The sequence below is a fragment of the Sinohyriopsis cumingii genome, chromosome 9 (genome assembly GCF_028554795.1).
Source record: "Sinohyriopsis cumingii isolate HCF-2022 chromosome 9, ASM2855479v2, whole genome shotgun sequence".
Taxonomy (NCBI): domain Eukaryota; kingdom Metazoa; phylum Mollusca; class Bivalvia; order Unionida; family Unionidae; genus Sinohyriopsis; species Sinohyriopsis cumingii.
Genome location: NC_142969.1, coordinates 68,172,375 through 68,237,054, shown reverse-complemented (window position 1 = coordinate 68,237,054; position 64,680 = coordinate 68,172,375). Strand labels below are relative to the sequence as shown.

At 37.0% G+C, this 64,680-nt stretch overlaps 1 protein-coding gene across 2 annotated transcripts; it reads left to right on the top strand.

Annotated features, from left to right (window-relative positions):
* The first annotated feature begins 6,368 nt into the window (after nt 1-6,368).
* LOC149791964 (metalloprotease mig-17-like) lies at nt 6,369-51,538 on the top strand. Of its 2 annotated transcripts, XM_089969303.1 has the most exons (9): nt 6,369-6,432; nt 7,284-7,361; nt 31,469-31,623; nt 38,102-38,142; nt 43,123-43,231; nt 44,665-44,835; nt 46,879-47,014; nt 50,819-50,929; nt 51,337-51,538. In XM_089969303.1, exons 1-9 carry the CDS (start codon nt 6,391-6,393, stop codon nt 51,385-51,387), a joined length of 894 nt encoding a protein of 297 aa, XP_089825429.1. In that variant the 5' UTR covers nt 6,369-6,390; the 3' UTR covers nt 51,388-51,538. The 2 variants fall into 2 exon arrangements, with proteins under 2 accessions (XP_089825429.1, XP_089825428.1); XM_089969302.1 differs by lacking the exons at nt 6,369-6,432; nt 7,284-7,361; nt 31,469-31,623 and adding an exon at nt 37,159-37,642.
* Nucleotides 51,539-64,680: the final 13,142 nt, after the last annotated feature.

The window sequence follows — 64,680 nt, the reverse complement described above, 5'->3', positions numbered from 1 at the left end:
ATTTTGAATACATGTAAAACTAACCGTAGCCTTAAATCAAAGACACTCTTTCAAAACTATAAATTTATACAATTTCATCTAAAAATATTCAAATATATAGCTTCAACATTCTTTTCTGAAAATTTATATTAAGAGAAATTTAAATAATTCCAAATTTAAATAAATTTAAAATTCATGATATATAATTTCCGATGGTAGCATTTTGAAACCTTCTTTTCAGCGTAAAATATTATATTGCCAGAATAGTTGTTATTGTGTCAGTACATACACAAAGTTAAAATATGGTCATATTTGTATTAATGTTACAACTGCAAAATTAATGCTTCAGATAATGAGGTTTTTGTCTTTAAATCCTACAAATCAAACCAAATAATTCACAGCAAACATACGGAGCCAAGTGTGAGGTGTCGTCTTGTTAGAATAAACTGAACCCGGAAGTATGGTGACCAGATTTCAATGTCTAAGGAATAAGTTATTGGCATTTATAAGCTTCGAACATACCATAATTAGTTAAATCAATGTTTACACTCAAATTGCACGATTTATATATTAATGTTGTTTTAACATATCAGATGATTCATGCAAATGGGAATAAATCTGCTTAAGCAATTTTAAAATCCTCAAACGACTGATATTAAGCAAAAATTCAAAATTTACCAAAAGTTGAACACTTCAATATGAATGGTGTAGAAAAGATAGTGGGAGACACATATCGAGTCTTTATGTAACGTATGCAATTGTAGCAAAATGAGTTGATTAATTAGATAGATAGATAGATAGATAGATAGATAGATAGATAGATAGATAGATATACATTCCTACATCGATTATATATGAACAAACTTGATAACTGTTCCTTATTAAATTATTGAATAAATTAAATAAATACAATACCAGCATGTAGGATATTTAAATTTCCAACCTTCTTTCCTGACTTAATGAAATCGTATTACCAATAACCCGTCCAAGCAGCTTCATCGGAAAATGAATGCAGCATTACCAATAGAATATATAATAAGAAATAGCTGTTTACAAGGCCAAGTTAGAAGTAAGTCTATTGTTAGAGGGCTCCGGATGACCAAATGGTCTAAATATACCTCCATTTACGATGGTTGCCAGATCATCTATGTCTTGTGGGTTTGAATATCGGGCTCAGCCAACGCCAGTAGCTTCTCCTGGGATACTTGTTCTAACCGGGGTTTTCCAAGTTATTCCGATGGAAGTTATTCTTGTGCTCAAACCGAAACGACAACAATAATTCAACGTTTAAATCAACACTGCTAAAACGTCGGCCTGTAGAAACTGTTGTCATATTACTGCCTGTGAATAGTATATGTTTATATATCTGAGCGTGTTTGTAAAGTCAGGATGAAACAGTACTAGCAGTATTGCAGATTCATCTGCCTATAGTATTCATATCGCTTTTCAAAATAAATAATGTCTAATTTTCCATATCTCGGGAGGTAACGTTGTATCAAAAATGTATCAGAAAGGAGTCAAGCTTGTATAATAAGAATATGACAGTTTTTTGTTTATAAAAATCAACATCCATATGCGTTATTAATGTCTTGTTACATTGCATATTTACATTTAAAGCGTATGAAATAATTTATCAGAGGACAAGTTCATTTATGTACCATTTTTTAAATACTATACTCTTTCTCAGCAAGTTATATATATCCTTACATTCAGCATCATACTATTGTGATATTGTGAACACTTATAACCGTGGGGTTAGTTATGTAGGTGCCCTTCACTGCAATCCTCTGTATTTCATTCATTATCATTTACGTTTAGTTATTACCTTTACCTAATCTTGAATATCAAAGTTACTAGGACGGTTTATATATACCATTAGTTTTAACACCATTTTTACCAGTCTATAAGTAACAGAAAAAGTGAGAAGCGCCAAGTTTTGTAAAATTTATAAATGTTTTATTTCTCTATGAATACAAATTGAAATGGAGAATAACGAACTTACTGTATTGCTAATTAGATCCCAAACTAATCCAATAATTACAAATACAAGTCCTATTAAAGTCCTGAATAATATGCAATATAAATCCAAACTAAATCCGAAAATTGAAGGCGATGATGTGTCTGTGGTAGATTGAAGACTGTTGATGTGTCGACAGTTTTTTTGTTGAATCTTAGTAATATAATTCCAGTTTTGAATTCAATATAAATTCCAGTAAATGTCCATATCCATAAATTTTATCAGAGAATGTTTGTATTTCCGGAGAAAATAATCACTTGAAATCAATAATTTGACGAAATTCAATTCGAGGCCAAAAATGAAATAATGGACATAACGTCTAATACAACATCAAAAATTTCTAGGAATAAAAGCACAACTGAAAAAATCATCTCCGTTTCGAGACTATATATTTATCTATTTGGCCTCGTGACATAGTTAGCGTTTTCTAAAAAGAAAAATATTACCTTACGGCAAAAATCCTTCTACAATGATTATCATGTTTACGAAATAAAAACAACGATTATGACAGATAAACTAAGAAAATTTCAAAACCTAGACCTAGACCCAAACAAACATATTTACATCTGTTAATAATAATACTGATTTTAAACCGATACACACAAATAAAAATTTAGCTATGTATTAGGTGTTTACACAGAAAAATCATAAAGAAGTCCATTCGGGTTAAGCTAAAATGTATTCCATTTTGGACAAGGTCAAGTCCAACATTCAGCATTACATAACAATATCACGTCATGAAATAAAAAACTAATTAAAACATATTTAACAAAGTAAATGAAAAGTACATACCATAATTAGCATTATTATCATATATCCTTTTTATCTTTGTGTGCTTATACTGTATACCATTATTACCTCCCCAGTTTGTTCCTTTATATCTTTACAATATATGTAAAAGTAAATGGCACATTCTTTGGTTCAGTAATGTGTATAAGTGCAATCTTAGGTGTTTGTTTAACTCTGTTTGTAGTTATATATATATAGTTATATATATATATATATATATATATATATATATATATATATATATATATATATATATATATATATATATATATATATATATACATATATATATATATATATATATATATATATATATATATATATATATATATATATATATATATATATATATATATATATGTGTGTGTGTGTGTGTGTGTGTGTGTGTGTGTGTGTTCAATTATTGGTATATCATTTAAATTGATGCAGTTAATCACAATACTTTAGGCGGTGATTTGATCCTATACATTTAAATATATATATCAACTGCATTGTCATTCAGAATTTTAAGCACTTTCGCATGTACTATTGCATTCATTCGCATAGGTACGTTTTAAAGACAGCAGACTTTGTTTTTAAATACAGTTTAATTTATTGCAATATATCCATGCCCAGCTATTGAGAGGAATCAAATGAAACCGCACAGTGTACAAAGTCTTATAAATCTATTTAAGGAGAAAACAGCATAAGATTATACTGTATTTCATAGCAGTTTTAGTTTATAATGGTGTTTGTACGGTAGCATATACTGATATAACTAAATAGCATCAATCTACACATATTGGATTGTCTACCATATACAATAGATATAATGATAAAATTTACTATATAGATAATTAGGAGACAGAACTTACTAGACCTACAATCAAACAAAACTTCCTGATCATATACAAACACATATATGTTTTAGAATGGACATATACAAATAGGAGACATTTGGTACGACCTTCGACCAGCGGAGAACCATGTCAAAACAAGAAACGTGTTAGAAACTCAAGATCATCTTGGAAACCTATATGCTCTAAAGCACCTATCAGACATCCAAAGAGACATATTAGCCAATATGAAAGGTTTGTAATATTATTTTATATTCGCAGCCTAAAATATGTATAAAGATTATTTGAATGAAACACCTCGGAGGTGGAATTTAATTCCCGAACAATTTTACTTTACTGCAGCAAACAACACAATATAGATGTGTGTGTGTGTGTGTGTGTGTGGGTGTGTGTGTTACAATCTCATTAAGGACTGGCTCCATTATATCTTTGTATAAGTTTCATTTCATTCATTATCTCACTTGATTTAAAATTAAAATTGTATGAATTGTCAAATAAGTATTGCCAAGAATAAAACAATCATTTCTCTATGACGGGAACCTTTGTTAGAATTTCACGTCGATGTGTTTGCTTGCATATAGAGAGCAGTGACAAAATGCAGAAAAATTAAACTGAAGTTTGCTCGCGATCGTTTTACTTAATAAAATAATAATTTTCTTTGCAGACGCAGCAATTGTTAACAAGGAAAAGGTAGAACATGTAGTTAAGGATCTTCTCCATCCTTTCGAGCAGCAACGCAAAGAAAATATTTTTTCTCCATCATACACTAAGTTATCATCCCGAAATGTAGACGCATTACACGATAAAGCGTTAACAGGTGAGAGCCATCACAGTGAAATAATGAACATGAATGGGCCAATATTATAACGTATAAAGATGGCTAAATATATTCACATATGCAAACAGTTGCATGCCTCAGTATGGCAATGATAAATTCCGTATATCATTATATACAGTTAGTGTTCTTAAACATTAAATGTTTTCTGGGAAAGTGCATTCCGATATAACAATATAGCATTAGCTGTTTAATATTTTGTGAACACAATTACATAGTCGGTACACTACATCAAAAATACAGAAAATGATACAGATATGCTTCTTAAAAAAGGCTGTTACTTACAATTGTAAATGTTTTCCAATTGCAAATTGTATCCACAGATATATTCCGCAGGCGAAAAGATACCGAATATTATGTCAAGGTCGCCGTGCTGATAGATTGGGGATTATGGAACTTGTGAGTACAATCACTGCATTAAACATACGACATCCTATACCCAATTATATGTATCTCCCCCTTTCTCTCTTTTTCTATGTATGTGTATGTCTGTGTGTCCGTCTGTCTCTGTCTCTAATCTCTATCTCATATATAACCTGTATGATATTATCATTTGTATTAAAATATTAACTCTGCTTACAATTATCAAACTTTCTTCCATGGAATCCAGAGATAACGCTTTCCATTCTGTTTTGTGTATATTTATAATTCTCTATAATTAATTCTAAATAACTATATTTCTTTTATAGGAATCCGGTAGGACTCTGTGCATACTTTATTATTAATTACTAGGTCGTCATGCGAGTGTTTTTGCTACACACGAGTGCACATAACACCGACTGAGTGAAAGCATTTGTTGGTCATGTGTACTTAGGAGATATGGGCTCTTGTGTGCAGGCAAGGTGATGGGTGCCGTTTACCCGCGGACCTGGGTTAGAATCTCCGTAGAATGCGAATTCAAAATTCTCTAACCGGTATACTAGTAGTGTTTGTGTTTTAATGTTATTAATGCCTACTATTATCAAGCATTTTTCTATCGAATCCAGGGATAGCACTTTCCATTCTGTCTAGCATATATTTATATTTCTCTATAATTAATTATATATACCTTGATTCAATTCATAGGAATCCGGAATGACTGTGTAGGTACACGAGAATTAATACTAGATCGTCATGCGCGTGTGTCTGCTACACACGAGTGCGTATAACACAGATTGAGCAACATCACTTGTTGGTAATGTGCGCTTATTCATGAGGGAATATGGGCTCGTGTGTATAGGCAAGGCGACTGGTGCCGTTTACCCGCGTACCTGGGTTCGAAAAAATATCTAACCTGTGTGTGCGTGTGTGTGTGTCTGTGTGTGTGTGTGTGTGTTTCCATCTACATCCCTACCCTTATCCACGTACTCACATGCCTGCCTGTTGACCATCCATTTGTACTATATATATATATATATATATATATATATATATATATATATATATATATACATTCCAGTCACGCGAAACAATTTTGCTGACTTGTTTATACAGTTATTAGCTAAACTGAAAGCAGAACACAAATTACCTGGTTATGTTTCGAAAATTAGCTGCGAGTCTTGACATTAATGTGAAACCTATGCTTGTTCTTCAAGCAAATACTTTCATCGAATGTTATTCTTCGCTATGCATTTGGAAAATATTATTGACAAATGGGTCCATTGTGATAACTACATCTCTGTATTTGCTAATCAGAATCGTGTAGCAAAACACTATAATAAGATATCGCTAACAAGATGCAGACACGTGGGATCTCAATAATGTATGATGCAATTTACCATATAAGTAGTAATAATGTTCATGAGACAGACAGTGTATTACATTGTCTTGCTTTACAACAAACAAACAAATGAACATATGCTAGCACGAATATCTCAGATATGTATTTCATCTCTACTTGCAGCTATTCATCACTGATCCCCATCGCAAATAATTCAGCAAAAACTGAGATTGTGATGCAAGAGATAAGAGAAGCTTTCTCACACATTATGAACGGGGTAAATATTGACTTCTTGAGAAATGAGCACATTAAGAACTGAATAAGTAATGAATGTTGAACCATTATACTCTCTATGAACGGAATAAGTAACAAATTGTTAACATCAAATATATATATATATATATATATATATATATATATATATATATATATATATATATATATATATATATATATATTTTTATTTTTTATTTTGATGAAGCAAAAGTAATATTTTTTCACGAAACAATGTATTATGTACTGAATAAGTAACGGACATATTGTGAACGAGTAAGTAATAAATTCTTCACCAATGAATGTATTAACATTCTTTTAATTTGTATACTATATATTTGTAATATACAGTGGTTATTTGGAATGGAATGATGTAGGATCCAGTAGAACCTACACAGACTCTTTCGACTGCCTAAATAAGTTATAGGTTCTTGATATCACCGCATTTGAGTTTTTTGGTTTTCAGATACATGTAATTACGTTGCAACATTGTTACGCAGATTCAATTGTAAATATGTTCTATTTTATTCGAGCCTCCATTATAAATAATACACAGATCATATTTGTGCAAAACATGCAAAATTTAGCAAGAAATTTCGTTTCAAAACTAATGTGAATTTCATATATTTGTCACGTCCATAAAACCGCCATACTGTTGCTATTAATAATGTCCCATTTAGATAAATATACTGAGAATATACGAATCTATTCGACGCCAACGTAGATAACTGTGCAAGGTGTAATTGTTCATTCCGTGCGTAGATTGATAAAATCAGTACATTTTGTACCCTTTCATCTTGATAACATAAAATTAAAAAACGTTATGGTAAAAAATTGATATGCATTTTCTCGTAGGTAAGCCTGCTCTACAAAGGAATAGAAGACACAGTTTTATCAATCAACATTATCCTCACTAGCTTTATTGTTTTACAGGTAAGACATTTTGTTAACTAGAGAGTTCTGCATGCCTTTGAATGATTATGATAGAATGTGTTTTGTTTGTGAACACGTGATATGATGTAAAGCGTCTAAATGAAGATGAATATAGGGGATATCGATTCTAGAGACTATATGTAGGCCAAGTATGTGTACAATCCTAGTTTTGGTATATAAACATTGATTCCGTTTGCACTGGGCAAAGTGATCTATGTTTGAATCATATACCTGCAAACAGTGCGATGCAAACAAAATGTCTGAAACAATTCCACCTTATTTTGCATTAAAATTCTAGTTGAGACAATTATTGATATTTCTAAGCTTAACAACGTAAATCAGCCTGATGGTCACGTATCGCTGGCACATCCCAGGTAGCATAGTGTCAAAATAACATATGAATTTATTATGTGAATGTTTAACTGAGCGAAATGTGTGTACAACTGTTTACAGTTTCAGCCACCAACAAAGTAAGCACTGTTCATCATTCAAAAGAAAGATATTATTATCGTCATTAATGGAGGTTTACTAGAATAATATTAGTAGATTAGATATAATATCTAAAACAAAATTATTTTGATATTTCATTGTCGCAACCATGCGATATTAAGATACAACTGCCATCAGATTATATTGATGTAAATGCATACACATCGTGTTGATTTGTGTCCTTTTATCATATGCAGAGAAATATACAATGACATGAGTAGTGAAGGGGGGCACTCTACGTACAATGGGAATTAGCATTAAAAACACCCCTGGGTCAATCTACGTACAATGGAAATTTAACATGGAGAAAAATCGTGGGTCAATCTACGTACAAGGGGAATTAACATGGGAATAAATCGTGGGTCACTCTACGTACAAGGGAATTGAACATGGCAATAAATCGTGGGTCACTCTACGTACAAGGGGAATTTAACATGGGATTTTTTTTTAAATTTTTAAAAAAATTTTTTTAAAAAAAGGGGTAGGCAATGGAAAGGCTATCTCTTTTCGAGAAATATGGCTGGCCCTGAAAAGGGCCTTTGGGTTTTATGTTAATGTATTCATTAACATAAATGGCACCGCATTGGTCTTCTTCTTGTCCTTAGGCTGCGTCTTACTGTTGGTCCGTACATCAGCACTCTTTTCAGGCATCCTTGTCTTTCGACGTAGATCCTACGTATCCACAGGCTGGTGTTTGTCCTGTGGACAACGGTCCACTTCGATCGGACATACATGAGCAAGTCTGTCCGAAACATCATGGAAGACACAAGGGTGGATGACTCAACTGTAGTCCACATCTTGAAGCGACGAGAACAGGTGAATCAATGCATTGAACGGCGCTTATTTATAGGCGGAGGAAGGATTGAAACGGATTGAGTTCATTTACCAATCCGAACACGCGTTACAGAATTCAGTCAGCTCGCATCCAATCCGAAGAGAGCAGTCTGTGACGTCACGTAGTCAATATAGATTCGCTAGCGCTTGTGTGCAGTCAATCTATGCGACAGTGATTCAACATGACGGAAACTCAGAAAACGATCCAGTGGGGTGCACCAGCAGGGGAGATTGCCCAAGGGAACCCGGACTTACTTTCAGAAGAGGTGAATTGGGATTTTGTGGATTTTCTCTCCTCGCAAGAATTTGTTCCGGAACCTTCGTTACTTTCTTCATTACCGCAAGTGGAGAATTTTAGACAGAGACAGAAAGAAGAATTGGAGAAATTTATACAACGACAAAAGGAAGCGGAACAGACTTTTCTCCTACAGCAACAGCAACAAGAAGAAGAGGTAAGAAAAAAACAACAGCAAGAAGAAGTAGCAGCAAAGAAACAAGAGGGTGAAAATCAAACGGTCACGGTACTGTTGGACATTTTAGCGGAGTTAAGAAGTCTGAAACAAATGTATCAGACTTCTTTATCACGACCGAAGAGAATACGACCTTCCCGAGCCAAACATGTCAACCCTGTGACTAAGCCTACCGTACCACCCTTAGTGATTTCAACCCAATCATTATCATCAACATTACGCAGTCCAGAAGTAGGCCTTGGCCGTGGCAAAGGCTTAAGGCAGTTAAAATTGATTGCTTAAACTCACCCCTACACCATGAAGAAAAAAAGGCCCTTTTCAGGGCCACCCACATTTCTCGAAAAGAAATACAATTTCAATTTGCCAATCCAAAAAAAAAACTCACCCATGTTACCCTTTTAATACGTGTCTGTGTATGAGTGCGTGAGTGTAGCTTCTTATTTTAAAATCACAACTCAAAGACACTTACCTTATATCATTCATTTATTCTTTTCTCCATTTTTTACAATCCAATTCACAATTTATAACTCAACACTTTAATAAAAAGTTCATTAATTTCTTCTTTTCTCCTTGTTTAGTCTCTCTGTTTTTTGAATTTCTTCACCGTCACACTCTTTTCCTCTTCTTCCTCCTCGCTTTCTTCCCTTCTTCTTTTTTTCTCCTGTTTCTTTTTCTTCACCTGTCTTCTTTCTTCCTCAGAAGAATCCCTCTCTTCGTCAGAAGAATCCCTCTCTTCTTCTGAAGAATTCCTCTCTTCTTCTGACTCCTCTTGTTTCTTTTTGGGGCAATCTGGAGACCAATGTCCTTTTTCTTTACAATAATAACAGGTATCTTGACTTTTGTCTTTTTTATCCCCTGTTTTTTTTCTTTTTTGACGGTCTGGACACTCTGAAGACCAATGCCCTTTCTTCTGACAGATATAGCAAGTATCTTGACTTTTATCTCTAAAGGAAGGAGAGTAGTCCGTAGGCTGGTCTGAAGAGAATTTTCTAATGACCCCTCGCAAAGCTCTGACGAAACGTTCCATCTGGTCAGTCTCTTCCATCGTTGTGCTCGGCTCGAGAGTGAAATGAATAGTGAAAGGACAAGACACACACCCTTTTATATACGCTGGTCTGCTATGACTATAAAGTAGTTTATGGTGTTTGAACTTGAGTCATTTGACTTTTTGCTTTCAAGATGAAACGATCCCATTCATTCGAGAAGAAAGAAGAAGAAAGTAAGAGGCAGAAACGTGATCTATCGCCTCGTACCAGGGCTGAGATCTTGGCACAAATTCATGCCAGTGATTTTGAAGAGGACATGAGTGAACCAGAATCCGAACCCTCTAAACCAAGTTCATCACCCTTAGTTAACCCTGAAAAGTACTATTCCATTCGAGAGACGGAAAAGCGCTCCTCTAGAAAATTTAGAACCACGGCTTACAAATACACGGTGAAGTTTAAAGATTTCAAGGCTGAAGTGCCGTTAGAGAAAGCAGAAGGGTTCATCACTGAGGTGTGGGATTCTTTGCTCACTGCACTCAAGCGACAATGTCAACCCAAAGAAGACGATCGCTTGAGACTTTCCATACAACACGACGGTTTGAAATCCCCTGTTTGGATCGAGTTTAGCACCCCTGCAGAATTAACTGCTTCCAAAGTCATGGACAAGATTCAACACGTACAACAATCTAATGATCAGTTTGACATCACCGATGGTAAAGCCACACTGGATATGACCCACGTCTCTCCTCCTCAAGGGACTGGACGCAAAAAGATGTTATTGGTGGACGACCTTCGCAACACCAAAACGAGTCTCGTCCGAATTAACAACCCTCATGACCAGATGTGTTTAGCCCGTGCCATCGTGGTGGGACGAACCTATGCCAACAAGAACGACACGGTAGAATGGAAAAGAACCTGGAACACTATTCAACGTTCCGACCGAGCCAAACAACGAAACGAAGCAGAACTCCTGTTACAACAAGCCGGACTGCCCAAAGACACACCCTGTGGCATTCCTGAGATGCAAAAATTGCAAGATGCCCTAGCTCCACGCTACACCTTGAAAGTGCACCCTCAAGAAGTGCGCGGACCTCTGTTGTTTCGAGGCCAAGACTTTAAGGACGGAAAATACATTCACCTTTATCATCATGATGACCATTTCGATACCATTACCAGTATCACTGGATTCCTGGGATATGTTTATTATTGTGAGAAATGTGACCATGGTTATAACAATCGAGAGCAACACAAACATTGTGGATCGAAATGCACAGGATGTTTGGCCTCTTCACCCTGTCTGAGCGAAGAACCAGTGCCTTGTTCCACTTGTCTGCGCACGTTTGTCAGCCCTACCTGTTACCAACAACATTTGAAGACGCAAGGTTCACAGAAGAAATGCGCTTGTCAACTGCTGAGATTGTGCCCTACGTGTGAACAAGTCATACGTACCAATAATACCAAGGCACACGTATGTTCAGGAAAGAAAAAATGTCACATTTGTCACCACATCGTGGACTTGGAACACCAATGTTACGTGCAAAAATACCAACCCTCACCAGAGAAAGAGGACGGTCACAAGAAGAAAGGCAATTTCATCTTTTTCGATTTCGAATGCATGCAAGAGACCGGCATTCACATTCCTAATTTTTGCGTGGCTCATCGAGCGTGCGAGAAGTGCATTCAAGAACCTATCTTCAGTCATTGCCCTCACTGCAGCAAGATACCCGGAGGACGTGAAAAAATCTTTCGGGGACCGAACACGTTAGCCGATTTTGCCCAATGGGTCTTAGACCCCGTCGACAAGACGTGGAGCCAAGAGGACATCGAACGTTACGGAGATTGTCATCGTCATGCCACGGTGATGGCTCACAATTTTTCCGGATACGATGGACAGTTTCTTTTGAGGTACTATACGGAACAAGGCACCGAGCGTCCTAAAGTGACTTTGAACGGAGCCAAAATCATTTTCATGCAAGTGGGACAAGTGCAGTTTAAAGATTCGATGAGCTATTTGGCCATGCCTTTGAGTCGAATGCCTAAAACGTTTGGAATGACAGAAATGGCTAAAGGGTACTTTCCACACTTTTTCAATACGGAAGCCAATCAACACGCCGTTCTACCCCATTTACCTGAGGCTCACTATTACGACCCCGACAACATGCGTACCGAACAACGAGAAGCTTTCTATGCTTGGTACCAGGCTCACGCTTCGGACCCTTTCGACTTTCAGGAAGAAATGCTAAAGTATTGTCGTTCCGACGTGGACATTTTACGGCGTTGCTGTGGAAAATTTCGAGAACTGTTCATGGAACACGGAGGGGTCGATCCTTTGAAAGAAGCTTGCACCATTGCCAAAGCGTGTTCCCTAGTGTATCGACAACGATTCATGCCTGAAAACACCGTGGCTGTCATCAGCCCTCAAACGACCCACTTTGTCAAACGTCAATACTCGGTCAAAGCCCTACGTTGGTTACATTACTTGTGCGACAAGGAAGACAAGTGGATTCAGCATGCCCGCAACGGAGGGGGCGAAAAGACCATCGGAACGTATTCGGTCGATGGCTGGGACTTAGAAAACCCCAAGATCGTGTACGAGTTTAACGGTTGCTTATTTCACGGATGTCCTGTTTGTTACCCTGACCGTGGCACTAAAAATCAGTTTTTGCAACGAACCATGGAAGACTTGTACCAGGACACTTGTCAGCGACGCCTAAAGTTAGAACAGGAAGGATACCAAGTGGTGGAAATGTGGGAACACGAGTACGATCACCGTATGAAAACCGATCCCGAGTTTAAACGCCTCGTGGAAAGTTACCAGTTCATGGACCCGCTGAACCCAAGGGATAGTTTGTACGGAGGAAGGACCAATGCCACCTGTTTGCTGTACCAAGCCGACGAAGAGAAAGGAGAAGAAATCAAATACTTGGACGTGTGTTCGCTGTATCCCTACGTGTGCAAATATTGTCGCTTTCCTGTAGGGCACCCGCAATTGCTGACGGAACACATCGACCTGGTCAACATTCGACAATACGAAGGCTTGATCAAGTGCAAAGTTTTGCCTCCCACGAACCTATACCACCCCGTCTTACCTCACCATTGTCAAGGCAAACTGATGTTTCCCTTGTGCCGTACTTGTGCCGAAACGTGCAACCAAGACCAACCTTGTCAGCACAGTCAGGAAGAACGGGCCTTGACGGGAACTTGGGTCAGCGTAGAATTGTTCAAAGCTCTGGACATGGGATACCAACTGTTAGAAGTGTACGAAATTTGCCACTTTCCCAAGACACAACAGTACTGCAAAGGTGACCCTACTCAGAAAGGCATTTTCGCCGACTACGTGGATGCCTTTTTGAAACTGAAGCAAGAAGCCAGCGGCTATCCTTCCTGGTGTCACACTCCCGAAGACCAAATAAAATTCAAAGAGAAATACCGGGAACAAGAAGGCATCACTTTAGACCACATCGAGAAAAACGAAGGCAGGCGATCGTTTGCCAAAGTGATGTTAAATTGCTTGTGGGGTAAAATGGCACAACGACCGTGTTTACCCAAGACGGAATATTTGACAGAACCTTCCTGCTACTTCCAGATGATTCACGACAAAACCAAATACATGAAACACGTGGACGTCGTTCGAGAGAATTTAATCTTGGTCAATTACGAAGAAGATCTGGACTTTGTACAAGACGACCCTTTTGGAAATGTCATCATTGCGGCTTACGTGACAGCTCATGCTCGCTTAAAATTGTACGAAGCTTTAGAACTGTTAGAAGAACGCGTCCTGTACTTTGACACGGACAGTTGCATTTACATCCATCACCCGATTCAACATCACCCTAACATCGAAGGAGACCGTTTAGGTGACTGGACAGACGAGCATCCCGACGACAAGATTCTAAGTTTCGTCAGTGGCGGTCCCAAAAATTACGGCTACGAATACCGGGACAAACAAGGAGAAGTGCACACGACGTGCAAAGTGAAAGGACTGACTCTGAATTATCGTACCAGTCGAGTGGTCAACTTTGGGGTATTGAAAGAAGCCTTGCAATCGGGAGAGGATGGAAACTTTAAAGTGACCACCTATCAACCGAACAAGATTGTACGTTTACCCACTCACCACATCGTCAGTCGGCCCTTGGAAAAAGTCTATCAAATCGTGTACCAGAAGCGAGTTCGACTTCCCAATCATTTCACCTTACCGTATGGACACGTTGGTATAAAACATTGGTTGTAAGAGGATAGTTACCCCACCAGAAAGATGACTTCGCCACAGCAAGAATCGAGTGAGAAACCCGATGAGAACTCCAAGTTCAAACCCTACCATTTTCCAGTCTTCTTACCTGACTATTGTGATTGTGCCCGTCGATTGGACACGTTTCAGAAATGGCCTACGAATAGGGAAGGATTACCTTCTTCGCATGTTTTAGCTAGAACAGGATTTGTCTACTTGGGACCTGAGTCAGGATTGGGATACGAGGTACAGTGTTTCGCTTGCGGACTGAAGTTACGAATGGATCTATGTATCTATAAAGATTCAGCTATTCTGGAGCATACTCGATGGTCTCCGCACTGCCCTTACCTTTCTATGGCCTTTCCACCCATCACACTACGGTACAATGTTAACGGTACCTTAGAGACGGTACCTTCCAGAACAGGACATAAAAAACGTAAAAAAGGAAAGATGTACAAGTTGGAGACTGCATTGAGACTAGTATAAAAAAGGGGCTATGGTCAAGATCGATAGTTCATTGTGACTACCAAGACCGAGCGAACAAGATGAATACTTTGAAAAAGACATCGTTTCAGTTTGGGGATTGTAAAAAAGTTGTATCTTCCTCTAGTGTGACTAATACTGGATGGATAAGACCCAGGCATTGCGACGGAAAATGTCCGGAAGGAAACTGCGATTGTCCATGTGGTTACCATTGTAATTGCGTAACGGAGTTTGCAGACGAGTGCGATTGTGAGCCTTGCGATGGGACCGATGCTGTACCTTGTGACCTGAGCGATGCCGTAAAGCATCATGGGAACTTTAGTACCCCTACCCCTGTCATGGAAAGTGATGCTGTGCGTGTCAAACCTGTGGGATGCGAAAGCGATGCTGCTCGTCCTCTTGGACATTTTACTGGGTTTCGTTTTAAAGGGGAATGTCGACCTTCACGTTTACCTCCCTACGGATGTCATCCAGCCCTGAGCAAACTCCTGTTCATGTCACCCAACCCTCATCGAAACGAACCTGTGAAAGACGAATATTCGTTTCCTGTGCGTTTGTCGGAATACTGCGACTTTGAAAATCGTCTTCAATCGTTCAAAGGAAAATGGCCAAAGTATCTGGGAGGACCGACCCCCGAAGAATTAGCCAGAGCCGGATTTTTCTACTTGGGCGAAGGAGATAAAGTCAAGTGCTTCAGTTGCGGTGTGTCACTTCACCACTGGGAACCGCAAGATTCGGCCTACGTTGAACATGCTCGATGGTCACCGAATTGTCATTACTTACCTTTAGTGGGACCGAGACATTGAAGTAACTTCTTACCATAATCATCTGTTCATGGATACTTTACAAGAGAACATTCGTGCTTTGCCTGTGGAGTTGAGAGAACGCATTTACCGAGAGCTGGTCAAAATACAAGTGAAACGTAAAGAACAATTGCATCCGATACGTCACCGGTGTTTGAACCACTGGTACCTGAAGGCTATACAAGGACTGATTCAATTGAAAGTGTTCCATTGGACAGACATTGATCAACGACCTTCTGGTTATAAAAAGGAATGGTTTGGTATGGACGATTGTAGTTACTACATTGTAAACGTACTGCATCGAATTCCAGAGGAAGAGTTAACGAATTACAAACTTTTTGAACACAATGTCAACTTGGTGAAAGAGGAAACTTCTGAACGAATTGTAATGTGTAGATTAGTGACTCAACGATTTAAATTCGACACTGAAGTGAAACCATGTTTGTGCAAAGAGTACATTTCTTGTGTCAGACCAAAGAGGATTTAGTATGACCTATTCATGGATACTTTGCTAGAGAACATTCGTGCTTTGCCTGTGGAGTTGAGAGAACGCATTTACCGAGAACTGATCAAAATACAAGTGAAACGCAAACTCAAAGTGATTCATCCGTTTTTAAATTATGCTCTGTTCCAAAGTACAAGAAGACTGATTATGAGTGGATATTACATTAGGCACAAAGTTAAACGAGGCTATTGGCTACCACCCAGCGATTCCAAAAACAGTGTATATACTTATGGATACTTTACAAGAGTACATTTTGGGCTTGCCTGAGGAGTTGAGAGAAAGGATTTATCGAGAGTTGGTGAAAATACAAGTGAAACGTAAAGAACAATTGCATCCGTTACGTCACCAGATCTTTAACCACTGGTACCTGAATGGTATAAGAGGACTGATTCGTCAGAAATTTTTTCACTGGTCAGACCTTGTTGAATACTTTCAGTATATGAATGATGATGGGCTAGACGTTCGTAATTTTGGTTACTTGGAGATTCACTTACTGCAACGTATTGAGGAAGACGAGTTAAAGGATTACCAACATTTGTTACATGGAATCTGCTTAGAAAAAGACGAAACATCTAGACAAACTCTGGCGTTTCAGTTACAGTATGTAACATTTAAATTCCCTACTGGAGAACGAACGTGTTTGGTTAGAAATTACCTTTATTGCTTCCGAAACAAAGACACTATAAAATCAAGTTGCCATGCCACGGATTATGTCACATATCATTCAACAGATTCCGTGGAAGGAACTCAATGACCATATTCAAACCGTGGATCATTACCATCAATTATTACAAGAACTGTATCCATTCAATTTTGGACGACAAGTGGTGTGTGTCTTAGTGACTTGTTTTCTGGGATTTCGTTTACCAGCCGATTCTTTGTGGACTCTTTACGATCAGTACTTACCACCTCCATGGCCTTAAATGGTCACGAAAAACTCCTTTTGTTCAAAGCCTTGCGTTTTCATCTGGATACTTCTCGACCTCAACAGGAAAAAAAGATTCGTCAACTTTTAGCGACCCAAGACGTGTATGACGATGTGTGTGTAGCTTGTGACTTACATGCCCATTGGACAGATGTTCGTGATTGGAAAAAGGGGGGTTTTGAGGCTTGGACCCAAGAAGTGGCCCAGTATGCACAAGAGTTGTTCAAGGAAAAAAGTTACTTTTCAACCCGTGTTAGTGACGGTGCCAGAAGAACCCGTCACCGAGAACAACCACTCGCTTCAGGACAGGACTGTCATGGACATGCCTGAAAGGTCATTCCGGGAGGACACTTGTGTGACAATACCTCATGTAGAAACTGTAAGAACATTACACACTGTCCCTAGGACATCTTGGTTAACCAAAACATGTTGTACAGACACTTGTTTATATTCCACTTTGATCACTTTGCTGTGTTTTATATTCCTGTACATCACTATTTGGGTTGTATGTATTTTTGTCTTTCGTGTTCATATTTGAAACATTCAATAAACGTGTTCTGAAAAAGTATATAAACTCTTGTCTTGTTTGTTTTTTCGTGTCACAAGTGACATTTCTCATACCATGGCCACCTCTGCTGTCTCTGCTCCCTCTTCCTCTACTGTCAAAGTCATCGACGAACACTTAGATCGTGCCAGTTGGGAGGCTTTGTATCTTCGCCATCCCTTTAACATGCTCATTGCTGGACCTAGCGGTTCGGGCAAAACCGAATTCGTCAAACGTTTGATCGAACATAAACATCATTTGATCGATCGGCCCCCTCAACGGATCGTGTGGTGTTACAAAGAGTGGCAATCGGCGTACAACCTCTTGCGAGAAAGTCAAGGCGATTCCATCGTGTTTGTGGAAGGCATTCCTAAAGAAGACGATGGCATCGTCTCTGACTCCCGTCTAACCCATTTGGTCATTTTCGACGACATGTTAGGAGAAGACGAAGAAGAAATTAAATTGTGGTTCACGCGCAAAGGGCATCACCGTAATGCCAGTGTCGTTTACATCACCCAAAATTTGTTTCAACAAAGTAAAGCCCATCGCACCATCAGTCTCAATGCACATTACGTGGTCTTGTTTAAAAGCCCTCGAGATAAATCGCAAGTGCAAGTCTTAGCCAAACAGTTAGGAACGCCTTGGCTGACTCAGGCGTACGACGATGCCACTCAAACTCCACACGCCTATTTACTCGTCGATTTGAAACCTACGACCCCCGAGGATTTGCGATTTCGTACCCACTTGTTTCACCACTGGTGCCAAGACGGAGGACCTGTCCTGTACACGTCTCCGTCCTCGACTTCATTTCACTCCTCCCATGAAAAAAATCTATAAAAACCTCGGACCCTTTTTCGTCTGTCTCACACAGTGTGAACATGACGTCCCTTCAGTCACATCTTCCCGTCAAATTGATTCGTGCCTTGTATGGCATCAGCCGAGAAAAAGATCCACAAACACGAGCCCGTGTCTTAGAAGCTAGTCTCAAAGAAGTCTTACGATGGTTCACGGTGACGGCACGTCAATTACTCCAAGGAATCATTCAGATTCCTCATCAAACCCAACGCTTTTTCGATCGAAACAAAGTCGCTTTGGTCCAACTGGCTGATCCCCGCATCGACACTCAAACCAAAAAACAAATCATTTTGAAACCTGGAGGGAGCGGTACTCTAGGAGGGGTCATCATTCGCTCACTCTTAAGATGGGATCCTAATGCCCCCAAAGTTATCCCCAAGACAAAAGTTCAACGAAGCCCCAAGAAGAAAAAGAAAAAGACCAAGTCCCCAAGAAGAATAACTTCTCCAGTGGCAGGACCCTCCTCTTACCAGACACCACCACCATCACCCCGGAAAAAGAAAAGAAGCCCCAAGAAAAAGAAACAGAGAAAAAGTCCTCAAAAAAAGAAAAGTCCACAGAAGAAAACTAGTCGCAAGAGAGGCACTTCAGCCAGGACGCAACCTTACACTCGCAAGACACGACCTGCCACAACGTCTCCGGTAGCCTCACGTTTGTCCACTTCTCCGTTGATGTCACCAGGAACTGAAGAGTACTTGGAGACGTTGATCACACCAAGAACTTCTCCGTTGATGACCCCCAAAAGAGCTTCCCCAGTGGCAGGACCTTCCCATTTAGCAGCAGTGGCTGCTGCTCACAAAGTACCTTCTCCCAAAATCAAAGTTCAAGAAAGATCGGGCATGTTACAAAGTTTACTGGATTTGTCCAAGCAAGAACTGGCTCGATTTAGTCCGTTACGTACCCCTGCACGACTTGTCATGCCTGTCCTCAAACTGATAAAACGTAAAGACAATCAGTGGCGACGCGTTCCAGTATAAAAAAGGCCTGTGACCGAGTAGGGTATCAGTGTTTTTAGGTGCTCCTAAAGACTCAAAGATGTCACCCTCCAGAAAACCCCAAGGAAAGAAAAGGAAAGGACTACCACCACGTTTAGCCAAACATGGGGACCTGTTATCTGTCCTGTCCAAAGCTTCTCCACCCCTACGAAAAAAACTCATTCAAACGGCCTCCAAAGAGGTCATCGATACCGTGTGCGAATGTTGTTTGAACGTTTTGAAAGGCACTATCCCTTTGTCCAAACACCAGAAACAATGCTTAGGCAAACATCGTCACGTTCTTCGGAAAATGGTTCAAAAGAAAATTCCCATTCGTCAAAAAAAGAAGATGTTGGTCCAACGTGGAGGCATTTTACCTCTCTTGTTAGGCCCCATACTGAAAGGAGTCTTGGGAACCATGTTGGGAGGACTGGTGGGAGCAAGATAAAAAGGCCTTCGGAAGTCCCAAGATCTCAGAATTCACCCCTGACAACCCCATGGAAGGACGAAAACTAGCTTTAGTGCCTTACAAACGATGGATGGAATACCATCGGTGGCAAGAACAACGCACCCCGCATTTACCTCCCAATCCCAATTTGAGCGAGATGTCCCAGTTACAACACGAATTGCAATCCTTGCTGGATCGCCAAGATTTGTCCGAAACAGAAAAATCGCAAAAGTACGGTCAACTCTTGCAAAGACTGCAACTCTTTCACCAGAAAGCTTTAGACGAAACAGCTCTACCCACTTTGAAAGATTTTAAGACCTTGATGAAAAGTCCAGCACCATCACCAGTACCAGTACCAGTACCACCAGTACCCGTGACCAAGACAGAAAAAGGAAAAGAAGAAGAAGAAGAAGGATTTCAAACTCCACCAGAAAAAGTACGCAAGTTAACAACACCACCTACCTCCAGAATTGGATGGATTAAAAAGATGATGGCCACCCCTTCTTCCTCACAAGAGAAAAAGAAAGTGAAGACAGAAGTGAAAACAGAAGTGAAACAAGAACCGATATCCCCCGCTCAGACATCCTCCTCTTCGACACCTATTGCTGGCCGCACACGCAAAGCCTTGCAATCCAAGAAAATACCCCAAGAGAAAAAGAGTAGCCTCTTCCAAGAGTGGGTGCCTTATTAAGACACCAATCAACACAAAAAATGGAAAAAGTCTTAGCTAGCATTTACTACGATCCCTCCCATCCTGCAGGTTACGCAGGAGTTCAAAAATTGTATCGTGCTGCCAAAACGCGACTGAAAAGTCTCCGTTTACCTCAAGTGCAACGATGGTTACAAGAACAAGCTACCTACACTTTACACAAACCCATTCGACGCAAGTTTGCCAGAAGTCGCACCCGAGTGGAAGGCATCGATCATCAATGGCAAGCCGATTTAGCCGATGTCTCTCATTTGGCCAGCTACAATCGTGGTTACAAATATTTGTTTTGTGTCATCGACGTCTTTTCCAAATTTGCCTGGGTCGTGACTTTGACTTCCAAATCGAGCAGCGAGTTAGTGCGAGCCCTGCAACGGGTGTTGAAACAAAGTGGCCGTCGCCCTCTTCGATGGCAAACGGACAAAGGCACCGAATTTCTGAACCAAGCTTTCCAAAAAGAATTAAAGAAACGTGACATTCATTTTTTTACCACCGAGAATCCCGAAACCAAAGCCAGCATCGTGGAACGTTTTCAACGCACTTTGAAAGAACGCATGTGGAAATATTTTACGCATCACCACACTCTGAAGTACATCGACATCTTACCGCACCTGGTGCAAGCGTACAACCAATCTTACCATCGAAGCATCGGACGTGCCCCGCAAGACGTGACTCCCGACAACGAAGTGCTGGTGTTCGAGCGCCTGTTCGGTACGTCCCCGACGAGGGCTGTCCCCAAGAAAAGTGGAGAGTTGACCGTAGGAGATTGGGTGCGCATTGGCAAAACCAAACGCACTTTCGACAAAGGTTACTTACCTAACTGGACGACCGAACTGTTTCGCGTCACTGGACGAGTACATGGCCGTCATCCTGCCGTCTATAAATTGGAAGACATGAACGGAGAAGTACTCAAAGGAACGTTTTATTTGCCCGAGTTACAACGTGTCACCAAAAAAGAAGACGACGTGTACGACATCGAAAGCATTCTCGAACGCAGAACCCGTAAAGTGGGCAAACGACGTGTCAAAGAAGTCAAAGTACGTTGGAAAGGATATCCACCCAGTTTCGATTCTTGGATCGACGCTTCGCAAGTCATCGACTATAAAAAGAAGAAGTGACCATCATGCCCTTTCACACAGCAGACGCAGCTACGTCGACCAGTCCTTCTTCCCCTAGTTCTTCTGTGCAAGATTTACAAAAACAACCCTTGTGGGTGTGGTGTGGAGAACGTGTGCCTAAAACGCAAATCGTCTTTTTCTGCCAAATCTTCGTGGTGTATTGTGTCATCGGGGCAGCCATCGCCAATTTGAGTTTGCAACAAGGAGACAAACAATTGTGGACCATTTTATTGAGCAGTTGCATCGGTTACCTGCTTCCCAATCCCTCCCTGAAATTCTCCTCTAACGGGAACGTTGTGTCCAGTGCCAGTGCCAGTCACCACTCCAACAACCACAACCAGAACCCCATTTTGGGCGGAGACACACCTCTGACATCCACTAATATTCCCTCGGACAGCCACAGAACTCTGGAATTATGAGTCACCAAAACCAATTTTACTTAACCTTACCCAGTGACAGTTCCATGGAGGTGTTTCCCAACAACACGTTGTGCTGTTACACGGCCAAATTACCTCAAGCCATCCCCTTAGATCACGAAGCCCATTGGGAAGTGGCTTTAGTGGAAATGATTCACCCGACCCAAGTCCACAATATCATTGCCCAGCAAAATTGGTTTAAGGTGGAAGTTCATGACCAACAATTGCAAGTGGAGTTGGATAAGATTGGCACATCTACCAATAGAACCTATGATGACAAACTTAAAACGTGGACCTACAACTTGTCCATTCTCCCAGGCTATTATTTCAGTGGTCATCATTTGGTCAGCGCCATAGCTTCCAGGTTTAATGGCGTGTTCCATAAAGCTTTGAGTAATGTCCAAAAAAGTGTCACCCTGGAATACCACAAAATAGCTCGTCGCTTTCTGATGAAATTTTCTGAGGGGTCCAAAAAATTCATGTCTTTCTTATTTTGTCCTGAATTGTTTGACATATTGGGCGGTGACACGGAGCTGAGGAAGAAATTAGAACAAAAAACAAACCCCGAATTAACAGTCATTCATGACAACGACTCTTTTGCGAGGTATTTTCGTTTCCCGGTAGAACTGAACCAGGGACTGAATTTGATCTTCGTGTACTCCGATGTGGTGGAATACAACGTGGTGGGACACACCTCCGTGCCGTTACTGCGTGTCATTCCTTTCAAAGTGGATTCTGCCACAAACGCTGACGAGGAAGGTGGAAACACTTACCACGTCCACCGCGAATTTGTCCATCCTCACTATTTACCCGTCAGCAAGTCGTACTTGGACACGGTCAACATTACTATAAAAGGAGATTTGGGACAAAATATTCCATTCACCAAAGGAAAAGTCACGGTGAAACTCCATTTTCGAAAACGGTTCTCTCACGACTCGTAAGTCATGTATCCAGTGTACCGAGGGGTGGCTCGACAGCGAGGACACGGTTTAGGAGACATGTTAAAATCGGCCTTTCGTTCGGTGGCCCCAGTGTTGAAACCGATGGTGACACGCGGATTGCACGCCTTGAAAGATGCGGCACTGACACAAGGCAAAGAATTTCTCCAAAATGTCATCATCGACAAACAAAACCCTAAAGAAGCCTTCATGAGGGCTGGCAAAAATGTCTTGCTGCAAACGGGCAAAGACATTTTAGGCCGACGAGACACACCTATAAATGCCCTGCACGCTACCGAGTCAAGCATTCAGCAAGGACAAGGCAGAAAGAGACGACGAAGAAAACACCCTTTCACCAGACTTCAAGCGAGAAAGGCCAAGAAAAGAAGAACCGTTCGAGACTTAGACGTTTTCGATTATTGAGACACAGCAACAACAAAAAATGATGCACCGAGAGTCTTGCGCCTGTTCCAAGACGGAACTGGATCTGTTTGCCATGCCCCCCACCATGATGACCATGCAAGAATCCCAGTGGGTGGAATTTAATCCCATCTCCTCACTGACCGATTCCGCTCCCATCGAGTTTGAAATCAAGGGGCAGCCCGAAGATTACATCGATCTGAATAGCAGTTACTTGTACTTGAAAGTCCAAGTTCTAGAAAAAGATGATAGTGGAGTAGATGACGCTGACGAAATAGCTCCCGTCAACAATTTCATGCATTCCTTGTTCAGCTCAGTGGATTTGTACTTGAATAACAAACTAGTCAGCAGCAGCATGGATACATACCCTTACCGTGCCTACTTGGAAAATCTCTTGACGTACGGAATAGATGCCAAGGATAGTCATCTCAATGCCTGTGTGCTGTGGGTAGCTGACGAAGCGGGCAAGTTCGAAAAAACAGATGGAAGCAATTCCGGCTTTGAGGCAAGAGAAAGCAAAATCTTAGAGAAGAAGAGTTTAGAACTGATGGATCGTTTGCATTTGGACATGTGGTTGCAAGAGAAATATTTGCTGAACGGGGTCAATGTCCGCTTGAGACTGAATCGCAGCAGTGCCGCTTTCCATTTGATAGCTGCTGATCCTGCTAAGGCTCCTAAAAGCATAATCCAGGAGGCCAAACTCTACGTACGACGCGTGGAAGTGTTACCCAAAGTGGGTAACGACATCAGTCAAACGTTGAGCAGAACAACCGCCAAGTATCCCATCCGACGTGTGGAAGTGAAAACGTTCACCATTTCTGCTGGACTACAATCCATAACCGAAGATCATCTGTTCCAAGGACAGTTACCCAAACGTTTGATCCTTGGTATGGTCACGAATTCAGCCTTCAACGGAGCCTTCAAAGAAAATCCTTTCAACTTTCAACACTTTTCAGTGAAGAAAGTCGAAGTCAGTCGTGATGGCAAGACCTTGTGTACCCGACCTTTCGAACCTGACTTTAGTGACAAGAAGATGAATTACTTGAGATCGTACTTGTCCCTGTACGAAGCCACCGGTCAGTTAGGAACCAACACCAGTCACGGCATTGAGTATGAGGATTATGCAGGAGGCTATGCTTTGTGGGCTTTCGATTTCACTCCAGACCAAGGCAGCGACGAGGGACATTTCCACCCTATAAAATCCGGCCAGATTCGTGTGGAACTTCAGTTTGCAGAACAACTGAAACAGACAGTGAACGTCATCCTGTATGCAGATTTCGATAATACCATAGAAATCAACAGTTTGAGAGAAGTCATTCTAGATTATTAGAAAGCCATGGAAGACTGTTATCCCTCTTTACCTAGTGGAGAAACTTTGGAGATGGAATGTAAGGAGACCGTGGAAGGAGAAGAATCTCAAGACAAAGACGAAGAAGTTTTGATGAAGTCGAGATGGCCAGAACAAGAAGCCCATTTAGTCTCCTGTTTTGCCAAACACTTGGTCGACAAAATGACGGAATTGATCAAGAAAAATTGCTATGGATGTCAAAACGATCATCCCAGTCAAATTCAACACGATAAATGCCTGATGTTAAGTCAAGAAGAAAAATTGGACGAGTATCTGGACGAAGCTTGGAGTCTCATCTCGAATAAAGACGTGTTGCACCAGTGGTATAAAGACTTGCGTGAACATTCTTGTCCAGCATTAACCACTCAAGAGATCCATCGTATCGAAGCTCTCCTGAATCAGAGTGAGGAAACAGAACGAATAACCGTTTATTCGTCAGACATTTTCAAGCAAAAAGTCAGGATCGAATTGACGACTTATTATTACCTGTGAAGAAGAAAACAAACACAAATCAATGGATACCTGGGAACTTTATTACCTTTTGAACCACAGTTCGTATACGGCTTCTTGGAATCCTGTCGTCTGTGCTAAAGATGAACTCCCTCATCGCAAACCTAAAGACCATCAAGCTTACGTGATCAACACGGACGAAAGTCATCTCCCAGGAACCCACTGGGTAGCCGTTTACTTTCCTCAAGAAGGATGTGTGGAATATTTCGATTCGTACGGATTGCCCCCTTTGGAAGACGATATCATCGACTTTATGAGAAGAAATGCTCAGACTACCCGATTCAATAACGTGAAATTACAAGGCACAGATTCCTTGGTGTGTGGACAGTACTGTGTGTATTTTCTGCATCATCGCAGCCTGGGCTATTCCTTAGAACATTTAGTGACTCATTTTGATCCTCGTTCTTCTGCTAGAAACGATGTGAAAGTAGATCGATGGTTTTGTGACCATTATGCTTATCTTTTGTCTCAAGCTAGGAAACGTAGTGTCCATCAATGGCCTAATGATTTCCAACAGTGGAAATCACAATTTCATTCACAACGTTGTCAGCCTTGTTTAAAATAGATTGTCCATTGAGAAAAAAATGTTTGTGATTTGAAAAAATTGTTTGATGTTATAGTGTTGGATTATTGTTAGAGTTGTTGTTTAGTGTTAAGTGATTTTTGAATAAAAAATGTTGTGTTTTGAAAAAATGCTTTTGTCTTTTGTTTAGCTATAAGAATGTTGAATTGATGCTCTTTCATTTCTTACTATCCCTCTCATGAACGTTGCGGCTCGAAAACCGTGTGGGGATGTTTTCCTTCACGTCCGCGCTTTCACTTTAAGAACCGGGTTGTTCCCAGTCTAGCCATCCATTGTCGACTCATCCTCCTAAGAAGATGTGCTCCAAACTAGCTAAGCTCAACGAAGCCTACGTGAATCTGCATAGGGTCAGACACAGTCTGATAACGAAGCCAGAAGAAATAGAGAATGTGAGAATGTTAAAAATCACTGAAGACCTGATAGAAGAGCTCTTCAGAGAAGAAATGAACAGGGAAAAAGAAGAATGGACAGAGAAGTACAGACTTCAGAGACAGCAGCAACAGCAGCAACAACAGCAACAACAGCAGCAGCAGCAACCTGAAGCTGACAGAGGCTTTGTCGATTGCCGTATCGACACCAAAGAGTTCTTCTTCTCTTTCCGAAGAAGCAGACCTATCGCCAGAAAGTCTATCCTCAGAGGACATCGCATTCTTAGAAACTAAAAAAAGAATGCCATAGCAAAACAAAAAAAAAACAGCCCTTTTCAGGGCTACCCAATACTCTAGAAAAGAAATAACTATTAATTTGCCAATGTGTGTGTAGGTAGAGTAGTGTGAAAATAAACACTAACTCTTTTTATGGATAGTAGATTAAAATGATGTTTGTTTTTTGGTGTTTGAGGTGTATATTTGGGGTTAGATTGGATTGCCTTGCGTATGTGGATAGTCTATTGAAGTGATGGGTAAAATAAAAAGTGAGTGAGTGTTTCTTTTAGGTCCGCGCGTTGTTGTTGATTTTGGTCATGATCTAGGTAAGATGAATTTTATGTTTTTAGGGGGATGTTTTCCTTCACGTACGCGCTTTCAGTATAAATTGAAACCCGTTCGGCAGTCCAGCTACCCTTGTTGATTGATCAACACCAAAAATGAACACGAGACTGGAGAAACTGTTGGAACTTCATGTGCATCTGGAATATGCCAGACGCATATTAAATGAACTGGCCGCTGAAGCCATTGTCGAGGAGGGAAGGATAAGAGAGGAGGAAAGAAGAAAAAAAGAAGAGGAGGAGAGAAGATATAAAGAAGAGGAGGAGGAAAAGGAGAGAAGAAAAAATTTCAGAATCCCAGAGAGTGAAAATTGGGATTCTGAAGCGACATATCCTGCCTCTGCTCTCTCCCCCCAAAAGGTAAAAAGTAACTGGGGGATAAGATGCGTATGTGGCGCCAGGCCTGGAAGGTGCCACCATTAACCAGGTGTCCATGAAGTTCCAAACAAAACAGCCCTTTTCAGGGCTACCCAATACTCTAGAAAAGAAATAACTATCGATTTGCCAATGTGTGTAGGTAGAGTAGTGTGAATATAAACACTAACTCTTCATTAATAGTGTAAGTGAATGTGTTTGTAAGAGCTCAGGTATGTTTGTGTGAATAGTAGATTATGGGTTTCTTAGCGTATGTGAAGAGTATAGTTAGGGTTATATTATATGAAAAAAGTAAGGGGATGTTTTCCTTCACGTTCGCGCGTTGTTGGGCCATGATCTAGGTAAGATCCATTTTATGTTTTAGGGGGATGTTTTCCTTCACGTTCGCGCTTTTCGTATAAGAACCCACAGTATTCGTCGTTCAAACCATTCTTCATAGAAGATGGCTTCAAACCACCTGGATAAATTTCAATCATTGCAAGACGTCCTTGACAATTTGGGAATGATAGAACAAATGCTCGTACGACTAGTTGAAGATCACTATTCTTATAGTCCGCATAGAGTAAAAATGGAAATTAATAATTTAAGAAAAGCAAAGGATATGATAAGTGCTGTAATGAAGGAAATAAAGGAGGAGAAGGAGGATGAAGAAGAAAGGACAAGGATGAGAGCATGGAATGAAAAAATTGAAAAAGAAGAAGAAAATGAGAAGAGGAAGAAAGAAGAAGAGGAGGAAGAGAAGAAAGAAGAGGAGGAGAAAAAAAAGAAGAAAAAGAGTGTAGGTGAGAAAATAAGAAGTTGGTGGAGGAAAAGAAGAAATTAGAAGCAGAAGAAGAAAACCCAAAGGCCCTTTTCAGGGCCAGCCATATTTCTCGAAAAGAGATAGCCTTTCCATTGCCTACCCCTTTTTTTAAAAAAATTTTTTTTAAAATTTAAAAAAAAATCCCATGTTAAATTCCCCTTGTACGTAGAGTGACCCACGATTTATTGCCATGTTCAATTCCCTTGTACGTAGAGTGACCCACGATTTATTCCCATGTTAATTCCCCTTGTACGTAGATTGACCCACGATTTTTCTCCATGTTAAATTTCCATTGTACGTAGATTGACCCAGGGGTGTTTTTAATGCTAATTCCCATTGTACGTAGAGTGCCCCCCTTCACTACTGACATGACATGATGGTCTTGTTCGATTCTAGAAAGAAGAAAAAAATTGCTGCATGAATGTAAACATTTATTTCAAACGTTTTGAGGGTTTATAAAATGATGGTAATGCAGCAGAAGGAAAGCTTGTTATTTGGTGTTATCACGTTTCATATAATTTGGAATATACAAGGAACCAAATGACTCAATATTCTTGATGGATGTAAACTTTAGGATCAACTGTCCCAACTTTCCAGTGCTTATGATGAGATATTGGCAATAATTATCAAATTTACAAAAATTAGTAAGGGTATAAACATGCACGGTTTATGCACTTTTTTTTTGTTGTCTTCTTCCGAAAATGGATGCTGATACCACAATACCTATAAGCGATGTCTTAATAGATAGATAGATAGATAGATAGATAGATAGATAGATAGATAGATAGATAGATAGATAGATAGATAGATAGATAAGTTTCTGTATATGCATTCCTCGTCTAATATTGTAAAGAGCTCGTCGTTAAGATTAAGTGATACAGTAAGCCCTCGTTATTGTTATTAGTAGTAGTAGTATTATATGTCCAAATATCTGGTGCATTAAGCTTAATCCAGAGAAGGCAACGTATCTTTGGTTTGTTGGCCTAAAACACAACAGCTACAACTGAGTGTACATATTTGCACAAGACAAAATAAGAATGATGAATATATGCAAATAAAATGTAAAGAGCTCGTCGTTAAGATTAAGTGATACAGTAAGCCCTCGTTATTATTATTATTATTAGCTGTAGTAGTAGTAGTAGTAGTAGTAGTAGTAGTAGTATCATATGTCCAAATATCTGGTGCATTAAGCTTAATCCAGAGAAGGCAACATATGTTTGGTTTTGCACAAGACAAAATAAGAATGATGAAAATATGCAAATAAAATGACAAACTGCTAAGTTAATAGTTATGAAGCCCATTTTGAGACTAAGAGAACGAGAAACTCATGGACTGTCAAATTACATCACGCCCTGAGATCACAGTGAATCGTTCACTTGTGAAACAAATCATTCCCAAACTATTCATTGTTGACAGTATATAATTACGTTCGTCTCTTTTCCATCGAACATGGTTTTCATCATATACAGAAAATTATTACAGATATTAACGTCTGCTGTTTCAGTCTAAGTTAATATATCATATAATACTGAACAATATTTACTGAAGTTACTGACCGCTCCGGTGGCCTAATGGTTAGAGCGTCCGCCTCGGATGCAGGAGGTCATGGGTTCGAACCCCAACCGAGTCATAAAAAAGACTTATAAAAATGATACTAACAGCTGCCTCGATACGCGCTCAGCATTAAGAGGTCAGTGTTAGGACTGGTCGGGCTGGTGTCAAGATAATGTGACTAACGTAGCTTTAACAATTGCTCAGTCATATCGCTACGATGTCTGCAGTATGGCAGTTTATAGTGATATCTAGCACTGGGGCATCATGCCGCAGACATGTAGCATGATATCCCCCCCCCCCGACGCATTATCCTGACAACAGGTCGACCAGTCCTAACACTAAAGTCTTAATGCTGAGCGCCAAGCGATGGGGCTGTTAGTATCATTTGTATAAGTCTTCGGTACGACTCGGTTAGGGATCGAACCCACGACCTCCCGCATCCGAGGCGAACGTTCCATGTATGAAACCTATTTAAACAGCTTGTGTCTGTTATTGTACATTAGACAATAACATAATATTAACAGGAAGATATGGTCTTTTGACCGTATAAGGTTCTAGAGGGTTAACTGTCAATTGTCTCATTTGTACGTTATAAAAAAAAGATTTTTCCTGGTTTTTAAATTAAGAAAAAAAAAATTCAACGACTTAAATGGTTTTGGAAAACAAAACTTCGACTCATAGTTTGGTCATTCTTTAGCATCTTACAATTTTATATAAGATTCTTAAAAACAGAATGATTAATTCCACTTTAAGTTTAGAGGTGCAAAGGAATAATTTATAAAGAATTGTTTAAAGATTATTATAGGAGAAAATTTATATTTTGGACGAAATCACTAAAGACTAATTTGGGACTAATGTAAATTCTCTCTTCATTATGGAAGATTATTACCTAATTACCACATTCCGAACAATGCATATTTTAGGACTCGTTATAGATGTTTAAAGATTAATTAACATTTAATACATACTTGTTAGAAGTTTCTTTCATGTTTTCATGTTGCATTAAAAAAGAAAGAATTCTTCGTTTATTTTTTCTAAATTTATTTGCTTTCCTTTCTATATTATGTAGTCAAAGTCCATAGCGTCTGGAAAAAATTATATATATATATATATATATATATATATATATATATATATATATATATATATATATATATATATATATATATGGATAGACATTATGAGAGAGATAGTTACAGAGTGAGAGCTACAGTTAGGGTAAAGTGTATTTTCACAAGCACACAGAACAGTGGTTGACCCAGGCTGGTCCGGGTGCCGGATTTGATCATGCATAATTTCGGTTTTCATTCTGGTACCCAAATAGAGACTAAGGTGTATATATGTATATATATTAGACGTATATGTTCAAAGTATATTTTACATGCAGAATAATCAATTTCTGACAAGTTAAGTACATGTAAATCTATTTTTGAATACCTCGTTTATCATTCCTCTCCCTCTTGGGCATAGATTTTGCATTTCTTTACACTCAGTAGTTGGGATTTTTTGTGGTTTTTTTTTTTTCTTCGTTTATGCTAATCTCACTATTCCTACTAAAAATACAACGAAGTTTATTAGGTGCTTCATGATACATTTACCTACCTAATGAGACAATTTTCATATGAAGGATATATACCTTTTTCACCTGCATGGTTTTTGTAGTCCTCATGACAACGCTAAATTAGGAAACACATTAAAAAGGTAAATTTACGTCGTTCATTTCTTTTTATGTTTGAGCAGATAGAGAAACCATTTTCCCTTTGTTGCTAGAAGATTTCCAATTTTTATCCCATTCTATTTTGTATAAGCCCGAAATATTTCAACACAAGACATCTAAGGTAGAGCAAGTTATGGGCAAATGGAGAATTGAGGCAGCAAATTATCTACATGATGCCAGGAAATGGGACCAAGATGGGGGAGGGAAGAAGTTACCACCCTTCGACACAGGAATCCTCTTTACGAGGTAAGTGTAACTATTCCGGGCATAATTATGAAAATGAGGATAATACTAATGATAATAATAATAATAATAATAACGAAGAAGACTTTGTATAAAACACAGGATCATTATAGGCTATATACGCTTTACAACATTAGACAACACCTAAACCAAAGAACATATATTATGATATGATTACAAAAAAGAAACACCATGAAATTATAGAACATTCAAAACGTGCTGAAATTATTTAACGTAGGAGACATTATTAGGTCTTTAAATTTCTTCTTGCATTCGAAATATGTGAGTTTTAAGAGCACTCTTGAATGAGATTATTGTGTCTTTCTGTCTAAGTTACGTGGGCAATTCGTTCCACTTTGCTGGCCTTGGTATGCAAAAGAAAGTTGTCTATATGACTTCGTTTTCACAGCAAGAATAAGGAGTATACGTTTGTCAGAAGTGGGCGGAAGTATCTTACTGGTTTGTACATATGGGTGAGGTCAGACAGGTATGCTGGACTCGAGTCCGTCAGTGAAACATAGCACAGAGAACAAATTTTGTGTTTGATTCTGTATCGGACGGATAGTTAGTGTAGGGTATGTATCAGGGGGAAGGTGTGCTCTGATCGTGGTACTCTAAGGATGATCCGAGCAGCTTTGTTAAGAACTTTTAGAAGTTAACTGAGTAGTTATAATAGTCAAGTTTTGAAAGGACTAATGAACACAAACGTGTTTTGTGGCATAAACTGAAAGATATTTAAGAATGGAGCTGATGCGTTTCATCTTAAGATATACAGCCTCCCATATGTTCATGACAATGTTAGAGTACTTTCGAGAGTAACACCTAGGTTTCGTACTGATTGTAAATTTAATGTTGATGTAGCTGATATTTATTATTTGAGGTAAACGATGTGAATGAGAAAGTCTTTGTGTTGTGATCAGAATGGTCTCAGTTTTATTATCATTCATCTGCAGCTTGTTACATGTCATCCATGATTTCACATCAGAAATGTACCTTTCTACACCTTGGATGGTAGCATAAACTTCAGTTGGGTGGCTAGATTTGTATATTTGGCTGTCATCAGCCTACAATTGGTGAGACACTGGGTGATGATATATGACACCTGAGGGCGGCTAGGTATAGAAGGAAGAAAACAGGTCGAAGAACAGAACCAAGTGGAACACCATAACATAAATCAGCTGGGCTGTAGTGTATTCCATTTGTAGACACAATTTGTGTCCTGTTGACCAAGTAGTACATGCACCACAGTATGGCTGTATCATGAATGCCAACTACAAGCTGGAGACGGTGAAGTAATATATCATGGCATATTGTGTCAATTGCTGCAGACAAGTCAAGGAGGGTGAGGACTCTATCCTAAGGAGAGAGAAGGTCAGAAGAGTAATTTCAGTAGTGCGCCAAGGGTGATATGCAGACTGTACATTGCTAAAATGACTGTTTGACTTAAAATGCGATACAAGTTGGGATATAACTACTTTTCTAAGATTTTGTCTATGAATGGGAGGCGGTAGTTCTTTAAATCGTTATGGTCGAGTGCTGGTTTCTTCAGCAGAGGCTTTATAATGGCAGTTTTGAAAAATGACGGGAATTTTCCGTATGCGAGTGAGGTATTATATATAACATCAGTTAGTGAAGTCAATATTGGATCTAAGCACTCAAGCAGCAGTGATATTATAATTGGATCAAGTTCATACAAGTATGGTACATGTTCATTACGACTGTATGTACTAAATCCATAAACACATATTCAAATACTGCTAATACGGTTGCATTTAAAATCCTTTATCGCAGCTTTATTGTGATGACGAGTCAATTGAAATTGTGTTGTGAAGCTTATTACTAACGGCTTGTACTTTGTCACGGAAGAAATTTGCAAACAGGTCCAGAAGGTCGATTGGAGAGAAGGTAGTTTGAAGTGGTGTGCCTTTGTTACTTGACATTAGCTTGTTAGTAGTCTCGAAGGGCTCGTTGCAGCTGAAACTTTCCGTAACACTGGTCAACAGTGAAATCATTACTGACTTGAAAAGGCCCTAATCTGTAGTATTTTGGTGTGCCGAACACGAATATAACCGTGAAAAATTTGTATTGGCTCTCGTTTTGAAGATATTCATATACCTCATTTTCTATGTTTCACTGTGTAAATTTCTCCAGTAGGACTGCAGCAACATCCGGAATAATGATGTAACATTGCATAATACCATCATGCTCACATCATCCACAGTTGATTGCATCATTTTCTGATGCAATGCAATACTAATGCCATGCGGCTGCTGAAGTAAGTTGACGTCAGCAGTGTACTATACATGTGTAGGCCTATTATACTAATGCCAGGCGGCTGCTGAAGCTGACGTAAGCAGTGTACTATATAAAGCCCAATCAGATAGGTTCAGCATTTAAAATATTTTAGACGTTGTGCGAGACAGTTCAAGCTACTGTTACATAAAACTTATTATTTTATCCATTTACGTACAATAAAGAACAGTAATGCCTCGAAAGTGTGTTAATACCGCGGACAATTTTTGCTATATTTGTGGGGAAGTGACATTTGCCAACCAGAAGAAAAGTATCAATTCTCAAGTGAAGAAGGCATATCATCTTTACTTCGGATGCAAGGTTGGTGACCAAGACAAGCCTTGGGCTCCGCATATATGCTGTGCTACATGTACAACACAGCTTTCACAGTGGTTGAATTGCAAAAGGTCATCAATGCCGTTTGCAGTCCCAATGGTGTGGAGAGAGCCAAGCAACCACCTAAATGACTGTTACTTCTGCTTGGTTCCTCCTCTTTCCGGCGGAATAACGAAGCGAAAGAAGTCGAGAATAGTCTACCCAAACATTCCGTCTGCATTGAGACCAGTTCCACATGGTGAGGGACTTCCTATTCCAGAACCTCCAGCAGAATATTCTCTTGATTCATCTGACGAAGACAAAGGTGAGTCGACCTGTTCTTCTCCTGGTCCATCAGCATGCAGTGATCCAGATTTTCACTGTGGTGCATCATCAACCCCACACAGAATAACACAGGAAGAACTAAATGACCTGATTCGTGATTTGGACTTATCAAAGAACAAGGCAGAATTGCTAGGATCAAGACTCCAACAATGGAATCTTCTAGAAGAAGATGTCACAATTACTGCATATCGAAAGCGCCACCAGCAATTGGAGCCTTTCTTCAGAAAGGAAAGTAATCTGATATTCTGTTCCGATATTGAGGGCCTCATGAATGCTTTAAAAATCACTCATGACCCACAAGAATGGAGACTATTTGTGGACTCTTCGAAACTGAGTCTCAAGGCTGTGCTTTTGCACAATGGAAACATTCTTCCATCTATTCCAGTAGCGTATGCTGTCCACATGAAAGAGACATACGATAACTTAAGGCAGCTACTGAATTCCATTGAGTATAACAAGTACAGCTGGCACCTCTGTGGTGATTTGAAGGTAGTTGCCCTTTTAATGGGACTGCAGCAAGGATATACAAAATACATGTGTTTCTTATGCGAGTGGGATAGCCGAGCAAGGGAAATGCACTACATGAGGAAGGAATGGACTCACAGGCAGAATGTAGCCATTGGAGAGAAGAATATCCAACACCCAGCTCTGGTTGAGGCTCAGAAAATCTTGCTACCACCCCTTCACATCAAACTAGGTTTGATGAAGAACTTCGTGAAAGCCACTGACCGGACTTTGCCAGCATTCCGATACCTGCATGAAAAATTCCCTCGACTCAGCGAAGCAAAGATTAAAGAGGGAGTTTTTGTGGGTCCTCAGATTCGAGAGCTTTTCAAAGATGACCGGTTCAACAACTTGCTGGAAGGTGACGCGAAACAAGCATGGAATGCTTTTCGCCTAGTTTCTACAAACTTCCTCGGAAATGTTAGGGCAGAAAACTATAAGGAACTAGTAGAAGACATGTTGATGAAGTATAAGAAACTTGGCTGCAATATGTCTCTAAAGATTCACTTCCTTCATTCCCATTTGGATTTCTTTCCTAGCAACTGTGGTATTGTTAGTGATGAACACGGCGAACGTTTTCATCAAGATATCGCAACAATGGAACAAAGATACCAGGGAAAATGGTCCACTACAATGCTGGCTGACTACTGCTGGACACTCCTCAGAGATGCTCCCGAACAGCTGTACAAGAGACAGGCGAAGAAATCTAAGATGTAGTCAATGACTTGATTTTTTATAGGTAGGCTATTACAGTTGACCTTTTACTATTGGAATGCATTTCGTTATGTAAACATTAATTTCTTGCAGATTACAAAAAAACTAGAGCCAATTTTGCAATTTGACTGTCATATTCGTGTTCAGCACATAAAAATTGATAAGAATTGACTTATTTTATTTCAGTAACATGACTTTTGTAAAAATTTGTTGTCCAGTGTAATCTTAATTACCATAGCGAGCTGATTTGCTGCATAGACTATGTTTGTGATGTTCTTTTTATCGGCTTCATAGATGTGCTTATGACTAGTGAGTCTGGTGGAAAGCCTTTCAGCCTTACAGCGATCTATTGTAGAAGTGCGAAGCTAGTCCATAACACTGCTATATCACGGATAACACTTTTAAATTGATATTCTGCGCTTGCTTGCTGGGGCATATTTGGCAAGCAAGAAACGTAGTCAGTTATCGAGTTGTTCTGCTGTAGCAGGTGAGTAAGTTGATATGTTTGCTTGGATTTCATGCATTAGTTTGATTATATTTATCATACGGAGGTTCCTTTTAGTAGCAAATAAAGGTGTAGGGTTAGGAACTGATACGTCAAGATAGCATATAATGCAGAGGTGATCTGATGCACGTTCGTGGGAAAGGGGCCCCGAGTGGCCGAGTGGTCTAAAGCTCTCTCCGTCACGGATCACTGCCACCTCACCTCTGTCTGCGTTGGTTTGAGTATCGGGCTCGACCAATGTGGGTATGTGAGAAAGCTTCGCTTGTGTCGGTGGTTATTTCCGGGGCTTTCCCGGGTTCTTCCTCCACCATTAATACTGGACGCCATGTATAGCCTATCTTGTGCTGAAAAATGGCGTTATATCCTAACAACAACCACAACAACAAGTTCGTGGGACACCAGGGAGACCGTATAATATTATCATCCGGTCTATGAAGAAACCAGTGTAAAATATGTCCATGTTTATGGGTGAGTTGGTTAATTGATTGTTTGAGGTTGAAAACATGAATGTAAGCGAGGAGTTTTGATGCGTATTGGTTTCCAGGAGAGTCAAAGTGAAAGTTGATAAAATTAACTATTTGTGATCGCTTTTCCTGTTGTAATACTGATTGGGCTTTGAATATTGCGCTACGTAGGGGTTTCTCTTAGATAGTTGACGCAAAGGTTGACGATTGATGAGGGATTTCAATTAGGTTGTCTAATTTAACGGCCGAATTTTTAAATAATGAGCTGGAAAGGGAGATAACTGTAATTTCTATTCCTATTCCACGACGGCCAGCTTTGAAACAATGTTTCTATTTTTGCTTCCGTTTACATTTAAGTAATAATGAGAACAGTCACAGCTGTTTCAATCTAGTGCACAGTGTAGTGCTAATAGGCAAGGAGTGGTCATTCAAAGCAATTAATGAGGACCCATCATAGCATAAACGGGTGATATCGGATTGTTAAACAACAAAGGACGTTGTAGGAGTGGAACAAGACATCTGAGAAAAGGTCTAATTGTTATCGTTCGCAAAACAAGGAGATGAAGAAACACATACGGACTGAACAGCCAATGCATGGTGAACACAATAACGTAGACGAAGACAACAAGCACATACATCAAGAAAAACGGCTCAAAAAAGGAACAGATGCTTCAAGCCGGTTACGCGATAGCGGCCATCTTGTAAAAGGAATACATATGAACGTGGGATATACTCGACATTCTGAAGGAAAGAGTTTTGCAATATCTGGATCAATGCTCTTCAAAGACAAAATTTTTTTTTGTTCTAATGGCTGTCTAATAGTCTGCATAGCATGTATAGCTCTCAGAATAGTACACTGTTTCCTAATATTTGAGCCGTTGTGGTAAGAACTAGTTTGTCAATCCATGTATATATATATATATATATATATAATGCGAATTTTGAGTAATAATTTAACTGCGATTAAATATAAGATATTGTTTTTAGGGAAAACATTTAATTTAACAATTGTCGAAACTATCATAAGGTAGATCAGTCCTGTAAAACAAATATTTTATCACGTCCTGGAGGTTGATTTATGCTTTACTAACAATAAAGTGTTTTTGTTTGGGGCTGCTATGAAAAGCAATGCTTTTCATTGGTTGCAACTGAGATTGAACAGTTTCACTGCATCTAAGTATCCGCATAATCGAATATTTGTTTATTTAAATTACTTGCCAACGTATATCTCTCATTGCGAACGGTGTTAAATGAACATCAAGGAAACGATATCGTAACCTTTACGGTAGTTTTTGAGTATGGGTGCCATGCTAAAAATTATAGGCAGACTATTTTATTTCAGGTACGACTTGTATGTTACCAATAAAAAAAATCCGATTGCTGGTAAGTGCCTCTCTCTCTCTCTCTCTCTCTCTCTCTCTCTCTCTCTCTCTCTCTCTCTCACTGAGAGCTCATCTGTGTTAAATATGAGATAAACTGTCAAAGTTTCCAATACATGCAGGTGTCAATTTGGTCACTTAGGAGTCAGTAGCCATTTAACTGATATCCCAAACATATCGCGCCCACGTTATATGGTAGAATTATTTTATGGATTACGAAACACATTATTTATTAGTGTAGATGTTCAAACTAGATAGCGTAAAACAAACAGTATCCACCGTTCAACCACTTAAGATTTTAAAATAAGAGCCAGTTTATCGCTAAAGGTTCTTTCTCCGGGACATTCCTTTTGAAACCATAATCTTCTAAATTCATATGGTTTCTTATCAGTATATTTATGCACAAATATATACCGTAATAGCTGAAGATACAAACAATTAGATTAACAGGAAAAATGAACTTGTATTTCACACTTAATATCTTAAAAATCACGTGCATTAAAAGATCAATTGACTTCATCCAGCACAAATTCAAACAAAATGTCTGGTAAACTATGCTTTAAAACTGTACTAAGGGAAAATGACAGACTCGCCAAAGCAGTTGTACCACCCTGCTGGTCTTGGCGATGTGATAATTAAAATACAAACCGTTAAATTCGGACATGTTCAAGCTTGTACGCACTACGCCTGAGTGGTCATGTAACTGGTGAGGTCTCTTGAGAGAATTGATCGTTGATGTTTCACTGTTCATTATAAGCCCTATAAGGACGTACTTTAAATTCAGTGATAAGGCCTATGAGTACCTACTTTAAATTCAGTGATAATGCCTACAATGACCCACTCTAAATTCAATGATAACGCCTATAAGTACCTACTTTGAATTCAATGATACCGCCTATGAGGACCTACTTTAAATTCAATGATACCGCCTATGAGGACCTACTATAAATTCAATGATAATGCCTACAAGGACCTACTCTAAATTCAATGATAACGCCTATGAGGACCTACTCTAAATTCAATGATAATGCCTACAAGGACCTACTCTAAATTCAATGATAACGCCGATGAGGACCTACCTTAAATTCAATGATAACGCCTATGAGTACCTACTTTAAATTCAATGATAACGTCTATGAGGACCTACTCTAAATTCAATGATAATGCCTACAAGGACCTACTCTAAATTCAATGATAACGCCGATGAGTACCTACTTTAAATTAAATAATAATGCCTACAAGGACCTACTCTAAATTTAATGATAACGCCTATGAGTACCTATTTTAAATTCAATGATACCGCCTAAGAGGACTTACTTTAAATTCAATGATAATGCCTATGAGGACATACTTTAAATTCAATGATGATGCCTATGAGGACCTACTTTAAATTCAATGACAATGCCTATGAGGACATACTTTAAATTCAATGATGATGCCTATGAGGATCTACTTTAAATTCAATGATAATGCCTATGAGGACCTACTTTAAATTCAATGATAATGCCTATGAGGACATACTTTAAATTCAATGATGATGCCTATGAGGATCTACTTTAAATTCAATGATAATGCCTATGACGACATACTTTAAATTCAATGATAACGCCAACAAAGACCTACCTTAAATTCAATGATAACGCCTATGAGGACCTACTTTCAAATCAATGATAATGCCTATGAGGACGTACTTTAAATTCAATGATAATGCCTACAAAGACCTACTTTAAATTCAATGATAACGCCTATGAGGACCTATTTAAATTCGATGATAACGCCTATGTGAACCTACTTTAAATTAAATGATAACGCCTATAAGGACCTACTTTAAATTCAATGATACCGCCTATGAAGACCTACTTTAAATTCAGTGATAAGGCATATGAGGATATACTTTAAATTAAATGATAACGCCTATAATGACCTACTTTGAATTCAATGATAACTCTTATAAGGACCTACTTTAAATTCAAAGATAATGCCTCTGGTGATATCAGGACCTACTTTAAATTCAATGATAACGCCTATAAGGACCTACTTTAAATTCAATGAAAACGCCTCTGGTGATATCAGGACTTACTTTAAGCTGAATGAAAACGCCGATGAGGACTTTTTTAAATTCAATGATAACGCCTATAAGGACATATTTTGAATTCAATGATAACGCCGATGAGGACCTACTTTAAATTCAATAATACCGCAATGAGGACCTACCTTCAATTCAATGATAACGCATATGAGGACCTACTTTAAATTCAATGATAACTCCTATGAGGACGCACTTTAATTTCAGTGATAACGCCTATAAGGATCGACTTTAAATTCATTGATAATGCCTATGAGGACCTACTTCAAATTCAATGATAACGCCTATGAGGACGTACTTTAAATTCAACCATGATGCCTATGAGGACCAACTTTAAATTCAATGATAACGCCTCTGATGATATCAGGACCTACTTTTTATTCAATCAAAACGCCGATGTGGACCTACTTTAAATTCAATGATAACGCCTATGAGCACCTACTTTAAATTAAATGATGACGCCTATGAGGACCTACTTTAAATTCAATGATAACGTCTATGAGTCCCTACTTTAAATTCAGTGATAACGCTTATGAGGACCTACTTTAAATTCAATGATAACACCTATGAGGACCTACTTTAAATTCAATGATAACTGCTATAATGACCTACTTTAAATTCAGTGATAACGCTTATAAGGACCTACTTTAAATTCAAAGATAATGCCTCTGGTGATAACAGGACCTACTTTAAATTCAATGATAACGCCTATAAGGACCTACTTTAAATTCAATGATAACGCCTATGAGGACCTACTATAAGTTCAATAACAACGCCTATGAGGACGTTCTTTAAATTCAATGATAATGCCTATAAGGACCTACTTTAAATTCAATGATAACGCCTATAAGGACCTACTTTAAATTCAATGATAACGCCTATGAGGACCTACTATAAGTTCAATAACAACGCCTATGAGGACGTTCTTTAAATTCAATGATAATGCCTATAAGGACCTACTTTAAATTCAATGATAACGCTTATGATGACGTACTTTAAATTCAATGATAACGTCTATATACTACCTACTTTAAATGCAATAATAATGCCTATGAGGACGTACTTTAAATTCAATGATAACGCCTCTGATGATATCATGACCTACTTTAAATTCAATCAAAACGCCGATGAGGACCTACTTTAAATTCAACGATACCACCTATGAGGACCTACCTTAAATTCAATGATAACGCCTATGAGGACGTACTTTAAATTCAGTGATAACTCCTATGAGGACGTACTTTAATTTCAGTTATAACGCCTATAAGGATCAACTTGAAATTCACTGATAATGCCTATAAGGACCTACTTCAAATTCAATGATAACGCCTATGAGGACGTACTTTAAATTCAACCATAATGCCTATGAGGACCAACTTTAAATTCAATGATAACGCCTCCGTTGATATGCATTATATACACATATCGTGAAAGGATTGTCTTTGGTTTGTAGACGTGTTACATACTAAGTAGTGTCAGAGTGATAGCTTGATGCACCAAAAACGAAATGTATATTTTAATATCAGTAATTTAGATTTGCAAAGCTTGTTACTTTTCACTCTTTATGTTACTTATTTTAAAAACATAGACTCGTAAAAGTAAAGTAGCACAGGCAGATTGGCTATTATCAAATCATATAAAACTAGTGTTTGTCTTCGCAATCTATTATATGTATTGTTAAGGCCAAACCACTTATATTGACTTGTTTGAGATGAAGGTAGGAAAACTGTTAGCCATTAAAAATTAAGGATGACAACATACATCAAGCTTTAAATTGGCATTGTAATACCGCGTCAACCATCTATATATTGCAATGAAACTAATATGTCGGGTTAATCTCTCTCTACATTTTGACAGCGTAGAATGTCCATGCAGCATATGGCAACACATACGGATTTAAAATATTCATTAATATATTGTGATGAGATCAACCCACGTCTATATCTATATGGGAATGGCATAATCTATGTTATGTGATATTCTGACAGACCCTATTTGCTTATATTTTTATAAGTTACTTATACTGAATTTATTTAGCGTTATCATACGCATCCAGATGACTATGCGCTTTTAATGTTTTGAAGATTTGCAACAGATGGTGTGTTATCCAGGTCTACTAGTTGTATTAAACTATACTTTGTAAATGTTCAGGGCAGTAACATATCTACGGCAAGCTGACTGAACCAAGCACAGCAAATGACCCAATTGATTTGTTCAGACACTAATTGCAGTTTTGTTGGCTCATTTTTTGGAAATTTTAATTTGATGAAAATCACGATTAACTGAATTGTTGCTTTAAAGTATTTTGTTATTGGAATATTCTAATATATTTTCCTCATCAATGAACCTCTCAGAAACTGCAACCATGTCCGTAATCTTGTTTAGCTCTGAAAACTGTCAATATCCCACCTGAATACATTATTAAGCCTATTGCGATTGTTCGAAAAGATGACCATCGTATCAAATCGACTTAAATGTTTGATTTCTCTTAGGAAGTTTAGATTTTGTTTTGGTTGTAACTTGTTTCCACATGTCAAAGCCACATTTTAGCGTTATTTAGTAGCATATTGATCAAAGTTTAAGTTAACGTAACGAATCAAATACATGTGTCTACATTCGCATATTCTCGAGTTAGCAGATATCAATTTTAGTGTTGGGTGTGTTTTCTGTACTTGTTGATATCGAGGTAAGCATTGTGCCATTGGGTGCATAATTCTCATTAATGTACATTGCTTATGTAGTTTGCAAATATAGATTATTATAATTTAACCATTGATTAATGTGCGTCGAAATTAATATAGTTTGCCCGTCCTAGCCAGAGCATATTGTAAGTCTTGCATGTCAGCTTGTTAGAATGTAATTTTAATATCCAGTCTTCCTATCGTTTTGTTCTTTCAGGTCTTACGTTTACAGGTGGCGTGTGTGACACTGGTACAAGAATGGTGGTTGTCAAGGCAATTGATTTATTTTGGGTGGTGTTTACTACCGCACACGAACTTGGACACAGGTAAGTCAACGGCAGGCGACCTATCTGTCCCCAAAATGTAAGTTTACTTGTTTTTCATACCTGGTTCCCAATGGTGGATTCCTGATTTCCACATGAGCGACTGTAATTGACCGCTGGATCGAAGGGCAGTGGGTTTCACATGGGTGTCTGAGATCCTATACATTATTCACCAGATAACTCAATCATCCTGGATGTCGAAGATAGCTAATATGTGATCGATGTGAATTACAGACAGTTAGATAATCAACTGACCTCTCGAATTTAGGATACTCCCCATGCCGACTTTTTATATAGCTATTTTATACAATCCTTTTCTTTTCAATATTCTGGAGAGACGCTTTCTAGCTGAGAACTACAGAAAAGGTTTCGTAATGGTGATAAATATTAATTGAGGTATATTAAATGTATGAATCTTTCAAAACGTTTCTTGTTTATAGTATAGACCACATAATCAACCAATTCAGTCTCTCTAGAGAATCGGACCCTAAAGATGCAGGGATGCTAATGATATTATATGTACATTGTCGTCTTGGACGATGATTATCAGTATGAAGATATAGTCTTTGTAAAATTGTACTTGAGATTTTCGGAATGATCAATCAAGGGAAACATTTATTCATTACAGCTTCATATAAGAATATGGGAATCTATGATATGAGTTTTAGCTGTGTTCATATATGCATGAATGGAATTATTAGTATATGTTATTCATTAGTAATTATAGATCGCACATCACTTTTTGGGATTAAAACAATACCTTGGAATGATGTTGAATTCATTCACATACCTTCTCGATTATATCATTGTGTTAAATCAGGAACATTGGCACATCAACACATTTAATATTATGGGTACTTAAGCACATTCAAAACTACTGGAATCCAATGGTACCACTATATACGACATGTGTGATGATTTCTTGTTTAATTCACAGCACTAAAAGTTCCTCTTAAATTTGCATTTGTAGCATGGAAAAATAAATTATTTGTTTATTTTGCCAGAATTGCCGGTTTCACTCTTTCAGATTTAAGATTATAAAACTTGCGTTTGCTCTCATTTTCGTTTCCAGGAAGCTACTATAAGGTATGCGGCAGTAAGATAGACTTTACAGCTGTCACTGTTGAAAGATTTATACACAGGATATTTAGACATTGCAAGGATGAATGTACACTGGAAATCACTTATAAGTACCATTATCCTCTGGAGGTATATTGCTATGCAATTCATGTGTTCAAGTAACCGATTGCCAATACAACTTGGGTTATGTTTTAATGTTTCCTAAGAAAAAAGATCATGTTTGCATTTTGATACAAATACTTTTGGAAAGAAGGACATTATTGTTATTTTGTGTTATTCCTTATTATTTAGTGTTGTTATATATCAGCTGCAATCTGTATGATCAAGTTATTCGCCTTTCCACTTTTTCCTTCCAGTCTTGGGGCAACTCACGACGGCGAATCTTGGACTGCGGGCTTGTGTAAAGCTGAGGATTTATTTCTTATGAGTGCCAGATTCGTACCCCTCGTGAAAACAAGATCCAATGCAAATCCTTGGATGTTTTCTAACTGCTCAGTGAAAGCGATGAAGGATACATTAAAGAACAAGTATGACTTAGTTATATAGGGCACATAACATTATAAATTTCCAATCATTTCAGGCCTCATATGGTAGACTTAGCCACTAACCGTTTATGGTCAACTATATTTGACATACTCACTTTACGAAGTTGTACCCTCAAGGAGTTCGTCCATTGATTAAACAGGTTTCATTTCAGCCAGTAATATTGACTAAATGTAATTTAAATACGCGAATTAATATTCTTAATATTACCAAGTATATTTTGTACTGTGTTAATTTGCTGAATGCAAAACAAAATATTGTAACCTGATCGGACGTGCAACCAAAGGAGATTGATATATGTATCTTTTGTTTGGTTTTATTATCTTATAATGCTTTTACCTTTTCGTAACCCAAAATTGAACTCCTTGTTAGCCTCATAAAACTAGCATGAATTTTCAAGGTTCAGAAAAAGACTTGATGAGGTACTGATAAGTCTGTATATAAGTCTGCAATGCATGTGAACTGTATATAGTTCAGAGCGTCTGAATAGTTCAGGGCGTCTTAACATTTTTAAGATACTTGAACCATTAGAATTATATTTTCGATAGAATTATTAATTATTCGTGTCTTGATACTCTTTCGCCTCCTCTGTGGCACATTTCTCATTTAATTTAATTAATGCTGGAGATACATCTGAACAAAATGCATTTTAAATATAACCTGTTCTTAATTTGTCAGGATATATTGTTAAAAAAATGTTTCCATGTCGGTAAAAACACTTCTCACCCAAGATACATTTAATAATCGCACAAAATTCGTTGTTTTGTCTATTTGTTTTCAGACCGCATTAAAGTTATTCTTTAGGCATATTTTTTTATTTTTCATTTTATCTTTTCAAACGTACCATATACATGTATGGGAAACAATAAAAGCTTAAGGTCGTAGCTGCTTTGGTGAACTAAGAAAAATTGGAGTAATCTCGCACAGGACCAATACGTCTGAACTATATTTTTCCAATGTCCCGTATGCGGTTTCGTTTACCAAAGTGAAACTGAATATTTACCTTTCCACTTTGGTTTCATAATTTAGCTCGACCATGTTATCTAGCGCAATGGAAAATATGAGTTGTAATATTCATATAGGATGCATTTCAGTGTCATTTGTTTTCGTATGTGCATATAAAACCTGTTGATTTACAGCAACAACGCATTTCTTTTTTCAAATATATTTAATCATTTTTGCATATACGTAGAACAGTTAAATTTTCCATCTTATTTAGTTACATTTTGCACCATCGTACTTGTGTGATTTAAATTTTCTAAGTATCATGCATATTAATAAGTTTTTACCCGTCTTCAGTATATTTGCTTTTGATTTCAAATTCGAATATGTTTGCATAAATTGCCAAAACTTCCATTTTTGTTTCTATTGCATATGTTGAGATCGTTAATGTCTTGTAGAAATAATATAATTTTGATTCACGAAGCGTAGGAAATATTTTTCTCTAACAACTTAAAACACATTTAAAACCGAAATCTCTGTTTAAAGACAATCTGATTGTTGACTCTGAATTAGCATTTGGTTTGTGATAGATATATACTTTCTTGGACTCTTAAACTGAGTCCTTATCAGGAATGAACTTTTCCCTATATATATATATATATATATATATATATATATATATATATATCACGTTTTTCTCTTTAAAATAACTGATATTATTATTTGCGAGGAAATGGAGACAAAAAACTAAACAAAAAAATAATTGTAAATTTAGTCATACTCGGGAGGGAAACCTGATGCAGCATTTATGTCTGTCTGTATGCATTCATGTATGTATGTATGTATGTATGTTTGAACGTATTTTATAGGTAGGTATGTATGTATGTATGTATGTATGTATACCGCTTATTAATTATAATATGTTAATATTTCCCAATTAGGAGCCACTATTTGTTTATATGTACTAATATTAAGGGCCAATTGTCACGTCGGAGAATGGAGTCTTAATAATAATTGCGCTTGCTCGCACATGGTGTCTTTCGCTAGGTAATAGTATATATCCTACTTATAAATTCGCATTTCAGAAAGTGCGTGACCAAGCCGGGTAGCTTCTTTAACCCTCAGGAATATGCTAATTATGTGAGGAAAGAGCCAGGACAGGTGTACACTCCACATGATCAATGTCGATTAATGGTTGGACCTGGTTCGGTATGTTGCAAGGTAATTCAGAGTGTGCGTGCGAGTTGATTAGACTGAGCATGCGTGGGTACGTTTCCACATCCAAAATACTGATTATTGCACATAACTGTAAGCAGTATATCCGGACGAAAACGGACCACACTACTGGATGGTTTGTATATGCAAATTTATGCATGTGTTACTAGTATGAGATGCGCGTTTTACGCCCATACGCTGAGATCGCGGAATGGTTTAAGTTTACAAGTATATTAAGATTGCAGTGCATATAAACGAGGTGAATTGTTTTCTCTGAATAATATTTGTGCATGACATAAAGAACTACTCAAGCCTAAGCAAAAAGCAAATGTTGCATTGAGTTCTGTCAACCGCCAATGTGACAAATCTGCATATATATATATATATATATATATATATATATATATATATATCCACAAACGTTATAACGTAGATCTGCACAATTAATACAGATGAAATGGCTTATATCGTTATCATATTTCTACCGAGTAGAGGAGAAGTAGCATAGTTCCCCAGAGTGTGAGTTTGAAACCCGCAGCTAAATTGCTTCAGCGTCCGCACAAATATGTGTACAAGGTTTTGATACCATCCTACCCTCACTGAATTATACTGCATTTTAGTTGTAGGTTCCATTGACCTTATAACCTAAATATAAAACTGAAATGGAAACGTTAGAACAGGCAAGCATTTATATATGTTGTGCATAAAAGGTCAATTATCATAGATCTGATTGGATGACAAGGAATCTGTACTGAAGCCCAGTTATTAAAAAAATTTTCCCAGGATGCAACTCTAGTGAGATAATAATAACTATCGTTGCTCACAAGAAAGGAATCGAACTGCACACGCCGTCTTAAAACATATAAAGGAAACACATTAAGTCATTAAACCTCCAAGAAGGCACATTCTCTGATATCGTAAACAAAATACCCATCAGCATTTATTGAGTTTAAATAATTAATTATTCACTCAACTATTATTACATATGATTTTACTGTTAAGTCATTAAGTGTGACGTTATGGGTATTATTGTACACTTCACTAACTGAAGAAATATGTTGTGCTTGATGTTGATTTCTCAGGAACTGATTGCGCTTAAATCGCGAAATTGACGATGATATGTGGTCCGAATCTTACATCCTTTAAATAATGCTCCACCATTCGAAGCCATGTGCCTCTTTATAATCTATGCGTTGGCCATCCATTTGCGATATTAAATACCCGGTTGGGGTCTAAATCTAGAGATGATATATGCTTGTGGTCATGATCTGAAGGCGTCTAGATCTGAAAGTAGTTGTGATCGGTGGTTCTTTTTCATTATATCCATCATCTCTGATTTTGGATTCCGCTTTATTCGGGGTCTGATGCTGAGGCATCAATGTTAAATGTATTTTATATTTTAAACGGTGGTTAATGTATGCGCCTTGGAGCTAGACCGCTAAAATATTTTATACAACCCCTTGTTTGTAACAAGCCTGATCACTCAGCGCCAGATATCTGTTTATCATTTTATTCAGTCATAGGTAACATGGTCAGCATAATTAAGATTGATACATACAGTGTCATCTATGGTTTTTGCAGCTGAATGTTCTGTACTCTCTAATACATTATCCACGATGTTACTTAAATGAATCCGTTCGGGATGATGGTGTAGCCATTCTGCACGCCGTTTTCGGCATGCATCTGTTGTGAACATTCATTTTATATTCCAGCAAAGCTAATTATGTTGGCATAGGCGGTTTCCAAGTGGTTGTCGAAGACCGTGCCGGGAAATTATATACTCTCTAGTAAAAGCATTAATGATAATTCAAGATATGCGCATGCTATTTATAACGGTTGGTGGATTATATGGTTAATATAAAATGTATGAGATGATATGTATGAAGTAAATGTGCCTTTTTTATATGCCTCTATTATTTCGGGTGGATTTTCAGTAAACCGCCATTCTCTATTTTTAGTTTAGTCCTTCTTGTCACTGATAGCAGTAACGACGCTATAATTACAGCAGTCCCGATTACTGCGATTGATTTTGTCAAAGAGCAAGGGTCATGAAATAAACATTACCACTGGCTGTTAATACAAGGGTATTCAAAGATGAAGAAGTTCGTTCATTAAACCTTGGTTTCGCGGGCTCTGACAATAACTCTTCATGATGGTTTTAAGACTGATGATTGTTAAACAAATGCGACAAAAACAATATTTTATTTTGGCCATGATGGTACTCTACTTCAGCTTAGTACACGTTAATGTTTTTTTTTTAAGTTTTTGTTTTTTTTCAATCCTGTCCACAGCTGGTAGATAGGTCGTTAGATGGTTAGTTGTATGGTTGATGAGATGGTAGGAAGGAGATTTCATGTTGTGCAGCATACTACCAATACCAAAAATTATAACAGGACTAAAAGTTCAAATGTAAGACAAGCAACAGAATACTTTCATTCTAAATAGCTTCAAAAGCTATTGTAGTGTTTCGTAACATTAATTGTCTTGTGTCATAATGCTTAGAACGGTTTACAGAAACTAATTTGAGTTATTTAGGAACACGTTATGTAATCGTTCATCATATTTCTTTCCTTCTACAAATTTGGATAAATACAGGGAATACATTTGGCCGGCAGGAATAATCAGTTGCACATTTGGGATATGCAATGTTATCTCCTGAATAATACCGGTGCATTGTGATAACAGTTTCAATTTAAAGTAACTAACACACTTTCTAACACAAGAACAATTATACATTCAACCAAAATAATTGTCCTATCAACGAAATATAATATACTTCACTACGTACCTTTATGTATTAAAATTTGATAAAACAGATCTCATTAATATAGAGGTGTTAATCATATGAAAATAGGTATTAATGAACAAAAGGACGTACTTTTTATATTAGTCCAACAAAATTCTGAAATATCATGGTATTTCTATTCTGCATATTCAACAAAACACGTTCTTAAATATAATTTTAATATGAAACATTATCAGCCTTATGTTCTACAATATGACGCAATTCCTTGCGTATCGTATAATTGACTATTTTCCTGTTATTTATACTTTTATTTATTTTATTTTCTATTCTTGTTTATATATTTAAAAGATACAAACCAATATTATATTAATAGTTTAACATAGTGGTATATTGCTGTCATGTTTAAAACATGACATTCGCCTCTTCTTTCCTCTATCCTTTTATAGCAATTTTCCCTTGTCTAGTACATTAACTAGTGTAATGTATTGTATTACCTTTACTCTAGATCAGTATTATTTTTTATGAATATTTCAAAGACACATACAAATATATCGAATTTGGTGTCAAATTGATGACAGCATTCATTTTAATGGGATGTATAATACACCAATAGGAGCACTTGGTTAAAATGTTTTGTTTTTCGTGCATGTAGGTCGCTTTCAAGAGTAATTCTCTAGAAGTGGTTTGATTGATCGTATTCCTTTCAAGCAAAGTTTGTGCAATTATAAGTCTGTACTAGTTTTAAAGTACCAATGTCGAGAGGGACCTCATCAATTTTATAAAACATGTACTAAGTATTCAAAATGAGCAAAATTAAATGTATATATAATCGACCAGTTCCTGTAACAATTTTTCGATTTCTTACCGCTCAGCATTTATAAAACTTGTGCTGAGTAATGAAAAAATAGTATTTCCTGCCGCGAGTTGCCAATCCAGTACTATTGGCTTTGATGTTAGGTCGATCCTAGAATGGTCATTTGCCCTACAAATTCCATTCATGGCTGTCTTCTTTGATGCCTCCATAGCCCGCGAGCTTAAACATCATTTTACGACCTTTTTTCAAGACTAACTCTGAAAATATGTGTCACCAAATGAGGTGTACAGATCCAATAACGGGAGAATGCATGCCTATGTATCGAGGTGCAGCCAGAGGAACCGAATGTGGACCGAATAAGGTTATCTCTCTCTCTGTCTCTCTCTCTCTCTCTCTGTATAGAGAAATACAGCTAGGTTCTTACGTAATAAAACTGTCATTAATCAAATGGCGAGACGATAATTTCTAACAAGGATAAGACATTAATAGTTCATGATATTTATTTGTGCCATAAATAATGAATTCTCGTGATTAACAAGACAACACATAAATGCTCTCAAATAGCAGGTAAATGAACTAACTTGCAAGTCAAGATATTTCACATTTTGCCTTGTAATACATATATACCGTAAGGAATTTTATATAAATTGATGAAAATATAATAATGAATGACAATGTAACCCATTTGCAACTCTCGCTTCACGAATATATATATATATATATATATATATATATATATATATATATATACACACACTTTTTCTCCAGTGGTGCATTCGTGCATGGTGTGTTTCAAAGAGTACTGCAAAGTTCAGATAGGTCAGTCGAAGCCAAGAGGAAGGTATGCACTTATCAGTCTCCCATTAAAAATGATGGCTCGAAAACTGGCAGGATATAAATCCACGAGGCGTACTTTGATCCAGTGGATGCAATATAACACATTTCTGTAGAGCATCAAACAATTATTAAACACAACATTCCTTAGAATTGTGTTATTTCAATTTTTGTATATAACTAGTATTCCTATGGCATTAATATTTTGTGATACTTAAAAATTTGGCGTCTGTTCGATTGTAAGCATTAATGTGTGATGTTGATCGTGATTCGATGGTGTTAATGATGATTATGGTGATTATAAAAATTCAGCTCCCTTATTGAGTTGAATGTTTATGAGAGGAAAGCTTGCCCGATTCATTCAATAACTAAATGATGGTATAGTAAAATTGACTGTATTTAGCAAAGCCAGTTGCAGCATCCGCATTCAGCAACATTTGAAAGTGAACAAGTAGCAGGATTTTCAAGGCTAATAGTACATACAGAAACTACCTTGGATTTTGCGGCAACGAATCAATTATATATATATATATAGATAGATAGATAGATAGATAGATAGATATTGTTCAAATCACATCACTAATTCTAATATTTCACTGACATTAAAGAAAGAAATAAAATCGTGAGAATGAAGTCTGCCCTGACACAAAGGTACGTCACATAAACACTATAAAACCATTTAGATATAATAAATAAACTCCCGTTTTGAGACCACCTGAACTTACATCCGACCACTTTGTTTTGATTTCTTGTGGGGTTTTGTTCTCGAAATATCTTGCTTTTTGCCATGACCTGTTTCATTATGCTGTTTATTGATTTTCATCAGTACGATGTTCAGCTTTGTCCATTGTTCCTACTTTTTTGTTTATGATATTAGTGAAAGTGTGGTTTCAGTTCTAATGTGGGAGATTTCTTTACGGCCAAGTCAAATGGATGAAGTTTGTTCGCATAGTTTGCAGACACAAACAAGCTAGTGAGCCAACAAGTTAAGCTAAAATCGCAACTTTATGGATGGTAATGTTTTTCATAGACAACAAAGCTAGCACTTGAGAATATAAACTGTGTAAACTAGATTACTCCCTACGCAAAGCACATACATCTTTGTTCTAATTAAACAAGAACTTTCTGAACAATGCAAACGTATGCTTTGATACTCTGTTCAGAAAAAATCTTTCTTTAGCAGGTCACAAGTTCAATCTACTATTATCTTCCATTTCCGACCCCGTAAGCGAAATATATGTTAAATCCTTCTGAGAAAAACTAAACTACTTTTATAACACCAACAAATATCAATAGAAACGTTGAGAACACTGATAAACGTATCTAAAAATAAACGACGTGACTAGAGCCCATAACCCAATCTTCACGTAACACGTTTGTTATTGATATTTGCTCCACTACCAGAGTGATACCTTTAGTTAATGAATATGTATGAAATGAGATTTTTGTAATAAACAGGTAGAATAAAGAACGTCTAACTAGTAATTTCTGCACAAAAGCTATTACATCTGGAAGCAAATGTATGGAAGTATTTGCAAAATGGAACTATATTATGCAGAAAAACGCATATTCCGTAGACGTGATATAAACATATTTCGTAATAATATTTTGAAAGATATACTTAGGATCCCCTAGAACAGATATAGAGCACAGTGTGATATGAAAATCTGGCACCACTTAAGCAACTCCCGAGTTTGCGGAGATCGGTAAGTACGATCAAGATATAAGTTTGACACGTCATTTCAGATGATAAAGAAAATTAAATTCGAGTCAGGTGTAATGTTTCATTTTATCGGATACAGGATAAATATGAACTGATGCCAGATTTGTCTGGGTTACAATACAAATTTAACAGCCACGGTTATCTGTTATAATTCTTGCCTTTCTCATTAGTATCTAAACCATGTTACTAAAAATAACCGTTTTCTTGATCTGCATCAAATAGCATAGCCTGGTAAAAATAGATCAGACTCTAATATGTCAGTAGAAAATGAAAGACACGAAATCATAAGGGTACAAATTATCGCGTCAAAGATAGTACTAAATTGTAATTTGTGACAGTAATAATGAAAAAAACGAAGACATTATTTATTAAATAATTGAAGCTTCTCAATAGATTTAGTATTCTATGTTTAGTTCCCAATAAGTAGATTAGCCTGCTGGTTGTAAAATAATAAGTCCGATATCCATATGTACCTGATGCAGATTCTAAAATGCAAGTTGATATAGCTAAACTTTAGGGGTTTAATTAATACAATGTTTAATACAAAATATATTTAGTCAATGATATTTGTTATAATTATGCCTAGTCAAAAGTACTAAAAATAGAAAGGAACGGTTTATGGGGAGAAAACGACTACAAAAAGAATTAAATGGTGGAAGGAATTTCATATATAGCGTCTCAATAAAGTTTTGGCAAAAAGAATATATTAAATATTTTCCCACCTACTCATGATGACAATATTCAGTAATATAGTGGTTTGATTGATCGTATTCCTTTCAAGCAAAGTTTGTGCAATTCTCACTCTGTACTGGTTTAAAAGTATCAATGTCCAGAGGGACGTCATCAATTTTATAAAACATGAACTAAGCATTCAAAATGAGCACAAATTAAATGTATAGAGTATATAATGTAGGAAGGTACTTATCTCCATAAGATGAACAAGCTAATATAGATGGAGATATAATAAGCACTCATAAATTGGAAGTGAAATGCTGAATTTCCTAACAGACTTGAAGCTGAAAGAACGTTTCACCATTAACAATGTCTTAGTCTTGTGAAACCCGTTGAAGAGTACTAGCAAGGCACAGTACAGTGGAAGTAATGTCCCTATGCCTTGTTCCTATGTTATGTGCAAACTGATACTACTAATTTCATTGCTATAACAGTAATTTATAATACGATTAGTTACATAAGACGAGTAATATATCAAGTTAGTGCCATGCATTGGTTCACTTAGGTGATGCGTGTATGCCTAATGAAACAGAAAAGTATGTTATAAGGTATACAAATTGCTTTCAAATACCAAAACTTTACATTTGTAATAATTGAGGAAATTACATAATTTTAGAATAACGTCAAGAACAATAAATGTAAATGTTGAAGAAACACGTCACTGGATGCTGAATGCTTGTTAATAAAAAGAGATCCTAATAAGAGTTATTATATGCCCTTTATAATATACGAAAATGGTACACATGACGTTTTCCCGTTATTTTGATAGCAGAGTTGAAACTATGGAATAATATTACACGTGATTTTAACGGAGTGGGTTTACATAAAAATGGTTTTATATTTTAAGGATTATACCAAGCTAATTTTAAATGTAGCCTACATATTTTTTATATATATGAATATCGAAGAAGAGAGCTGACCAACTGTGTACTAATTTTCATTGCACGGAATTAGGTATTAACATAAGCCATCTTTGAAAAGGAAAAGACGTTTGAGTTCCAGCACCTTTATGTGTCCTATCTAAAACTCCGTCTTCGTGACCAGATGGACGTTGTACAACAGACCTTATGAACTTATCTTTCACAGAAACAAAATTAGATCGTACATGAAACTGTTTGAAGCTACTTGTCAGTTAGATACGGACAACAACTAGGGTAATATGCCAAGTAATATGCTTTGTTGGACTTTGATTTCCCTCCAGAGATTGACAGCGACAAAATATATATATCTACATTATAAAATCAGGCCAGCTTCGTGCGAAGCCTAGGTTTTCAGTAGTTCTGTCAACACAACGAAAGTCTTAATCTATTCAACGTTTACCAACACTCTAGAAATTAGCAGAGCAATGATTTTAGACGACTAAAAGGAACATGGAAAATCTATGTAAATATGAGATGTTACTGTTGTAATCCAAAACCAAGGCAGTAACAAAACAAATGTGAACAAGACGAATTACAGTAGCCAGACTAACAACATTTACTCTCCGGTTTTGTTCTCCACGTGGTTGAACAAATTCCATGTTTATGCAAAGAAAATTTTTGGGTACGTAAAATGCTAGTAGGAAAGAGCAGAAAACCTTGATGATGAGACAAGAAGAAACGTTGTAATATTGTCTGGATGATGCATAGACACTAATCCTCAGAAGAGAACGATTTGGGAAAGTGCCTTCAAGACGTGCGTGACCGTTTCTGACCTTCATTTCCTTATCTTGAAACCAAATACATCGAAGCTCCCTTTGAAGAGAACACAGAGACCACCAATTGCTCTCTGATTTATTCTAAATAAGTTACGTGTGATTTGATGCCTTGTCAATAATTCTAAAAGTCACTCAGCTAAATGTATGGAACTCATTATGTACAGAAACAACAAAATATAATAAATAATTGACACTCGAAAGCTAACAGTTTGTACAGTTTTATGTTATGTGTGCTAAAAACGAACGTCCGCATCGAAATCATTAGGTAGTATTCTATTATGCAATACATTACATAGTTGACTTTGTGATTCACGTGGATTTCCTCATCCGAAAGATGACATCGTTGACTTTATGAGACTGCATTAAATATTCAAAGACTACAGGAATCAGAGTCAGATTCAGAATTGGGGGTGGAAACTATTATATGTTTGTGAGTTAGCTTCATATCTGCAGTATTGGATTCAACTGAGACTGTCATTCACCTGTTGTGATCGCGACTAAACTTCAAATGACATTAAACCAGAACGATGGTTTTGTGAACATTACAGTTATCTGTCCTCTGTAGCTCAGAAACGACATTATGGCAAAATCACACTATCTTAGATCATTGGAAGTCAAGATTTAGTCTCCAATGTTGTCCGTCATGTCATGTTAAATATTGGCTGTTTGCCCACGTACCGAAACAGATTTTTTAATTTCGTTCACACTAGTGCTTAAAGCAGTATGTGGTGTGTTTCCTAATCTGGTCACCCATCATTAACTCGTCAATGAAATGATATAAGTATATAGGCGAACCACAGAGATGCAGATGCATAGGGCCAGAAACCGTCTGATGTAGTAAAACACTGGCAAGAAAACTCTGAAATTCCTGAAATGTCTCATGAACACATTTACAAAATTATTTCGAGAGGAAATTACAAAGAAAATATAAGAATGTGACCATTGGGGAAATAGAGTAACATATAATATATCCATTCTGTTTTAAACAAAAACAACAGGAGGGACAACATCATCTGTAGAAATAGCAATAACAAAATGATGGTGGAATAAGTGTTGTGTTAATTGACACATGGAGAGTTCTCTTTCTCCCTCACCAATATATGCCCCGTTGCTGAGGTGAGGCGTAGCGGTTCTGCAAAAGCATTGCAACTAAGTCTTCAAACAATTAGGCCCTTTCAATATTCGCCAATATATCTAAAATAGAGACTTCCTATAAATGTATTCCAAAAATGTGTTATGTGTTGTGTGTGTTTCTGTGCTTATAGATGTATGTTTCATTTGGTAATATGTGTGTTGTATGTGTACGAGTGTTGTTTTCCTATATGACTGAGAGTAAAGCATGTAAAGAGCGCTCTTCAATCATTGTACCATTCAGCATTTTCTCGTGCATTCAATAAGAAAAAAAGCAACTACCCTGTAGAATTGATAAGCTGAAAAATCCACCAGGTGATAGAACGAGGGAGGCACCTACAATAATTGGAGCTCTTCCCCAGCAATATAATCCTGAAGAATGCAATAACGTCTAACGGGTGGGTGGCACGAAGAGACGGAGAAAATCTAAACAGTGTATTGGCGGATGAAAAGAGGGAAATGGAGAGACCAAAAAAGAGAATGGTTCTTCAAGCGACCAAATGCCAAGATGGAGATTAAATTGAAACAACTGTGGGAAATTACGTTTATCCTGCGGTGCCTAACCCATCTCACATTAGATATCACTAACATATATACAGTTCCTTAAAACTTGTTCATTATTATATTTATAACGTCTTTATCAGTGATATTTAAGAAAATATGTGGTTTAAAATATATATTTAAGCAACATTATTTTAGAAAGAGTATAGATTAATAGCACACACACACACCTATATATATATATATATATATATATATATATATATATATATATATATATATATATATATATATATATATAAAACTTGGCAAATACGACGATTCATATTCATATAGTTATACATTGCCTTTCACAGTGTGCTAAGTATCCTAATTAAGTAAATCATACAGGTCAATGAAGAAACAAATAATTCCCCTCTAAACATTAGTGAACATTTTCATTAAATGCAAGATTTTCTATGCCAGTAATGATTATGACTTTATTGGGAACGATTAAAACATCTGCATGATGGTTGAAGATATGGATGTACGAACGTCTTTGAGAATAAATACAAAAGGGTCAGTATAATGAGCAAAAGCTGAGACATTTAAGTTCAGAAGATATTATTTTATGCAACACAAGTAAAGAAAAGTAAATTTATTAAATAAATTCTGATCGCTAGATAATGGCTGAGCAAAGCCTACCGTGCCCAAGTTTTCATGTACATGGTTTGAAAATTAAGAATAACAATAGAAATAAAAACAATTTGAAACGTAAGGGTTTACAAACTAAACTCAAGCTCCGGAGAATATTTGTCTCATTTGCGAGATTATTAGAGCTGAAGTAACTAACAGACTAACAACTAACTAACTACGTAACTAACTAACTAACTAACTAGCTAACTAACTAACTATATAATGTTTAACTGTGGCGATTTAAAAAATAGTGATTTATACTTTCTGTGTGTAGCACACACAAAGCGGCGGCAATGTGGCCACGATCACATTAATTATATGCGATATCCTCTTTGCTACAAATGAGACTTGGAAAGAAGCTACCTATTTTGCGGAGCAGTCTACGAAAATCTCAATATTTTAAGGAAATAAATGCTAACAACAAGAATCTTTCAGATGCTAAAGGTTTATTCACGAAGAAAGTAGTTACTGTAGCAAGTTGTGTGGAAGGTTTACAACAACCCGATTGATAAAAAAAATTGAAAACGTACTGGAAAACATCTGAAAAACAGTGAAAGATATATGCATGTTTGAAGCATCAGTTTCAAAAGAATGAATCAGACAAAATCTCGAGAATCTACAATACTGTAAAATCACGACTTCAAACAGCTAATGAATTTTAAGGCTTATCGTAAAATCAATTCAGACTAATTTATCTTAGCTAAAGTATTTACAATTACTGAGGAAGAAATTATTGTATAGAGCGTAGGTGAATGGGAACAGTCATTCTGAGTTAACCCTATGAAAACAACTTACTATGTATAATGTACTGACTTCATTAATTAGAAAGAAATACATGTAGGAACTTGTAACAAATAATTTATGTAACTTAATATACAAAGGTCTTAACAGGCAATATACCGTTTGCTGAAAAATAACCCCTCGCAATTATCAAGGTCGCGAAAAACGTATGAAAAAATTGAATGGAATATAGTTCATTGAATAACGCATTTAATTCAAAAATAAGTGTCATGAAAACGATGTTAGACATAGAATAATTATAAAAAGATTTAGGTCATTAAAATAGACCCAGGAAGGAAACCAAGACCATACTAATTTACAAACGGATATTAACATGGTGTAGATAAAATGTGTTTAGGATTAGGATATACTAAAAGCTAAATCAGAGATATGCAAATATTCAACTACAGTGAATGCATATATCAGATCAAGTACTTAATGTTAATGTTATTGAGAATAATGAACTCTGTATAAAATCTATGTAGATGGTAATAAACGGATGGGACTTACCACAAAATGAGTCATCAAAATAGAAACAAAAAATCATATTATGCAATTTCTCTTCCTCTACCATAAATATGAATGAAACATAAACAAAAAATGCAATGATATAATAAAATGTTGAACATAATACAGAAGGAAAACACATTCATTATTTTCATGTTAACTCTGACCTTAGTCGTAAGAATGCCTTAAGGTTAATTTTATATTATAAATATCAGAAATATTTACTATCATTAAATAGAATACAATATCAGAAACAGTAATAAGTGAAGCAGTTCCCTGTTGTTAGGTACTCCCATGAACCATTTGGTTAATAATATTTGTTCAAAACATATATAATAAGGAGAGAATAAGATATAATAGGCATGTGCAAGAAATAACGAACATTTGTAAAGCTAAAGAAAAAGAGAACCATATCACAATATAAAATGATGGGACTTACTACACAATGAGTTATCAAAATAGAAACAAAACTTTATATTATGCAATTTTTTCTCTATCATGATTATGAATGAATCATAAAGAAACCATGCAATGATATAATAAAATGTTGAATTAAACATGCACGTCTTAGATATTATGTTTTTATATAGTTAAGATGCATAACTTTTGAAAATAATACAGAAGCAAAGCACATTGTTTTTTTTTTCTCATGTTAAATCTAGCCTTAACCGGGAGAATGCTTTGAAGTTAATTTTATATTGGAAATATCAGAAATATATGCTAGCATTAAATAGATGACACCATCAGAAACAATAATAAGCGGAGCAGTTAACCGTTGTTTGGTATTCCAATGAATCATTTGGTTATTAATAATTTTTCATAACACATATAATAAGGATAGAATAAAATATGATAGCAATGTTCACGAAATACAGAACATTTGTTGAGTTCAAGAAAAAGAGAACCATATTACAAGATATTATATTAAACGTGCACGATTTAGTTCTTATGTTTTTATATAGTTAAGATGCATAGATTTTACTATGGTATTATGCTAATCCTGAAACCAGTGAAAATACAACAAGAAAACCTGTACACGTCTTAAAAATGCCATCATTCTACTTTACAACCTGAAACAAATATGTAATTTGTACTGTCCAAGGTGTGGTGTAATCGTCTGTTTGTACATAGCAAGTGTTTCCTATCAGCCGTGATATAGGATAATGCAAACAAATAATACAGCTTAAAGCAATACTGGAATAATGTTATTTCTGGATGTTGCACAATCTAACTAATGTTTTGAGAAACGTGATAATATTCCATCTGATTCTCTTTATACTTACGTCGATATTACCTTTTAACGTTACAAAAATATTATATCATACATGAGTTTTACACTAAAGGACCTTATTTCGTCATGGGTTTAAAGATGTATGACGGATTCAGTGTTAAACTACCACTGAGTCAGTCATACAGGATCTTAATGCAAATCCTGTGACACCCATGCCAAACCATACTGCTAATGTATCTTACCAAAATCTAATGATAATACTAAAAATGCTTCAGACATAAATATCCTCTTTATTCCTATATTTGACTAATACAAGCTGGATGTAAGGTGAACTTTTGTTTTTGCCCATACTGGCACCCGTCTGTCACATTAACCCTTCTCAGAACTTCTTGTTAAAGTTCATCATTTGTTCATTAATGCATTTTTGATATTATACAATATTCAAGACTATGTACTTCATATGATCAAGAATACAACATTGCATATTACGTGCACTTCACGATGGTATACGACAGTTTCGTGCTATTATTCAACAAACATGACCATTGCCTTTGTATACCTAATTTGTACTTGCATAACTCTCTTTCTATGTCTGTGATAACATTTGTACACCTGACCAGAAAACGTTTACTTGGATGCCTAAGGCACAAATAAAGAATGGCCCAGGATATAATGTGAGTCGTGGCAAACAAAGATTCGAAAGTTACCTAGAAGTGTTAAACTCGGTTACGCAAGACTGTACAAATATCGTCAGCTGGCTATATCTCCATTGTTCAAGTGTCAGCTCACAGGAACTTTTCCTTCTCTGGGAACATTTAGAATTTTCCCATCAGAGAGCTTATACACTAAGGTCAATGAAACAAAACTTTATGTCAGTCATACTTACATATATACGAACATAAAATATAAAACAAACACTGAACATTTTGTCCATAAGTTATTCAATGAAGATGGCGATGATATTATTAATTTCATTACCGATATTAATGAAGCACCGTCCGTAGATGAATTAGACGGATTTATTAATAATTTAGTTGTGTATGATGATGTTATGCTTGACAAACAAACAAATCCAGCAAGAATATTTTCCCGTGAAAGGCATAAAATACAGATATTGTCTATGTTACCGGGCGATATGTACCAATACATAAAGTCATCAGGGATTACTGTAATATTTTAGTTGTGTTTAATGGAGTCGATTCACGTACTCTGCCAAATATTCATCAGACATGGTATAGTAGAGACATGGACATGATTAAGTGTAAAAACTTCTTTTCAAAAGCACAATCTGCTCCACACGGATTTATAAGAATACATTTACATGATCCTTGATCACGATATCGTATAGGTATTGATACAATTGTTGGTTGAGAGACTGATATAATAATGATTTAATGATAGCAAGTTAGAGGGTGCGACCTCAATGAAACATCCGGTGGGTAAACGAACGCACATACAAACTTTAAAAAACATAAACGACATAGATAAAGTAACAAAATAGACACCCAAGTAGAGAAACTCTCATTTTTATTTAGAGGCTTCAATTTGGTATTGTTGACCTTATATTTTTCATTTTCGTAAGAAACTTTAGTTTTCATAAATGACGTTTCAGCAAAAGGTATGTTCACCCTCTTTGCTGTTTGTTCTGTTAGTCCCTCGTTGCTATTTAAAACAACACAGAAATCTGGGCTGTGAACAGTAATTATATTAATGAAATTAGTACTTGCGGCCCCTGAGTGGTTATAGAAAATGCAAATGTCACCTACATTATCTGCCTGACTCGTGCTGTTTAGGGTATCCTGTAACAACCTCTTTACGTATGTCTTCTTCAGTAACACCACAGGCATATATATATATATATATATATATATATATATATATATATATATATATATATATATATATATATATATATATATATATCGAAAGTGTACAGGCGTTCAAATTCTTTCATTCTTTCCTCAAAAATGAAGTGAAAGAACCCGATCACTACACGAAATTGCAATACAGTGTGAAAATGTTGTCAGATATGAAATTTAAATAGATTTTAGACTCCAGTATTCAAGTTTTTGTAGAGTTTGTTTTTAAAAGAGCACGAGAGAGAGAGAGAGTGCGCTCTGCTAAATTGAATAATGGCTTCGTATAGACACAACCTTTGCTTTTCTTTAGCATATTGACAAGTTAATTTCACGCGGATCTTGCCACGTGTGTTTCCATAAATATTTCGGAACAGGAGTTATTTCCCTTACACCTTAGAAGCTTTTAGGAGGCACGAGCTAGTTTTTAGGTACAAATGTAATGCCGCAATCAGCGACCTAGTATACAAAATCATAAAAAATCAAATACACAAGTGAGGTCAGAAAGGTCCATATTTTTAGATACCTATATTTAAAAGAAAGCAAAAGAATATTATCCACTTGACCAGAGAAGTCCATGGCAGTTCATAGCAGAGGTTTATGCACCTCAAACCCTATTTTATACATGCATTTTTCACATTCTATGACCATTTTTGACAGCATTTGGTGCTCACAGTGCAAACACAAGCCCTTTCCCTGGATGAAACTTTTGAAAAACATTTTCTACTAAATAGCTTGATGCAATTCAGAATAGTTGTCATCCAAGCCTTTTTGAGATATTCTACTTGCCTTGAACCCACGTGTCTACTGTTGTGGGAAGCTAGCTCTTCTTCCAAGCCGACTACTGGTATTTCAGTATCAACTGCAGAGCGACTATGGAATGTGTACATGCCTGACACCAATTTCAAGAACAGCACAATCCCGAAACACCTTGTTCACAAATATATCCATATCTATAAATAGTAAACAATAATAGGTGAAAAAGTCACACCATAGCCTTAAGAAGTTTGCTAGGGGCCAATTTACGAAACTGGACTCTGCCACCTTAGCATGAATACATTTGTACATCAAAGGTCTATTGACACTCACATTCTAATAGAATACAACGAATCGGAGTAAAAACTCAACACAGAGTTCTCCATCAGTAGATATTTAATACTAAGTCGTTCAATACCAGTTGATAGACGGTAGAGGGATATTATCAGATCAAGGTTTGTACCGTTAACTTGCAATATTATTAAATATTTCCTGAATATATAATTTACTTTTACTAACAAACTGAATGTGAGGTTTTTTGAAACCACCATGAGAAAGACGGAAAATGCTATTCAACGTATGTCTTCTATTTTCTAGATCTGTCGACAATTTAAGTTGCAATATTTAATTCGAAGTTGAAAATATAAATTAATTTCAGTTGTAATATTTAATTCGAATTTGAAAACAAAATTGAATTTTTCTACGACGAATGCCCTGCAGAATTTCTTGCGCAGTTCTGTTTAGAGAAGACGTAAGTGGGACTGTCTAAGAATGCATAGTGATTAACGGAATTCACATGACAATGTAATTTGCTAAATATCTAGCGCCAGGTCCATTGTTCCCAATGTGTTACAGTTTCACAGTTAATAGTTAATATATACTGGTTCAAAATGACAATTATCTTCCAAATCTTAGCGCACATAATTGGTTCTTTAGCTAATGATCATTATCGATATCTCAATGGCGTTATGTCATACGGTAGGCTTTAAAAAATACACACCTAGATTATCCTAAAAACCCTTGTAACTTTCACTGATAAGATCAAAGGAAAATCAACCTTTCGTTCAGCTGGTTTATTTTCTTTGCGCATCAACAAACATGCACCTTAAACTGATAAAATCAGTTCCGTAAAGCTGGCTTACAATCCTTAAATATACAACCCTGTATCTTTTACAGAAAAGATCAAAGGAAAATATACCTTTAGTACAGTAATTTTTTATGCTTGCGTTTTACTAAGCACGTGTGGATGTTCTTATCATATTCAGTACATTTTTCACGAGGAATAAAATAATAATTATTTTAACCTGATTTACAATGCGTGACAGATGTTTCCAATTATTCATTCTGCAGAGCATCACCAATGATAACCTAGTCTGTAGGTCAGTGAATTTTGATTTTAGTGTCATTAAATACAGCTTAAAGTAACTAATTCATTTTAACAATGATTAGATCTACACAGAGCATAACACATTTCATTAATAAAGTACTAAATCATGGTGGATAGTAGTGAATGGGGGCACTTTACGGACAATGGGAATTAGCATTAAAAACACCCCTGAGTCAATTTACGGACAATGGAAATTTAACATGGCGAAAAATCGTGGGTCAGATTACGGACAAGGGGAATTAACATGGCAAAAAATCGTGGGTCACTTTACGGACAAGGGGAATTTAACATGGCGATAAATCG

Coding starts and splice junctions, on each gene's coding strand:
- LOC149791964 (XM_089969302.1), top strand. CDS start 37,320: ATGAAGAAACACATACGGACTGAACAGCCAATGCATGGTGAACACAAT. Junction 47,015..50,818: donor CTGGTTCGGTATGTTGCAAG/GTAATTCAGAGT, acceptor CCTTTTTTCAAG/ACTAACTCTGAAAATATGTG. Junction 50,930..51,336: donor CCGAATGTGGACCGAATAAG/GTTATCTCTCTC, acceptor CTTTTTCTCCAG/TGGTGCATTCGTGCATGGTG.